This window comes from Alosa pseudoharengus, unplaced genomic scaffold, assembly GCF_046254945.1.
Source record: "Alosa pseudoharengus isolate Yale_2024_CS ecotype anadromous, Long Island Sound unplaced genomic scaffold, YU_APseudo_1.1 YU_APseudo_1.1_scf_7, whole genome shotgun sequence".
In the NCBI taxonomy this organism is placed as follows: Eukaryota; Metazoa; Chordata; class Actinopteri; order Clupeiformes; family Clupeidae; genus Alosa; species Alosa pseudoharengus.
Window position 1 is genome coordinate 28796958 of NW_027468859.1, and position 72089 is coordinate 28869046.

At 42.0% G+C, this 72089-nt stretch overlaps 3 protein-coding genes, 1 long non-coding RNA gene and 2 pseudogenes across 5 annotated transcripts; 4 read left to right on the forward strand and 2 right to left on the reverse strand.

Annotated features, from left to right (window-relative positions):
* Window positions 1-8981: 8981 nt before the first annotated feature.
* stx7l (syntaxin 7-like) lies at window positions 8982-19391 on the forward strand. 2 transcript variants are annotated; one of them, XM_076272416.1, is made up of 10 exons: window positions 8982-9075; window positions 10156-10259; window positions 10387-10456; window positions 10935-11025; window positions 13659-13796; window positions 14044-14093; window positions 14775-14871; window positions 15046-15118; window positions 18518-18600; window positions 18920-19391. In XM_076272416.1, exons 2-10 carry the CDS (start codon window positions 10175-10177, stop codon window positions 19013-19015), a joined length of 783 nt encoding a protein of 260 aa, XP_076128531.1. In that variant the 5' UTR covers window positions 8982-9075; window positions 10156-10174; the 3' UTR covers window positions 19016-19391. The 2 variants fall into 2 exon arrangements, with proteins under 2 accessions (XP_076128531.1, XP_076128532.1); XM_076272417.1 differs by having other exon boundaries at window positions 8999-9096.
* A 1844-nt stretch (window positions 19392-21235) lies between these two features.
* On the reverse strand, window positions 21236-22831 carry LOC143109429 (uncharacterized). The gene is made up of 2 exons (XR_012983857.1): window positions 21799-22831; window positions 21236-21479 (listed from the first exon to the last, which is right to left on the reverse strand). It is a non-coding gene; the product is annotated as an uncharacterized LOC143109429 (long non-coding RNA).
* Window positions 22832-25243: 2412 nt separating this feature from the next.
* LOC143110011 (trace amine-associated receptor 13c-like) lies at window positions 25244-26182 on the forward strand. Its single transcript, XM_076272829.1, has one exon. The coding sequence runs from the start codon at window positions 25244-25246 to the stop codon at window positions 26180-26182; it is 939 nt and encodes a 312-aa protein (XP_076128944.1).
* A 4474-nt stretch (window positions 26183-30656) lies between these two features.
* LOC143109272 (uncharacterized) lies at window positions 30657-33480 on the reverse strand (annotated as a pseudogene).
* A 3332-nt stretch (window positions 33481-36812) lies between these two features.
* LOC143109771 (trace amine-associated receptor 13c-like) lies at window positions 36813-37750 on the forward strand (annotated as a pseudogene).
* Window positions 37751-64724: 26974 nt separating this feature from the next.
* Window positions 64725-65654, forward strand: LOC143109953 (trace amine-associated receptor 13c-like). Its single transcript, XM_076272757.1, has one exon. The coding sequence runs from the start codon at window positions 64875-64877 to the stop codon at window positions 65652-65654; it is 780 nt and encodes a 259-aa protein (XP_076128872.1). The 5' UTR covers window positions 64725-64874.
* The last annotated feature ends 6435 nt before the right edge of the window (window positions 65655-72089 follow it).

The following is a 72089-nucleotide window of genomic DNA, read 5'->3' on the forward strand; positions in this document are numbered from 1 at the left end:
GGGCATACACAAGCTTCTCTCTGGAAGGATTCTTGTCGTGCGACACCCACACTGGTACTATCATAGATGTGTTAACAGACTGACCTTGACTAGTGACATTTAGGGCCAGAGCGGATGTTGGCTCTGCTTCACTGCGTTGCGCTGGATTTTCTTTATTTGTTTTTTCTCTGTACACACCTTTCCCATAGTTGTCATCATGAAGACAGGTAGGATGTCATCCTTTGCACGATTCACATGTGTGGCGATAGCGGCATTCCTTCGCACCATGACCAGGTTTTAAACATCCATAGCACAGTCTGTTGTCTTTCACATAGGACCTTCTGTATTCTAGCGTTCTGTTCATGAAGTCTGGACATTTACAAAGCTGGTGACTGTTATCCTGGCATAGTATGCAAGGGGCCTTGACCTTTCCTTTGGCCGTTGTGTGCTTACTATTGTCCACCACTGTTTGAGTATTGAAGACACTGGCTTTGTTTCTTTTGGGTACCTTTGTGTTTCCTTTGTCATGACATGTTTCAGATGAGTGAAGAGCGAACAGAGATGTGACTGGATTGCAGGCAGTTTCGGCCTCCACTGACATGAACTTGGCGAATTCTTTGAAGCTGGGGAAGTCTTTGCCCTCTGTGAGACACCGTGTCACATGACGATTCCATCGAGAGGCTACACTGTAAAAAAAGTAAATGGCAATTGTTGTTCTAATACACATTCACTTCAGCTGTACAAAGTCCTTAAAGACAGTAATCTACATGTAAAAAGCTCATTGATTTAGTTGGGTGTAGGCCTATGTCGTTGCTCATTTCTGGCTGGAGAATGTTTTAGTTACTTCAATAGCTTGTCACTCACTAGCAAGAAGAGGAATATTAATTGAAGGGATATGAATATGAAACAATGCCTATGCTTTAAGCAAGATGTATTCTACTGATTTGTGTGTGATTCTGTTTCAGGAAGGGAGTTCATGCAAGTTTTCAAGCTCATCCCAGGACGTTCTTCAGAAACATTGTAGGCTTCACCACTGTCACGGTACACATTGGCCTTGCATTTACACAGTTGCGTATGTGTATTTAAAACGTTTGGTGCATTGCGGTCACACCTCTCAAGATCACACACATCCACTGTAAATTCACCAAATTCAACATTTTAATGTGAATTGTGTGACTTTAAACAGATTTGCAGCAAAAATACTTTTTGGAACCATCTAGACAGACTATCACCCTCTAGAACAGGGGTCTCAAACTCAAATGAGCTGGGGGCCAATTCTGCCAACGTCATCTGATTGGAGGGCCGGCTATTTCTGAAAATGCAATGTTCTTTTTTCAAATACCACACAAAACTGCAAACAGAAAGTGCAAGTGTTTTTATCTAGTTTTAGACACCTGTGCTAGCAACCTTAGCTTATAAATAAAATAATGATAAAATAAATATTAATACAAATTATAAAACAAATGAAAAACATAAAAACAGGTATGTGTGTGTTTCACACCAAATAAAAATATTTTCCTCTCATAACTTTTTTAAACCTGGCAAACTATAGGCGTCAGGGTTAAGAAAGCAACACCATTGGATTTTTATATAAAAATTTCAAAAGGCCATGGCTTGAAAGTGGTCAGAGATAAAGTCCTACTGTAAATGTAAAAATCTTTGAGTAAAACAAAAGTTTATGAAAGGGGTAAATTTACCCATCTAATTTGCCACTGGATGGCAAGCACCTCAAATTATGCACCTTTCAGTAAATACTGGATGAACATATTTGAGCAGGTTTACTTTCCTTTTTTCATATTACCCACATAACAAATTAACAGGAAAACACCTACGATGTATACCAACACCTAAGGTGTATATGGTTTCTAAACCACAAGGCCTACAATAAAGTATTCTGGTCAAATCAGTTCCTATCGCGGGTAATCTGAGTACCCAGAAGTTCGCATCATATTGCAGGTGACTTTGTAGTTTAGAGCCCTATTTCTACTAGCCCTGCTGTCTGTACCACGTCCATTACGGACACTATCTTCACGATTACCACTGCAACCTCCAAGCTATGTTAGGCAGAGGGTCGAAATAGGCATGGTATGCTTAGTGGACACCGTCGTATACACGCAGACGCAACTCCATTCAATAGATGATCGATCATAATCTCCAAAAGGATATTCTCCTTCAGATTTAAAATAGGTGAATAACATAGCCTACCTAAGACTTCATCACACGTAAACGTTTTTCAACATTTGGTGTAGGCCTAGTTCTGCTTAATTTCTGCTTCAATTTATGCAACACTATGGCCTGCATCGCTTCCGCGTCATTACAAATGCACGTCTTTGTGTTTCTCGCTAATACAAGTATTTCCTGAAAACTTTGCGCAGCGATTTTGGGTTTGAATGAAGCTTTGGATGTCTAGCACATAGTGGAGCAGAGTACAAATGAGATTTGTCACCGTACTTGGAACTATCGTCTATTTTAATCAGTATCGTTGTTTGTCGCAATTAAAAAGTCTCAAGGGCCGGATTACATTATTATTTTGACATACGTCGCGGGCCTGAATTGGGCCGGACGCGGGCCGGGTGTTTGAGACCCCTGCTCTAGAACAATACAAAGTTGGTGGGAAACTGATGGTGACCACAAGGACATTCATCCTCAACTAAGCCATCAAAAATGGTATGTTGATGAGTCACTGTTATTTAAATTTGAACGTGTTTCTGTTGCAGTTGTGTTGATAACTTCAACATTTACCCCCCTTCTTTACAGACTTTGTTACTTGAAGTAGTTATCTCTCCAAAAGAAGCCCGTCGAATCCTGCTCACAGAGGTACCAGCATCTGTTGACCAGCTCATCAATGTACTTAAAGACATGTGAATGTATTGGTAGCTTAGGCTGGCATGACTATACCACATTAAGCCCTGACATGGATATTATAATTAAAGACTGTTTTGTTGTTTGTGTCCAGATATCTGAAGAATTTTATCGAATCACCAGCAGAGACCTCCGGGCAACTTGGAATGCATCCCTCGACAAGTATGTGCCTTGCTTGATAAAACTGTACCGAGCCAGGAAGGCAGCTTTTGGTCCAGATATGGAAATGTTGCTGAATAAACTTGAAGAGGTGGGTAGAGTGCCCCAAACTAAACTATATGCAAATACAAAAATGACCTTAAAGCGATCAAGTAATTTCACCCTAGGGTCCTTTGCACCATGACCCCGAGCCAAACACCATCCCAGAACCTGTTTTCCCTTGGTCGAACCCTGGTCGAGTAGCGCTGTCAGAAACTCGACCAGGGTTCGACCAAGGGAAAACAGGTTCTGGGAGGGTGTTTGGCTCGGGGTCATTGTGCAAACGATCCTAGAGTGAAATTACTCCGAACCATCGCTTTAAATCATCAAAATCAATCAAACATTGACATTTGATGTTTATAGACAGAGATTCTTGATTTGAGTTATCTTGCTGCATTACAGTGTGTGTGTGTGTGTGTCAATGTTTGTGTGCACATGTTCACAGACAACAGACATTGTGTGTCATCGAAGGACAGCAGCACTGAGAGGCCTGCCCATTTTTCTTCGTGACGATGCATCAGAGTTCTATCTGAAGTGTGTGGTAAGTAAGTCCAGAGCAATTTGGTGTGATTATTAGATTTGCAGTGCCTCTTTCATATCTCCCCAAATACTGGATACTTATTGGCTGGTATTCTTGTGCCTAAATGTGACTGTACACAATTAAATAAGTGTATGTGCTGGTTAATGGGTGACAGCAATTGTTACAGGGTGTCTATCGCTAAAAAATGTTTTCCCCCTCAGAACACAGACCCTGAGGAATCTGTGGTTGAAGGAGTGCCCGTTGCGATACTTACCGTCTATGAAGATGATGATACTGCCGCATCAGCAACAGTGACTGACATTGCTATCATCTTGGAAAGGGGAGTAATACTACACAGCCTACCAGACCTCACAGCTGCCTTCGCTTGCCTGTTTGGCCTTTTGTATGCAATGGACATAAACTATCCAGAGCAGATGAGGTACACCTTCGAGGCTATCCAGAATATCTTTTTCGAGCTTGGTTCAAGATGCTCACAGCGCACGCAATCCTTGAAAGAGAAGCTGTTGCTATGAAGCCTGTGTATAATTGACACTCACATGACATAAACACGCATGGACACACACACAGCTCTCTGTCATAACTCCTCCATGAACAAGCACACATACACACAGCTCTTCTCTGCCAACTACTACATGGACAGGCCTGTACACACACATTGTTCTCCAACAGCTACTCCAAGAACAAGCATGCATGTGCACACAGAGAGGAAAGAGCAGTTCTCAAGAAGCTCAGTTCACAGGGCGCCAAGCTCCTCTGCTCTCTTCTAGCAGTTAAGATAATTGTTCATTGTGGTTTTATTTTTATAATGTATGTGGTTTATATTGTTGTTTTATGTTTTGTGTCTTGATACAATAGCCGCATTTACATGACCCCTCTTGCCTAATTTCCTGATTAGAGTATCAGAAAGGTATAGCCTACACCACCTCTTGGATCCAAATAACCACCTCTTGGATCCAAAGAATCTGATTTGGTGATGCACTTACATCTAGTTATCAATCAGATTACAAGTGAAAGGTCATGTAAATGGATATTGTTAAGCAGCTTGTGAGGTCCCATTACCAATGTTAACACACACCTGCTACTCTGCTCGCCAGCACACATAGCTAGTACATACACACTGTTCTCTACCATCACCACACACACACACACACACACACGGAATAGCAGTTCTCAAGAAGCTCAGTTCACAGGGCGCCAAGCTCTTCTGTGCTCTCCCTATAGCAGTTCAACATTGTGATTTTATACAGTAGCCTCGTTGCACACATCATTGTTCCTGCTGGAACCACTATGGCCCAGACTGCTATTTACCACAGTGCGCACACACACACACATGCAGGTTTCCAACTCCTGAATAAGCAAACAAACACACACACACACATGTGGAGAAAGTGCAGTTCAAGAGGCTCAGTTCTCAGGGCACTTTGCTCAAGACTATGTTGTTGAACATGGTTTTATATATATTGACACAATGTTTGACATTAAGCAATAAAAGTTTTGTATTAACATATTTTTTTGTGTGTTGAATGATGGGGAGTGGTGAAGATGATTGGTAGAACTGAAAAAAATGAGTTTATAGAACTCAATTTACAGATAACACTAAAAAATCTGAGTTGGTAGAACTCAAAATTTAAAGGTGAAACTGAAAAACCTGTGTTGGTAGAACTCAAAATGTATGTGTAAAACTCAAAAACCTAAGTTAGTAGAACTCAAAATTTCTATGTAACACTCCAAAAATTTAAGTTAGCAGAACTCGAAAATCTTTGTAAACTCAACCACGGTGAATTTAAGTAAGGAAAACTCAAAAAACCAAATGCATCACGTTGCCTAGATAATTTAAGTTCTGTCAACCTTTATTTTTTTTACAGTGTAACCACTCTGGTAGTTTCCGCATCAACTTCTGATTTTCTTCACAGTCGTTTAAGATGTTTAAACCTTTTACATGAGGCATGGCCTGCAGGCAAGCATTTAAGAAATCTGAGAAACTTCTCAGTCCTTCAGCATCCATAGACTGTAATTTTGGCCAATTTGATAGCTTTTCTCTAAAAGCCCTTTGAATGATGAAGGGCTGGCCATACCGTTGATTGAGCTTATTCCAAGCATCACTATAAGCTTCGGCATCACTTCGATAGAAGGTACCTTCCAGGCATTTGTGAGCTAAGCCGCCTACGTATCTCTTGAGGTAATGAAGTTTATCAGCTGTACAACTGTTCTTTCTATCTATGAGTGACATAAATGAAGCCTTCCATTCAATAAAGTCAATAGGATTGCCATTAAACATAGTGGGCTCTGGCATTGGAAGTCTGTTGATAGCAATGCTGTCCTGAAGAGCTTGTGCTAAACAAGACACATCCATGGGTGGAGATGGTGAGACTGGGTTTGGATGCACTGGGGCTGGAAGGGGGACATAGCTCTGAGGTATAGTGCCATGAAAGGACTGAAAGGATTGGGCGTCAGACTCTTGTTTAATTCCTCTGTTATAAACTTCAAGCCTGGCGTGAGCGGCCTTTATCTCTCTTTCAGCTTTCAAACTTTCTAACTCAGCCTTCTGTCTTTCTAATTCTCTTCTATGTTCCTCCTCTAATGCTCTTATTTTTTTCCTTTTGTCTCTTTTCTTCCAGTAGCACCTTATATTCAGCCTCCTTTGCAGCTAAATCAGCCGCAGCTTCTGCTCGTTTGGCTGCAACATTCGAAGGCATGGAATGGCATCCACTGAATTCTGAGGCAGAGGAGCCGTAAATGGAGCGGGCATAGGCATGCTCAAGTAGCTCTCGCAAACGCTGTCCTTCATGTTCTGCATCAAATTCACCATTTATTTCAGTCAGCCTTTCATACAAGATTTTAATGATGTCACTCGTCACTGCTGCACAAGCATCAACTTTACGCCTTAGCTCTGCATCTGGCGTACTGTGTTCTCTTGTCTTAAATCATTATAAACTTTCATAATGTCCGTTTTCTTTTTCTCCAGATCATCTGCAAGGGATGTTAGGTGCCCATCTGTCAGCTCAAATTTTAATTCTTGCCGTGTTTTACGAGCTTGGGCTTTCCAGTGTGCATATAGACTCAAAAGTTTCTTCTCTCTTTTGCTCTGTTCTTCCTTACGATAGGCTAGCATTTTTTCTGTGAGAACTCGTGCTCGTTCTGAACGTCTGGCTACTTCTGAAACATCCTGTTCATCGCCTAACAGTTCAGCTAACATTTTCTCTTTGTTTTGTAAAGTGTCCTTTAAATCTTGTCTAACAGCACCTTGTGCAGTTTCCTTTTCGAGCATTTTTTTGCAATCCTGTATTACCTTCTGAAGAATTGCAATCTGCTCCTCTCTATCATTGTCATGCAAATTAGCATCATCTCCCTCCATTTTTGTTAGCCTTTTTTCCTTTAGTCCAGAGAATGTCTAAAGTCCTTGCTGTTTCTTTAATCACCACGCCGTCTTCAGCTATCCACTGCCCTTCTCCCTTGTCCTTTCATCCGTATTCCGTAGTAGTTTTCAAAGCAGCAGGTTAGCTGGAGGTGAAGCTCTTACTGTAAGGATCCCCATATTGAAATGTGGCGTAGACTTTTACTGATGGTATTCTCACCGTTTATTTTGTTTTCTTTCACAGCATACATATAATAAACATGGAAAACAACACCGTAAGAGCTTATAGCCTCATACAGGTCCTTAAACTATGCAAACTTTTCCTGAGACGAGTTGTCCTCTCTCGTTGGCAGATACTATAAACAAACTCACGATGGCCCGTGTCAAAATAAAAGTCCCCCCCTACTACATAAAGTAAAAGGCCTATTCATAAAACACTGATTAAACAAATATTATCAGCATGTCTAAAACAGATGTATTTCTTAAAATAATGAACTCATGTGGGGTCATTTACACTTTATAAAATATTGGATATTATTGTGATGATATTCACATGTGTAATTCACATGCCTAGCATAGCGCCACCATCTGGCCAAGCAGGAAATGTGCCAGAAATGTTCTATGCTTTGAATGAATGGTCTGAAACTAATAAGATAATTTAATAAGTTAATAGATATTACGATTATGATGATATCCAGACACCCAATGGGCCTGCCTGGTATAGCGCTACCACTTGGCCAAGCAGGAACATGTGCCAGAAATTGGCAATGCCTTTATTGATTGATCTGAAACTTTACAAAATATTGGATATCATTATTGTGATGACATTCACATGTGGAATTCACATGCCAAGCATAGCGCCACCATCTGGCCAATCAGGAAATGTGACAAAAAATGTCAATGCTTTGACTGATTGATCTGAAATTTTACACAAAATTAGATATCATGATGATGATATTCATATATCTTATTAACATGCCTTGTATAGCGCCACCAATTGGCAAGAGAAGGAATGCATTTTTTCCACGTCTGTTGGATATCACAATCAGATGCATCAGATTAGGTGTATGACATCCATACACCCAATATGCCTGTCTGGCATAGCGCCACCAGCTGGCCAAAGTCAAAATATTTTTTGGAATTTATTTTCAAAAATTTAATTAATCATAATTAATCATAATTATGATTATGATGACACCCAATGGGCCTGCCTTGCATTGCACCCCCACCTGGCCAAGCAAGTATATGTGCCAGAAAATAATAAACAAAAACAAATAGCACACGCATCAAATATGTACATTTCACAAACGCACCACGTCGGTGCTTTGTTGGATTCCGAAATGTCACGTGTTGCAGCCTGCAGGTGCTGCGGCCCGCCATTGCCGCTTGCGGCTATATTTAATTCTGTTTTAGAATTGAGGAGGCCTGTATAGATTTAAGTGTAGGCCTACTATTGTTTCACCAATTTGTTCAATTTCCTTTGCATTCCTGATTGATGACTGAATTAAGTTAATAATATTACTGATCATTTGGACTTGAACCAGAGTAATATCTCCATACAACATATGAGCAAATCATTTAGGTTTTTTATACCTGGCGCAGAATGTAGGCCTAGGTTTTTCATACCTCGGTTACGGTTTGTGTTCATGTGAATAAGCCAAATCGATTAGTTCTAGCTAATTTTTTACTGTCTAGTTTCAAATAAACGTTTCACACTGGATCCTGGCTGTGTTCAACTCACCTGTAGTAAATGTCTGTAAAATCTTTGTAAAATAAAAACTACAAATGCTTGTCGTTTGTGGTACCAACGCCATAGTCCTACTATTATTTTATTTGTAATAAAGTCTGGGCATTCCGATATCCTATTCCTCTCTTCGGACACTACTCTAGGCTATCAGGGATCCGAGTGTTATCATTGTAGGCTGTAAAGTGCTTGCCTTGGCCTTGAAGGTTACTTCTTGCGTTGCGTGTGCAGCGTCTACTTCAAAATTCGGCCCTCCCTTCTCCTCTCGCCTTCTGTGTTCTCGTGAAGTGAGGAAATGTGTTGGCAGCGCACGCACCCAGCTGATCATGTGACATAGAAATGACTCAAAGATCAGGAAGCCAGCGCAGAAACTGACTTTGGTTTAAGCGTTGTAAGGTAAATTACCCTATATTGCAGGTATATTCATTAACTTTACTCAAGATTATTGCAACGATAATTTAATTGGTGTCATCACGTTAATGCGTCGCCCCTTGGTAAATCAAAAATAGCCTAGCATATTTTATGCGCTCTCAATGTCTTGAAAAACAGCTGTCGACTTTAGGTAGTCTAACTACAGTCTATAGTTTCGAGAAATTATGAAACGGTGTGTATTTGTTTCAGTCTAACATATATTCTGCGGTGGTTGTTGTGAATACATTGTTAATGCAAGTCCCAATATTATGGGACTTCCGCATGAACTAGGCTACTTCGAACCAAGGGCTTCTCACACACACCTCTTTCAGAGCAGGTGTTGAGATTGTTGTGTAATTACCATTAAAAAGGGATTGCTGCCATTAAAAAATGTAAACGATTATGCCTAAGAGGCTCAATGAAACAGGCGAACTTCTTATCTGTACGTATCGAACACATTAGAATAGTCTAGGCTCTGGTCTGGCCGAAAAGCACTTAGGCTGGGGTGGCATTAATAACGCAAGTAGCATGTTTTGTGTACACTTACAGTAACAGACTGGCTATATTGACATTGAAGGAACTCCTTCAGGTTTTGTGCCTGTTATTTAATTCATATTTCTCTACTTTAAAGAATAAAGAAAAAACAGTAAACCTGCCACAAACATAATTGGCGCATGGCCATTTACTCTGCTCCACCAGATTTGTTCGCAATAAATAATTAGACGTTGCTCCTTTAACCACATATTTTGCTGCATGCATGTAAAACATAGATGTGTGTTAAATCTGTAGGCGTGTTTAAAAAGTCATTATTGCAACTTCAATTTGCATGTGGTTATGGTTCTTCCTTTTATGCCTGTTCATGCATTTTGCCTCTTGTAAAAGGCAAATTACAGACCTGACACAAAATAACAACCTGACAAAGTTCTGGGAATCTTCTCTGCCTCCTTAGAAATAGTGTATTCATACACTTAGACACTAAGCATCTTCATTTCTGTGTACAGAAAACAACTTTCCTTTTCTGTGACGGGTCAAGATTTCATATTTCTTGCTGTAATTTGTCCTCAGAGAAGCTCAATGCTCTGCCATGGATTACCAGCGTGGAGTGCCCAAGGACCCGAACCAGCTTGCACAGACTATCAGTTCCAATATACAAAAGATCACACAGCAAAGTAAGTGCACAGAGTATTGAGACTTTATATTCATCAACGGAACAAAATGGCTATTTATGTTAAGGCTAAGATTGCCACATTTTAAGTGTGTGTGTGTGTGTTTCATTTGTACCTGTGTTTGTACCAGCATCTGAGATCCAGAGGATTGTCAGTCAAGTAGGGACACCACAGGACACCACTGAGCTGAGACAAACGCTGTGAGTGTAAAATGGACACAAAACATTTACCCTGTTAATTTCATTACTCCCACTGAATCCCTTGGCTGTGATTGTAAAATGGACACAAAACATATACCCTGTTAGTTTAGTTTTTTACTGTTCATACTCCCACTAAATCCCTTGACTAGGCCTATGAATTGTTTCTGGGCTGATTTCTTCGAAACCTACCCTGTGTGATATGGAACCGTAGTGCACTTCAGGTCATGTAGGCCCCGTTTACAAAAGGGTTAGCTAATGTGCAAGGTCCCTCTGTCATCTCCATTATGATTCAATTTATTGTATATGTCTGAGCAAAGCAAATGTTGAGGAATATTAGGTAAAGTTTGCTTTGCTGGGATTTTATTGTTGACTTACATGGCAGATGGTAATCCTGTGAATTGACATTGGATGAAAGTCTAGGTTTATTAACAAAGAGGGTGGTGTCACACTTTGACTTTATATTGTACTTGCATTGTAGACAACAGAAGCAGCAAAATGTCAACAATCTTGCCAAAGAAACGGATAAGTTGATGAAAGAGTTTGGTTCCTTGCCGGTAACAACAGAGCAGGTAAAGTAATTGCCTTATCGTGATATTTACAATGTCAAGGTCATTTTCTCACACAGTATTTGTGTTTCATTTCCTGTGGAATGTGGTAGGCTTTAGTTATGTTTCCATACGACAGTCATAAAGGAAACTGACAATTCAGCTTACTTGCATTTGTATATTATACATTTGTGTGCTATTGAACTGAGCAACTATGTCCAAATGCCAATGCGGAATCATGCGAGTAACACAGGTTGTTCTTGTTTTGGAACAAAATCCAAGTCATTGTTGTTGGAAGGGTGATTCTATTCATTCATGTAGGCCCTACTGTTGCAGAGCAACTGTCCTTTTAACTAACCATAAGCTCAGACTTTAAACCAAAGAGGAACTGCTGCTGATAGATTTGATCACTACTTTATTGTTGACTTCAACCTAGAAAGATATGGTTGACACAACTTCCCTAGTTTAAAGGAAAACTCTGCTCTAACAACAACCTATGATAACAAGTGTACATTTTTGGGACCAAAACAATGTCAATCGGGGCAGTTTTGAGTAAGACCGGAATATGCATTTACAACTGAATAGTTTGTAGCATAGTCTTTGGGGGCAACTTCGCTACGTCAAAGTAAATTACTCTTTTAAGCCATTACCTAGGCTCAAAAATGAATAAATCTATGCTACTATGGAGAGGGTTTCTGCAGACAAAGTGTTTTTATCTCTGTAACAGTATTTAAAAAGACTTTGTACAGTCAGTGCATTACTTTGCTCTTCAAGTCGCCGTGTTGTGAGGAGAACATACACACAAGCTGATAACCAAACTCTCCTCAATTCGGGAAGTAACTAAGTACAAATACTTAAGTACTCTACTTAAGTAGCATTTTTAGGTATCTGTACATTTTATTTATTTTTACTTTAAAACTTTTTACTTTACTCCCCTATATTTTCACATAAATATATGTACTTTCTTCTCCTTACATTTTCAAAACTAGCTTGTTATTTTGGAGTCAATGCATTTTAGGCGAATTATCAATTATTTTTGTTTGAGGTAATTGTTTGCTTTCTCAACATCAAGGCTGATTTGAACCTAAATGGCTGGGACGACAATAGTGATGGAAAAGGCGGATTGACTTTGCAACTGTAGGGGTTCTAAGGGGAAGCACCAGTGGTTACATGATAATGATAAAAAAAAAATTAAAAAAATGTCGGAATTCAGTGTGTGTACAAGTGACAAAACATCCTATTCTTTGTTTGGGTTTCCTCCTTAAATATTTTTGGTAAAATATTCAGACATTTTCCTACAAGGCCTATTCCACCAGCAGGCTTACCACAAACAGAATGTTTGTTTCTCTGCAAGTTCAAACTTGGCTTGGTAGTAGGCAACAAGCTTGCTTGATTTATTTCTGTAATGCCATGGGGACAGTGAAATAGTTTACAGTGAAGGAGTTACAATTGTTAAATTGGAATATCATTGTAGGCCAAGGGCGTAGGTTTGGTCTCAGCTTTGGTGGGGACAATCAGGTTCCCAAGATTACTAAGAATGGTGTCTCGGTAATCAATTTGTATCAATTTGTATGACCAAACAGTTGCCAGATCAGCTTTACAGGATGGTGCCTTTTCCTCTTCTTGCACCATACATTTTTAATGAGATTGAGATCCAGACTGGCCATGTCATTGACTTGATATGTCTTACAGTATATGTAAGGGATAATGTATAGAACGCTGGTCATTATCAGAAAATAAGTCCCGACAGGCTGAACAGGACCCTGCGCAGTGGAGGGGTCTTGCTTCGTCCTGAAGGGACTTTTTTTCGGATAATGACCAGCGTTCCATACATTATCCCACTTATTACACGGCCACTCGCCAAAACAAAAAAAATAAACGCCACATGATATGACTCTTTACATTTATTTGTTACCGTTTCATCATTGCTTTTGCTGAGTAACAAATAGTTCACAACACACGCTGAATTTGAATCAAACATTCTTTAGAACACAGCTAACCAACCGTCTGCTTTCACTTTTGAATTAAGTTCCAATGCAAGAAGTAACCGGACTAATACAAGAGTCCAACATTTTAATGTATACTTGTGCATTTACTGTATGACTGCCATCTCCCTCTGGTCCTTTTCCTGACATGCAACCCCATATCATCAGTAACTATGGAAACTTTATTGTTTTCTTCAGGCAGTCCTATTTTGAGACTTACAGCTGACAACAAAAGGCTCTCATTTTCTGTGAATTTCAAGTATTTCAGGATTGGATTGCCAGTATTCAAAAATCACATTAAGAATTAAATGATTGGCAAATTGTCTCCATCTAGTGACCAGTTGTAATATCAAGCCTGACACTTGAGCATGGCACTATGTGTTTGGAATAAATGGCAAAAGTAGTTGCTCAAAAAACGTATACCTCCAAAAGTGGCAAATTGTTGCTTTAAGTTAGATGTTATGTACTTGGATTTCATTCGTTGCCCTGGATGTGAATGAATTACAGACTCAAAAACGACCATCCTATTTAAAATAGGCACATACATTTGTAGAAATTTCAGATTTACACAGATTTGTCTTTCTGTAGCAGAAACATTAGCTCAGTTGTTCAGCAAACAAATAACCCCCTTGAAAACCCCAAATCACTTACCTGTCCATCCTCATCATCTAGCGCCAAAGAAAGATCCAGAAGGACCGTCTTGTCAATGATTTCTCCAACGCACTGGCACTTTTCCAAAGGACTCAAAGGGAGGCCGCACAGAAAGAGAAAGAGTTTGTTGCCAGAGTTCGTGCCAGCTCCAGAGTATCGGCAAGTGTGAAGTCTACTCTTATAACTTAAACCTAATGTTTTTTTATGTTAACTGTTGGTGAATTACATCTCCCAGTATGTTTGGTTTAGTTCCCATGCCTCACTGTTAAATGTGTGGCCTGCTAAGATCTGACTAATGCTGTATTTCCTCATTGTGATCATTCACAATTACGGTACAGAATAACAGTTTGAAGTGTGAAGGTGTATGAGAAATTATTTTTAAAATGGTTTTAATGTTTGGTTTCAGGGTGGTGCCACAGATTATGAATTTGGAGGAAGTACTAATCCTTTTGGAAGGTTAGAATTTAACATTTTTTTAAACATTTTGTTTCATTTCAAAAGATGGTAACCATTTGGCAAGTGACAGGAAGTTCTCCACACGAAAACGAAAACAGCCACATAGGCAGCTTTGGGCATTAGAGTGGAACTGCAAACTGCATTAGAGTGGAACTGCAAACATTGACCACAAACCCTACTTTTGTTTATTCATACTCCACAGAACAGTAGCTGCGGACATTAAGGCCTATTTCAGTGCTGTAGATCAGCTACTGTATGTAAAAGGTGCACTAAGTCATGTTATGCAGTTTCTAAGCTAAACATTTTTTTGTCACATACAGCTAACATCTCCTCATGATCCCCTAGCTGCCTGTCCCCTGAATTAACTGTAAAAAAACGCAGTCTCTGTGAGCAACCCAGGCTCCAAAAACGGCAACAAAAACAGTCTGCTCCAGCCATAACAAACTGTTCCAGCCAATCACCGATGAGATGCGCATTCATGTCAGTTTCAATTGCAGGGGAGGGAGGGGGCTCTCTGTTTTAGTTTGAAACGTCAACAGAAGTGACATTACCCAACTGTGCTTAGAGAACCGTTAAACTAACCCTACACCAATATGTGTAAATGTAAAATAAAATAGGGTCTTGTTTGTTTTAGTCTAGTATTTTGTCACCGTTGTCATGCCAACTCTTCCCTATCATCAGTGACAGTCAGACACAAATCCAGGCAGATGAGGAAGCCATTACTGAGGATGACCTGTATCTCATCCAGGAGAGAGAACAGTCCATACGGCAGCTAGAGGTGATTCATCTGAATTGATTAGTAAACTGAATTGCAGAGTAAACTCCACACAACTTAAATTTCATACTCTGTTTATCATAGTGTGTACTTTGTTTTTTTACTTCTATTCCATTTCATATGTTTTCTATATCTTGCATAATTTGAGCTGCTTAAAATATGTTTTTTCTTTCTCAGTCTGACATTACAGACATCAATGAAATCTTTAAAGACCTGGGAATGATGGTCCATGAGCAAGGAGACATGATTGGTAAGACTTCATTCTCCATTTTCACAGACCCCTTTAGGCCCACAGGCCATGGTAATGTAAGGACCACATACACATCTGACGGCACATCTCCCTCTATGTCTCACACACACACACACGTGCAAGTGCAATCTCAGTATTATCTTGCACTGCCATGCTATAGTAATTTTGAATGAATGACCCAGTCAGACAATGGTAGCAAAAATCAGGAAATAGCAGGACACATAAAAACAGACATAAGAAACATCAGGACATAAACTACTTATGAATATAAAAATTATGAGATATGAATTTTGATTTCAATACTCTCACATGAAAGGAACCAACACACTGCTGAGATTTTGACACCTTTTGACAATGACACCTAAAGAGAGTTGCAAACCCGCTCTTGGGTGTTGACACCCCTCAAAGACCAATTAAAGGTGTGAAGATCACTAAAGAGCTCACATGGATAATGAGTACCATTGAGATGACAGACCATAATAGTCTGTCAAAACATGCTGTCAGAACATGATGTAAGTGCTTAATGTGTTGTGTTTATGCCAATGCACACAATTAATAAAAAAAAATACTAATAGAAATCAAATAATATGGAGTCCTTACAGGCCTAAACAGAAATTGGAAAAAATAAATATCAGTTTACGGTGTAAATGGGATTCAACAAAAAACAGCATATCTTAACCTAGTGTGTGATTCAATTCTGAGATTTCAAAGGATTCAAAAAAGCTTTATTATCTATCATATACAGTGGGCATTACTTTAAATTGGCCAGCTTCCCTCGTGGTCCGCGCGTAACATCACACGGGATCACGCGACTTTAATTTTTATTTTTCCAGTGACGCTGCAACGACGCTGCAACACCCAAACAACCGGCAGATGTCTCTTGTGAGCAGGGTGTCTCGTAAAAAGAAATGGAGCCTGGAAAACCCTACACAGACTTCACTACAGACTTTAGCAGACTGGTTTAGAAATAATTTAATAGCCAGAAATATGCCTGCCCTGCCCTAATAAAGAAATATTTGGTTAACTGCGAGTGAATCCCGTTTGCAGCCGTAAAAGAAACGCAGGACGAATGAAACATTCCGGTTTTCTCCGAGTGCAACGATGATAGATGGACATCATTTGGACAAAATATAGAGCATATTAACCTCCGTTGCTCAGCCAAATGCCTTCCTGTTACGTCCTGTTATCACAGAGTTACAGGCGATAAACGATTTTTGATGGTCACAAGTTTACTTCATTAGCGGTTTATTTTTTTGATTATTAAAGAGTGTTTTTCATTTAAAGGTTTGACTTTGTGCTTATTCAGTAGAGCATTTAGTGCTCGCCCCAATCCCAGACGTTCACATTGCATGTTTGTTTGTAATGGATGCAACCGCGAGATACGCGCTTGACGGCAATGAGTTGTTAACAGACATGAACCAAGACATATAGCCCAGCAGCAATCTATCTAAAATAACACATACTTGAAGTACCATTCATGATATGTTGTCAAATATTGAAGTCGTGGGAAGTTTACATAATTTAAGCTGTAGGATGTTTAATTCATACTCCATGCTGTTCTCCTTAAATAACTCTTGAACGGTTTTGTTCAGAGCTATACATGCAACTGTATTTGACAAAGGACAGATGTATGTTGCTAGTGACAAAATATTAACTTTCAGTGTTTTACGATGTCTTTGTAAATTACGTTTAATTAAAAAGTGTTTCATTCGTCCCGGTTCTCCCTATGCTCTGGCTCATAGGCGCCGATACCGTGGGTGCTCCGTCGCTCAAGCACCCACGTGTGCCAGCTTACAGTCCTGGCTAAATTTACATTAAAATCAAACATCGCAGTTGATGTTAAATTCAGCATCTCTCATAATGTGATTGGCTATGTTGCTGTCAATCCCCTACTCCATATCCTAACCACCAATGAGAGCGTATGAAAATTCCTGACTCTTCCCACCTGAAGAATTAACGCAAGGCCTTGTCGGGTCTTTAGCCCCGAATGTTTAAAATGTATATAGCCCTGAATATCATTTTAAAAGTAGTCTGACAAAGCTTATTTTTTTGTGACACAGCTAAAAACTGGTACCTCATAGAACAGTGTTTCCCAAACTTTTTTTCTGGGGACCCACTTTTTAAAAATGACAGACCATCGCGACCCATTTCACTTCAAATCTACCCTGCAACCACCAATATTGTTTTAGGCCACAGGTTCTCCAACTTTTCTATGCCTTCCCCAACCATACATTGCTATAGGATCTCTATAGATAGATCCTGCTTTGAACATGGTTGTGTTGCATTTTGAGCACCATCAGCGTGAAAAGTTGGAACTGACTACTGAAAAGATACGTTTTAATGCGCATCCGAGAGTTTGGGGAAATTCTCGCATGTTGCGCAGTCGTCATTCGTCAGCATAGTAAGCTGTTCCTGTATTTCTAAAAAAAATGTTGTAGGCTATGTTGCTTTGCAGACAAATGGGTCCATAACACTGTGGACGTCAATTCCGATGTAAACAGCAAATAACTCAAGTTGTTATATTGTATTGTTGTGTTATATTATATTGTATAGTCGTTATATCAGAACAAGAGGCTTTTGCGCAATAGCTGGAAGAATGCACCTTTATTTTGGAGATAGCGAGGTAGAAAACGAGAGGAACAGTGTTTAAAATGTCCATTTAAATTGTAGCCTAATATAATGCACTGTTGTGCATTTTAAATCAGAAATAAGAATATGAGGAGGTTGCTATTAACTTTAAAGATTGCATCTACAATCGAAACTATCTACATGCAAATTGAATGGCCTTATGTCCGGTCTATGGATGTCTGCTTTAGTTGACAGCACGGTCACTAGATTTTAATCGGTAAAGTTGAGGAGCTGGTATCTGTTAATGTTAGTGCAAATAGGCGGATTCATGTCCCTTGTAGTTTGCAATTGCGAGGTACATGGCAGGCGCCCCACAGAACGGTTTCATTTTGAGAGGTAGATATCCATGCTCTGGCACCCCCTCTGCGACGCGTTCGTCCCCCAGTTTCATGAGCTTTTATGACAAAACCGTGACTGTGGTAGTTAGTAAACTGCATCCTAATAGAAAACTGTTAGCTTTCCTGGTATTAAATGACAAATGGTATAGGCCTATAACACAACATAAATTGTGCTGGCGACCCAAATAAAATCTCCTACGACCCACCCGTGGGTCACGACCCAGACTTTGGGAAACACTGTCATAGAACGTCCATAACATAGCCTAGGTGGTCGCAACTCGCAAAAGTAAAGCAGATAGAAAGACATGGCAGACATGGCAGGACGCCACTTCACAGGTTGCTGTTCCCTGATTGGGATTCAACCACATTTCTTGTAGGACAATGGCAGACTAATCACACTGGTTCTTCCACTTCCTTCTTTGTGGTTTCCCAGACAGCATAGAGGCCAACGTTGAGAGTGCTGACCTCAATGTCCAATCTGCAACTCAGCAGTTGGCAAGAGCAGCAGACTATCAGGTAAAGGGACATATGGTACTCACAGGGCACTGTTCTAGAATTAGCATGACTTGGTGAGTTTAGTGAAGTTTATTTGATGATTATTAATTTAGAAGTAAAAGCAGCAATAAGTGTTATGCCAAATAAGACTGAAAACTTACTGCAATGCTGTAATGTACACCCACAGTATTTGTGTGAATTATGCTATACTCAACACATATCCTTAAATTCACAAAATAATGCTATACTCAACACTCATTTTGTGTCCTTGTATTACTTTATATTATTCATATTACTTAAATACGTGTCAGTTCACAAATGGCCCTTCATATATTTCCAGCGCAAGTCGAGGAAGAAGATCTGCGTTCTGATAGTCATTTTGGTGATTGTGGCTGTAATTATTGGTGTCATCATTTGGGCGTCCCTAAAGGGATGAGGCCTTTACCCGTCAGCTGCTCCTGCTGGCTGTGGACCGTTCAGAGCCATGTCCCCACCCCCCCAGGAGACTGCTGCTACCAGGCATGCTTCTTTCAACATGGATGTGGCACTTTTTGATTTATTTTCATCACTAATGACACTTCACAACCCACAGTACTGTAAATGCTTTCAAGATCCAAACAAAGGGATGCTCATTTTAAAAATGCGCTAATTTTGTTTTTTAGATTGTAATAACCTTTGATGGGACAGTTCCAATTTTTAGATATTTTATATATTTTGACTTTGTATAGTTATGTATGTTCTGATGCCAAATGCAGTAACAAATGACCTATCTATGCAGAAACTTTAATAAAAGCATTCCCTTTAAGTCATAATGATATTTAACTCTATTGTAAGTAGTGGTAAGAGACATTGTAAAGGCATCTCTCTTAAATAGAGGGAGAGCAGATAGCTAACAAACGTTCAGAAAAAGTCCTGTTGGCAAATTTGAGGAAAAGTCGGTAAAGGGGCTATTTCACACAATTTGAGGGTGCTGAATTCAAATATTTTGTTTACCAAGCTCAATTTTGAGTTTTAAGCTTGCTAATTAGCATAGTTAGCATAATTCACATACTTTTTGGTTTTGCCATCAGATATCGTAGGAATTGCAAAAAATAAGTTGTTAATATACTCTTTATGTATTAGATATGTTGTAGGACAGGACAGGAATTACCCCAATGACCCCCAAGTAGCAAATGAAAATAAGATAAAATTAAAATATAAATTGAAATAATAGCTAAAATTCAGTATGACGTTTAGAAGCAAAATAGATTCTTTGATAATAAATTGATAGAATAGTAGGTGACTGCTCATTTTTCTGTAGAAAGTATTTTGTCACTAACTATTATGAAGAGTTGTCAGTCTTTACAGAGGATTTACACTGTATTTTTTTACTGTAAAGGCGACTGTGCTTGCCTAGTTAAAACATCACTGGTGCTCTTTCCTATCATTCAAATCCCCGCCATGCAAAAAAATGGAAGAGTGTGCATGTTTGAGGGTTGCTGAAGAGTGCTATAGAGATTGCATTATTTGCAAATAAAAAAAAAAATTAGACAAGATATCCTTTATAGTGCAACAAAAAGAAACATTCTCCAGTGCATCATTACTGCATATGATCTTTAGAGAACATACAGTATCCTCCACTTACAACAAGTCTTGCTGATCCTAGCACTTACCATCCGCCTTGAACTGACACTCAATTGTTTAAAAACAGCACTCACTGATGCACTTATTCTTACTGTACTCTACCGTTTTTAAATTGTCCTAAAATTTTTGAGAGAATTGCTTTAAAACTGTTACCATGTTGTTAGTCGCTTTGGTTAAAAATGTGTCAGCCAAATATAATGTAATGTAATGTAATAATGGTGTAGGCATATCTGATTAAGACCCAAAGAGTGGTTGAGACACTGGAAGAAAAGAAGACTATCTTCACTTTTTCCCTTTGCAACTGTCAAAGAAATCCCATAAACACAGGAAGGCCTAGGGTAGCCTACATCAGATGGCCTAAAGATTAGGCTCTTCTGCATAGCATTAATATACATTTCCACCCCTATTTTGAGTTTTTCCTCAAAATTGCACACCGCCTACTTAAAATGGCCCTGTTGCCACATACTTTGACTTACAATCAAGTGCCTGACCTCTTTGGAAAGCTAAGGCCTTGTAGAATTTTTTGGTACCAATAGATTGACTGTGTGATGAACTATCAGAGAGTGGCAAAGGGTAGAATGATAGTTTTTTTTATAGGCGGTTATGTACATCTCTAGAAATGACCACATTCTGCCCTCTTGGTCACTTATTTTCTCTTGAAAACACCACTGAGGCCCACTACCAGGTCTTGTGAATCTGTATGTCAAAGTAGATCCTTATAGGATGATGTATGACTGTGTGGGACCCATATTTGTGTGGGCATACACATGCGTTTTGCTAAGTGTCCATTTGGAGACTCCAAAAGGACCTTTGGTTACCCAAAACTAAAATGCTTCCTATACAAGAACCCCTTTATGTAGAACCATGATCTTGGTGTCAAATGAAAGGTTACACTCTCTGTGTCATGTTGCTTGTACCTGGAGTGCTTTGCAGTGGCTGTGCCATGAGTCCAGAGAAGCATTATCTGACCTGAAACTCTTACTTTTGCTCCTACGCCTTTGAGATTTCCATGAAAAAAGGACAAACAAGGTAATGCAGTGAACATTTGTATTATAAAATGAAACAAAGGTAAAAAATAGCAATACCCTGGCAAACGAAACATCAAATGATTCACATTCAATGCAATAGAAATGTATTTGTGTTGGCAACCACGGTCAACAAAATGGAACGTGTTATGAACAACTGAAATAGTCTCGGCCACCGGCTCCTCTTCCTCAGACACAGGATCCTCAGCTCTTGTTTTTTTGCTTGGCGGGGCCCAGTCTTCATCGCTGTCACTGAAACAATTGTACAGATGGAAGTTAGGCTCAGACCCACTAAAGTATATGAAAACCCTTCCCAACAACTTATACAAATGATATAAATGTGTGTACTCAGGTCACACCTCCCCCTGCTCTCTCTTTTACACACACACACACACACACACACAAACACACACTGCATTCTCACCTAACTCCCCTCCCCCCCAGGTACCAGAACACTGTTCACACTGTTCACACTATGAAACAAAGCTAAATGAAAAACTATGCACTAAACATTACAAAAGCAAACTAAACTGTATCTGTAACTGTATATGGATATAAGTAGTCTACTCACAGCTCAAAATCGGGGTCCTTCCCAGCTAAAAAGTTCTGCTCCTCCTCGGAGTCGCATTCCGAGAAAATGCTTTCTTCTCCTTCATCGATGTCCTCCAGATCTTCAATGTCCTCGGGTTCTTCGACATGTTTCGTCTTTTTTTTGTCTCTTTGGCATGTTTTACGAACAAAAACCTTCAAAAACATGTCTCTTGCTTGTTTAGTAACAAACTTCCAAACCACTGCTTCGGAATCTGGTTACGCATGGGCTATGCGCCTTGAGTTTAGCCGACAGGGAAGTAGAATGGGACGATGTGTCACATGTCTAAAGAAAGCTCTCCTCATTGGCTACACGGACATCTAGGTCCCATCTCATTGGCTCACTCAGACGCAGCGCTATGACCATTCAAAGACTGGTTGTCAGATTCATCGCTTACGTGACTCATTGGCTTTGATGGCATCTATCTCGACTCTCATTGGTCCTACAGACATGTAATGGGTATCGATGGAATCAGAAGAGCCTCGTGAACACGCGGAGTACCGTGAATCCAGCGACAATAATGGAAGTAAAACCGAAATATCTGGATTTCCGCGAAAAATAAGTGTTTACTTCGCTTCTTTTCGTATGTATCTGTTTTGTTTGTACTGGCGTGTACAACTACTCAATATATTGGCAATATAACAATGTAGATATTTTACATCTATGGATTCTTACGAAAATTTCAAGACCAAGCATGCTGGGCTAACTTATTGGTACGGCCATACAGACAAGTGACAAAATATGAACGCAGCAACTTTGGGGGGTGGTGGAGGGGGGTATTCTGATATGTTATATATCGGGATAAACTTATATTTTACACACGAAATATATGTTAATTCATGGAAAGCTTTACATATATCGATTCTTGAGTTTCTCAGCTTTAAAATGGTATATAGCATGACTATGGTAGTTCATGATAAGGTGCAAAGAAATGCATGGGGGTTGTTGGGGGGAGGTGGGGGGCACTGTATTTGCCCGAATACGGGTCACCCGTAGTGTACTGGGTTAAGTGATTTGCATGCAGTAATTTGAACACTGACCTTGATCTAGCCTACTTTGGCTATTTAAAGGTAATTTATTGCCAAAACATCACACAATATAAATGAGCTATAATAAACAATAAAGGACTTATTCACACACAAACTTCTATTTTACTGACTACAAAAATAATAATTATGTAGGAAGTTTAGATGTTTGAAACCCAGAATTGACCAAAAGTGCACCAAATTCAACACAAATGACTCAATACACTTGGAGGAGGCCTGCGTCCTTTCTTTTCCAGATATTTTAGGATTTGGATATCACTTCAGTATCGAGTATCAAGATATTTATGGCAGGTATTGTATCGAAGTCATAATTTTGGTATCGTGATAACTATGCCAGAGCCACTCTGTTTTCTAGATGTCGAGGATCGGAGGCTCTACCACCAACAAGTGATGCTGCTCAATGGCATATTAGAAGAGCACATTATCAAGCTCTAGTATGGAGGCAAGCACACATACCAAATCCAGTGTTACTAGAAGTAAAATGTTTTTTACTTGACGGTTGTTGCTGACGGTAGATGCAGTTCTGCATTAGGCTTATTGCCGCTATCTAAGTTCATATGTACTGTAGGATATATTCTGAGTTGAAGGTTAGGTTAAGGTTAAGGTTAGGTTGTGCAATTTGTTATTGTGATGAAATGCATTAAACACCACGAGTGACTCACTATGTTAGCAATAAAAATATGGTTGTGTTTTGATTAGAATTTCCGAGTACATGTTAACTGTAATCATGTTCCCATTAAATACGTTAATAAACTATATTTATTTAATGCTCAAACATGTATTTAGAGAACACTTTTATTTGGTTTTAGTGATTACTTTTGAAATCAACCCAATTTAGGGAAAAATAAGCAAAAATAATTGCTATTTTATGTTAAAATGCTGATTATGCAGCTTAGAACTGAGAATTGAGCTTGGTAAACAAAATATTCAGAATCAGCACCCTCAAATTAGGTAAGAAGGGTGGTTTACCAACTTTTCCTCAAATTTACCGTCAGAAGTTCTCTTCTGTGAAGCTGCTCTCCCTCTAAAAATGCAGTTCATGCCATCACCGATGTCCACTCATCAACATTGTAAATTAAACACTATACTGAAAGATTCATTCAAATTCTATCTTGTTGCACCTTTATCCTCTCTAGAAAAGAAGAAGGTAAAGCATTCTGAAATTAGAACCAGTAAACAGGATATGGCAGCAGCAGCACAAGTGGCCTACACAAATTCATCCACATGCTGTGTGTGTCTTGTCTAAAGCCAGAACATGCCCAGACTCCGTGCTCATTGCTATGTCCTTTTGGTTTGTCCATACTGTGAAGCCCTAGGACCTCAGGTTCAGCCTTCTTCTTCCCATTGCACACTGCCAGGACGTGAGACACGCAGGTCCGTGTCCCTTGCTGCTGTCCAGTGAGTTTTGTTGGTTTCTCCAGCTAGCCTGATGCCCAGTTGATTTTGACTCTGGAGAAGATTAGTTGGTGCCGGTCTCAGACTCTCCTAGGTCTGATCAGCTATCTTAAAAAAATTCCCTGTCACCTGATCATGCCGACCCTTACAGGCTGCAGTGAATGGACAGATGATTGGTTTGTAACCACTGATCTAGCAGACGCTTATTTTCACAGTACATTAATTCTCATCAACAACATAACCATTGACAGACTATCATACACTGATAACTGACTATTGTGTGCAGGTTTGGCTGATCCTAGGCATTCCAAAACTGTTTTATTGGGCCTGCCTACTGGCCAGTATTAGGCCTTGCTAAAGCAGTTTTTGTCTGTGTGTGTGTGTGTGGTCACGCAGCCATCAAAAAACGGACCTGCCACTGAAATCTGAACTACTGGCCCGTGCCACTACCCCACACAGACCTGGGTACAGGCCTTCATTGTTAGCTGTGATTAAAAAACAAAACATAAAACAACTTGTATGCTATAGTAAGCTTTATTTCACTCTGTCAAATACAGTTACAGATGTAATGTTGAATGGTTAACTCAGTGGTGTAAGGGAAATTGAATGGGCCTGTCATTGTAACCTGTACGCCTAATGTTAATCTTATTCGCTGGCGTAATTCGATAGCCACTAAATTACCCAATCTCATAAGAGCAAGCCTAAACCTGTTTTCAGATTACAATGCATGGTGGTACATGATCACCATACATCATCAGAGCTTACAAGAAAGAAATAAAAAATGGGGCGGGAGAGTGAGAAGGCCTGTTTAAAAGAGTATAAATACTATACAGCTAAAGGTCTGATCCACTAGGAGTCCCATCATGCCATTGGATTCCTATTCACTAGGGGGGCTCTTTACTGAGCGAACAGACCTGGGAAAAAGCACATTTAAATTCAGCAATCACAGCCATCAGGATAAGTGTGTTTCTTGCTTCAGGAGAACAATGGTTACACCAGAATATGTGTTTTTGTATATATCTGTAATACTTGCTGTTATAGTAACTGTGTTTGGCAACCTGCTTGTCATAATATCGGTGTGTCACTTCAAACAGCTGCATACGCCAACTAATGTGCTTATCCTTTCCTTAGCTGTGGCAGATTTCATGGTGGGACTGTTTGTGATGCCACTGGGATTCATCTGGCTGGTGGAGGCATGCTGGCTCTTTGGGACATATATTTGTGCTTTTTTCAGCTATTTTGCATTCCAGTTGACAACAGCGTCTGTTCATAATGTGGCTCTCATTGCAGTGGACAGATACCTGGCTCTGAACAATCCCTTTCTCTATACCAAGCAAATCACCGTGAATTTCGCTGTCATTGTGGTCTTGTTTACCTGGGCGGTTTTAGTGGGGTATAATGTTTCTCTTCTTTACTGCAATGGGGTTTTCACGACCTCGCAGGCACTGTGTCCGAGCGAGTGTCCCTTTGCTGTGAGCGAAATTTGGTCTTGGGTTGATTTTGTGGTAATGTTTGCATTACCTTGCTCCATCATGATTATATTGTATATCAAAATCTTTGCCATTGCCAGGAAGCACGCCAATGCCATCAGGGCAGCTAATGATAATCAGATCAATGTAAATGGAAGCAAGAATGAGAACATGCCCAAACGATCTGAGAGAAAAGCTGCCAAAGTGCTGGGAATACTTGTGTTTGTATTTTTGTTATGTATTGTTCCATATTTCACTGCTAGTGTCATGGCTAGGTTTATCAACGGCCAAGTGTTAGAGATTGGGCTAAACTGCACAATCAGTATGGTTTACCTGAATTCTTTGTTTAATCCAGTTATTTATGCTTTTTTCTACCCATGGTTTCAAAATAGCATTAAGTTGACTCTGAGGTGTCGTATATGTACCCCCGAGTCCTCTTTCATGCAGCTGAAGTGATTTTTTTTTTGCTGTTCTTGGTTGTAACAACCATGGGCCTCATTAGATATACAGTAGATAGATAGATATACTTTATTCATTCACAAAGGGAAATTATGTTTCAGTAGCCATACAAACATCGTTCACATATACATACATACATACATAAATTAATCTAAAAATGTTATTCCTCTCTCTCTGCTCAGGGGGAAGTCCTTAAAAAGTGCTGTTGCAGTGGGTAAAAAAGTATTTCTCTATCCGTCTTTCTTACAGCTTAGTTGGTGTAGTAAGTTGTGTAGGATGTGAGCCATTGTCCAATATATTTAAGTTTGTGCAGCATCCTTCTCTCCACCAGCAACTCCAGGGTTGCTCCTCCTTCCTTGTGATCTTATTCGGTTTTTTAGTGTCCCTGGCTGTAATGGTACTGCCCCAACAGATGGCAGAAAAGAAAATTGCACTTTCCACAACACTGATAAAACATCTGCAACATTTTGCTGCACACATTAAATGACCTGAGCTTTCTCAAGAAATAGAGTCTGCTCTGACCCTTCTTGTATACAGCCTCAGTGTTGTATCTCCAATACAGTTTACTGTCTATAAGAACCCCCAAATATTAGTAGTTTTCTACAATTTCTTCTTTCTCACCCAGATTTGAAATGTTATTTAGCTCAGGCCTGGCCCTCCTAGTCCACCACCATTTCACTTGTCTTAGCCACATTCAAGACAAGGTGGTTGCTCCTGCACCATGTCACAAAGCGGTCCACCAGTTGCCTGTACTCCGTCTCCTCATCATCACTGACACACCCCACAACTGCAGAATCATCTGAGAACTTCTGCGGGTAACAGACATGACTTAGAGTTGTACTGGAAGTCTGAGGTGTACAATGTGAAGAGAAAATGAGACAGCACAGTCCCTTGTGGTGTAGCTTACTGACGACCTGCTCAGACACACAACCTTTCAGTCTCACAACCTGTGTTCTCCCAGTCAGGTAATCAACTAGATGTAGAGAGCGGTAGACCTACAAAATATGACCGCTGCCCAGTCCTGCACATCTTTGCAAAAATCACGCTTGTCAATTTGTCTACATTTCCTACTCTACCCCCTATTTTTGTGTAAATGAGTGTGTGCATAGTGTGTGTTTGTTTTTGTGTATGTGTGCTTCTGTGTGTGTGTGTGTGAGGGGGGGTTAATCAGGTTAATCAGACTAGGTTAAATCACAGTCATTGTACAGACATTTCTTTGTAATCTTCTGTGTTTCTTTTGCACACTGGTATTGATGCTTCTTAAATATGTATGTAACCTAAGAAATATGATGAAATGTTTTTTCTGCTTTGTATGATTATTTAATTCTTAGCTCAAGATGGTGGTTGGTTGATTGATTGTTTGTGAACTGGAATTGTGATTGGTCCATTTAAATTTGCCACTTGCCCAGTAAATTATGTCAAGTCTGTGAACTCAGTTGATTTAACTTGCACTGAGGATGGGGTCACCCAAAACGTTTGCTCTTGCACTTATATGGGGTATGGAGAGGTCAATAAATCACTATTTGATGATATTCTTGTTTTTTTGAAGTCTACCTTTTGAGTGTGATCTCTAGTCTTGTTTTTCTATGATCCTTCAGGAATACATCATGAATCATCAGAAATAAACAGTGCAAGGGGGCAGTGGGGAGTGTCTGCCGAGTTAAACTATAGAGTGTGGTAGACACTACCGTCATTTTGTATGCGTTCAATTAGCATTTTTGCATGTTCCAGTTTGTAAAGAAAAATCCCTATGCGTAAATGAATGGGGTTTCGGGAATCATAAAAAATTATGCCCCCTAATAAATAGATAGATAGATAGATACTTTATTAATCTAATAGTTGAGTAATTGCTTGTGAGTCCCCACGTTCATATCCTTTTAATAAAATCAGCGTGTATGATATCTCCGTGAGGGCTTTAGATCTGCTATATCGCTAAAATATGAATTGCTATGCCTCTGGTACCTGCTATAAACTGTCTTCCACGCTGTCTCCTGTGCGTCACAAGGCAAGCAGTAGCTAACCATAGTTAGCTTTAGCGAGCAAGGATAATAACTTTTTTCACAACAATCACGCTATTAAATAAAGTAATTACAGAAGGGTTTGGCAGCCGCAATCGGTTGGATAGTATAAATCAGATGAAAACATGAAAAGGGCCCCCCTGCTCACCCTAGAAACTTAGAACATTTACATTTATTCATTTAGCAGACACTTTTCATCCAAAATGGCCAACTGGCCATCCAAACTTTCTTATCAAATTACAGTATATTACAAGGGACTACATTCACTCCAGAGCAACTTTGGGTTTAGTGTCTTGCTCAAGGGCACAAAGGTGGCAACCGAAGCCACAACTTTTCAGGCTAGGCTACTGCATGTTAGCCCAGCTCCTTAACCTCTACGGTACCACCACCCTAACTCAGCAAGTTTTTAAAAGTTTTGTGGAAAGAAATGGACATATTGAGTCTTACAGATATGATATAACCACAACAGATGTAAGGCATCTTGCTGTGAAAAAAGATGCCGTTACAAAGCATGATTATCACACATAGTGTGACCTGTGGGGCCCTATTCAGATATCAGGGGTGGAGAAGAGAACATAGTAGTGAGTCTTGAGCTTTTAGGGCCCCCTGGCCCTGGGCCGGGTTAGTCTAGAGCAGTGTATCACTACACTAACCTATGGAGACATACAGTATCTCACGTTAACAATGGAGAAAACATAATGGGTTAGTACAAACTTAGCTTTTGGTGAACGGAGATGCAGATCACTAATCATTTCTTTGCGCAACAGCCTATGTTCTCCGTTCACTTCAGTGAGACAAGTGAAATACATGTTTTCAAAGCCGTTTCATTGCCAGGCTAATTGCTACGATATTTACCTGCTATGCCTTCTGTTTTCATGGACAGTTACAGGAATCCACGTCATTCGTTTATCGTTGCTTCTATCCTACACGTTATCTCCAGAGTTTGTAAGTTTGTCAGTCAGTTTTTCAGCCTCTCCTCTAGCTCCTCTACACACCCGTTGGGATTTATTAAGTTTTGTTACATTTTGTTACACTTAAGAAAAGAAGACAAAGGATGTCATGGATGTCATGGATGTCATGAGCGATGACAAAGAAGACAAAGGATGTCATGGATGTCATGAGCGATGTGCTCAATTATTTAGGCTAGCTCCAGAGTAGGCTAATGACTGACACAGCGAATACGGACACGGCCGTTTATTGTTATTGATTATCATTATTATTATTATTAGGAGGCCCCTCATTGGTCGAGGCCCCTGGGCTGAAGCCCAGGTAAGCCCCTGCATTAAGGCGCCAGTGCACATGTGACGTTTCGGGACACACTGCCCTTCCTCAGTCTGAGGCATTTGGCATTTGTATGATGTGAAATGTAATGCCAAATAAGACTGAAAACTTGCTGCAATGCTGTAGGGCAATTCCACGGAAAATTGACTTTTTGTCACATCCATAACGCCAGTGAAATGCCTTGGCATTTGTATGATGTGAATGATAACATTCATTTGTTATGCATTTTTTCTCATTTGCATTCTTCAGCCAAAAACAGCAAATGCTCAAATTTCATGTAATCATTCACATCATATCATACCATCATATTTTTTTGGCGTTATGGATGTTACAAAAAATTTAATTTTCCATGGAATTGCCCTTGTAATGTACATGTTTGTTGACTGCCCAAGTAGGAAAAACAGGACAAACAATATATCTCATCTATGCAAACGTGAGGGATGCTTACAGTGCCACCCCCCTTCCCCCACTGGGGAAGTCGGACCATAACCTCATTCATCTTCAGCCAATGTACAAGCCAAAAGTTCAGAGGCTACCAGTTGCCACGCGCACCTTCAGGAAGTGGACACCTGAAGCGGATGAGGCTTTGAGAGACTGCTTTGAGTCCACTGACTGGAGTGTGCTACTGAATGGAGAGGACTTGGAGGAGGTCACACATTGCACTACTGACTATCTGAACTGTATGGACATATTTGTTCCCACAAGGACTGTACGCTGCTATCCAAATAACAAGCCTTGGATAACCAGTAATGTCAAGACCCTTCTCAATAGGAAAAAGATGGCGTTTAAGGAGGGGGACATGGCAGAGCTGAGGCGAGTACAGGGGGAACTCAAGAATAAGCTAAAAAGAGGCTAAGGAGGACTACAGAAGGAAGATGGAACAGAAGCTGCAAGATAACAACATGAAGGAGGTGTGGGACTGTATGAAATCTATCACTGGCCTTAAGAAGAGCAGCAGCTCTGTGGAGGGAGACCTGGACAGGGCGAACCAGCTGAACCACTTTTACAACAGGTTTGATTGCCCATCCCCCAGCCCCCACCCCACCTCATTACCAGTGCAAAACGCACCCCCACCATCACTGGATATTGCACCCCTCCCCCACATGGCGACTACGAACAACGAGGTGACAACGACCTCAGTCAACATTACATTACATTACATTTGGCTGACGCATTTTTAGCCAAAGCGACTTACAACATGGTAACAATTTAAGTTTTAAAGCGATTCTCAACAATTTTAGGACAATTTAAAGAACAGTTTAAAAACAGTAGAGTACAGTAAGAATAAGTGCATCGGTGAGTGCTGTTACGTCTCAGTTCAAGACGGCTGGTGAGTGCTAGGATCAGCAAGACTTGTTGTGAGTGGTGCTATGAGAGGAGATGTTCTCTAAAGAGCTGGGTCTTCAGGAGTTTTTTGAAAATGGAGAAGGATGTCCCTGCCCTTGTAGGAACTGGCAGTGTGTTCCACCAGCGAGGAACAACAGATGAGAAAAGTTTGGTTTGGCCTGAGCGTACCGGTGGTAGAGCTAGACGTCGTTCGTCTGAGAAGCGCAGCTGTCTGGTGGTAGTGTATTTCTGTATGAGGGCATTCAAGTAGGTGGAAGCAGAACCGGAGACTACTTTGTAGGCAAGGGTTAGAGCCTTGAATTTGATGCGGGCCGCCATAGGTAGCCAGTGTAGCTGGATGAGCAGCGGGGTAACGTGCCCTTTTGGGTTGGTTGTAGACCAGGCGCGCCGCCGCGTTCTGGATCATCTGAAGGGGTTTCACTGCGCAGGCTGGGAGACCTGTCAGGAGGGCGTTGCAGTAGTCGAGTCGTGAGATGACTATCGCCTGAACCAGGAGTTGGGTAGCATCTTGAGTCAAGTAAGTCCTGATTTTCCGTATGTTGTAGAGTGCGAAACGGCATGACCGGGCGACTGAGGCAACATGATCTGAGAAGTTCAGTTGGGTGTCGAGAACAACTCCTAGATTTCTTGCAGTCCTGGTAGGTGAAACAGACAGGGAGTCAAATTTGATGTTGATGTGGTGTATGGTAGGTTTAGCAGGGAGGACCAGCAGTTCAGTCTTTGAGAGGTTCAGCTGGAGGTGGTGTGCCTTCATCCATGTAGCTATGTCTGAGAGGCAGTCCGAGATCCGTGCTGAAACCAAGGGGTCATCAGGTGGAAAGGACAGATAGAGCTGTGTGTCGTCTGCATAGCAGTGGTATGAGAAGCCATGTGAACGGATAATCTGTTCTTGTAGATAGCAAAGAGAAGCGGGCCCAGCACTGAGCGCTGGGGGACCCCTGTGGTGAGATGGTGAGGTGCAGATAGTTGACCAAGCCATGATACGTTAAACGAGCGTCCTGTGAGGTAGGATTCAAACCAGGAGAGAGCAGAGCCGGAGATTCCCATGTTAGCTAGTATAGAGAGAAGGATGCGGTGATTAATCGTGTCAAAGGCAGCCGATAAGTCAAGCAGAATGAGTACTGATGACCGAGCGGTCGCCCTGGCTTTTAAGGCTTCTCTTACAGACAGCAGAGCCGTTTCGGTAGAGTGGCCGCTTTTGAATCCAGACTGATTTGGATCCAGAAGGTTGTTCTGTGAAAGGAAGTCAGAGACCTGTTTGGAGACTGCTCGTTCCATGCCTTTGGATAGGAAAGGCAGGAGTGAGACAGGGTGGTAGTTCTCGACTTGAGCAGGGTTGAGAGAAGGTTTTTTAAGTAACGGTGTTACCCGGGCCATTTTGAACGCTGTTGGAAATGTGCCGGAGGTTAGCGAGGCATTGATCACATGTGTGATAGCTGGTGCGATGGTCGGGCTGATGGACTGGAGTAGGCTCGTAGGTATAGGGTCCAGCGAGCATGTGGTAGGACGGCTACATGTCAGGAGTCTAGATACTTCACTCTCGGAGAGAGGCGCGAATGCTGAAAAAGATGTTCCAGCAGCCCCTAGTGCTGATTGTCGCCACTTTGTTTGTAAAAAATGAGGCGAGGGTATCCGCAGTAAGGCTGGATGGAGGAGGAGGCAGCTGAGGGTTGAGTAGCGATTTGAAGGTTGAGAAAAGTTTTCGAGTGTCTGTAGCGCTGTTGATTTTGTCATTGTACAAAGCCGTCTTAGCAGCAGTGATGCTGGCCGAGAAGGAGGTCAGGAGTGTCTGGTAGTTTTTGAGGTCATCAGTTAGTTTGGATTTGTGCCATTTCCTCTCCGCGGCTCTGAGTTTGGTGCGCTGCGACCGGAGGGTATCATTTAGCCATGGATGAGAGTGTTTGGATCGAGCTGGCCTTGTGGTAAGAGGGCACAGCTCGTCTAGACACAAGCTCAGTGTGGAGCAGAGCAAGTCTGTGGCCTCATTAACCTCCAGAGAGGAGAAGGTGTTGAGTGGAGGTAGACCGGAGGCAACCACAGAGGAAAAGTGGGTTGGAGACAGGTTCCGGATGTTGCGGCGGAACGTGACCATCGGCTGAGGAGACGGAGGCTGTTCTGTCAGGCTGACGTTGAACTGGATGAAGAAGTGGTCAGAAAGATGGAGAGGCTGTTTGTGCTGCAGTTCCGAGTGAGGATCAAGTCAAGCTCTTTGCCAGCTTTGTGAGTAGGTGGGCTTTGAACCAGTTTGAGGTCAAAGGAGTGGATCAGGGCCAAAAAGTCTGCTGAGCCTGGGGCATCTAAGTGGATGTTCATATCGCCGAGAACGAGAAGCGGACAGTCATGCTCAGGGATGGAGGACAGCAGAGTGTCAAGTTCGTCTGTAAAGTCGCCTAGTTGGCCTGGAGGGCGGTAGATGACCAGCACGTAGAGTTTTGCTGGGGCAATCACTGTGATGGCATGGAATTCAAATGAGATGTATTTGTTTGAAGGCAGTAGCGGGGTGAATTTCCATTTGTTGGAGATTAGCAGGCCCGTCCCACCTCCTCGTGGGCGAGGGGTGTGGGAGAGGGTAAAGTTAGTGGAGACTGCAGCCGGGGTGGCAGTTTTCTCCGGTTTGATCCAAGTCTCCGTGAGAGCAAGGAGTTCCAACAGCCATCAGACACACAGTCCCCAGATGCTGCCCCCCTCCCCTCCCCTCCCCTCCCCCCTCCATCATCACTGCTGATCAGGCTATCGCACCTCTCCCCTACATGGTGACCACGAGTAGTGCGGCAACAATGGCTTTAGCCAACGGCCATCAGTCTCTAGCCACACGACAACCCTCACAGAAGAACCCCTCCTCCTCACCCTCCACTCCCCTCATCCCCCCCTTTATTACAGCGGATCAAGTAAGTTATCTTTTTAAAAAACTCCATCCTCGTAAGGCAGCCGGGCCTGACAGACTGTGTCCAAGGCTGCTCAAGGCCTGTGCTGCTGAACTGGGGGAGCCACTGAAGCACATCTTCAACTGGAGTCTACGTCTCGGACAAGTTCCAACACTGTGGAAGACATCATGTCTCACCCCCCTCCCCAAGAAACCACACCCCAGCGAGCTTAATGACTTCAGGCCTGTCGCTCTAACATCACAAACAATGGAGTGACTGGTCTTAGGTATGCTCAGACCCCAGGTACGCCATGCACTAGACCCGTTACAGTTTGCATACCAGGAGAAAGTGGGCTAGGACGATGCCATCACTTATCTTTTACACAGGACACATTCTCACCTAGACAAGGGGAAAAGTGCTGTGAGAATCATTATCTTTGATTTCTCAAGTGCTTTTAACACCATCCAACCCCTCAGACTGGGAGACAAGCTCTTGCAGATGGGTGTGGACGCTCACCTGGTAACCTGGATTACAGATTACCTGACCGAGCGACCACAGTTCGTCAGACTGAAGAACTGCCTCTCTGACAGAGTGATCAGCAGCACCGGAGCGCCACAGGATGCTCTCTCCAGTCCTGTTCACCCTGTACACATCTGACTTCTGCTACAACACCGAGTCATGCCACATGCAGAAGTTTTCTGATGATACTGCAATTGTGGGGTGTATCAGGGACGAGCAAGTGGAGGAGTACAGGAGCCTGGTGGAGGACTTTGTGCAGTGGTGCAAACTCAATCACCTTCAACTTAACACTTCAAAGACCAAGGAGATGGTGGTGGATTTCTGCAGGTCTAAGCCCGCTCTGCTACCAGTCTCCATTGATGGGGTCAATGTGAAGGTGGTAAGCACCTACAAGTATCTGGGTCTCCACCTGGACAATAAACTGGACTGGTCAGCCGACACTGATGCACTCTACAAGAAAGGACAGAGCAGGCTGTACTTCCTGAGGAGGCTGCGGTCCTTCAATGTGTGCAGCAAGCTCCTCAGGATGTTCTATCAGTCTGTTGTGGCCAGCGCCCTCTTCTATGCAGTGGTATGCTGGGGAGGAAGCACAACGAAGAAGGATGCTGGGCGACTTGACAGGCCGGTAAGGAAGGCTGGCTCTGTAGTGGGAGCTGAACTGGAGTGCATCACTTCAATATCTGACAAAAGGACTCTAAACAAACTCATCAACATCTTGGACAATGAATGTCATCCACTCTACAGCACTATCAAAAACCAAAAGAGCTTGATCAGCTGGAGACTTCGCTCACTGCCATGCACAACTGAAAGGCTGAGGAAGTCATTTGTTCCTAGGGCCATTAAACTGTTCAATGCCTCACTAAAGGGAAGAGGAGAGATAGACTTCTCTGCTTAGTCTGTCTGCCTCTCCACCCTCTCCATGTCCATGTTTTGAGTACTGACTGCCCACTACTGCTTACTACTGTTTTACTACTGTTTTACTATGGTTGGACTACTGTTTGCACCTTCACCATGACACTCACTCCCTTTAGCACCTCACCAGTCCCGGCCCTGTCACTACAAGCGTCTTATGCTTGATCACCCTCAAGCACATTGGACTTTCTTAATTTAATTTATATAGTGTATTTAGTATTTAGTTTTGTTAGTTTTCTTATCTTTCTTATCTTCTACTGTCTTTATTGTACAGTGGAGTTTATTTATATGTTTATACTTATACTTATGTTTAACATTTCTGCGGTAAGTGCATGTTGTGTGTGATGTCTGTATGCTACTGAGACCCTTGAATTTCCCCTTGAGGATCAATAAAGTATCTATGTTTCTATCATCTATCTATCTACACCCACAGTATTTGTGTGTGAATTATGGTATACTCAACACTCATTTTTGAGGAAGAAGATTTCTGTTCTGATAGTCATTTTGGTGATTGTGGCTGTAATTATTGGTGTCATCATTTGGGCGTCGCTAAAGGGATGAGGCCTTTACCCGTCAGCTGCAGTATGGTTTGTCCATACTGTGAAGCCCTAGGACCTCAGGTTCAGCCTTCTTCTTCCCAATGCACACTGCCAGGACGTGAGACACGCAGGTCCGTGTCCCTTGCAGCAGTCCAGTGAGTTTTGTTGGTTTCTCCAGCTAGCCTGATGCCCAGTTGATGTAGCTTTTGACTCTGGAGAGGATTAGTTGGTGCCGGTCTCAGACCCTCATAGGTCGGATCAGCTATCTTTAAAAAAATCCCTGTCACCTGATCATGCCGACCCTTACAGGCTGCAGTGAATGGACAGATGATTGGTTTGTAACCACTGATCTAGCAGACGCTTATTTTTTAACAGTACATTAATTCTCATCAACAACATAACCATTGACAGACTATCATACACTGATAACTGACTATTGTGTGCAGGTTTGGCTGATCCTAGGCATTCCAAAACTGTTTTATTGGGCATGCCTACTGGCCAGTATATGGCCTTGCTAGAGCAGTTTTTGTCTGTGTGTGTGTGTGTGGTCACGCAGCCATCAAAAAACGGACCTGCCACTGAAATCTGAACTACTGGCTTGTGCCACTACCCCACACAGACCTGGGTACAGGCCTTCATTGTTAGCTGTGCTTAAAAAACAAAACATAAAACAACTTGTATGCTATAGTAAGCTTTATTTCACTCTGTCAAATACAGCTACAGATGTAATGTTGAATGGTTAACTCAGTGGTGTAAGGGAAATTGAATGGGCCTATCATTGTAACCTGTACACCTAACGTTAATCTTATTCACTGGCGTAATTCGATAGCCACTAAATGACCCAATCTCATAAGAGCAAGCCTAAACCTGTTTTCAAACCTCAGATTACAATGCATGATGGTACCATACATCATCAGAACTTACAAGAAAGAAAGAAGAAAAATGGGGCGGGAGAGTGAGAATGCCTGTTTAAAAGAGTATAAATACTATACAGCTAAAGGTCTGATCCACTAGGAGTCCCATCATGCCATTGGATTCCTATTCACTAGGAGGGCTCTTTACTGAGCGAACAGACCTAGGAAAAAGCACATTTAAATTCAGCAATCACAGCCATAAGGATAAGTGTGTTTCTTGCTTCAGGAGAACAATGGTTACACCAGAATATGTGTTTTTTTATATATCTGTAATACTTGCTGTTATAGTAACTGTGTTTGGCAACCTGCTTGTCATAATATCGGTGTGTCACTTCAAACAGCTGCATACGCCAACTAATGTGCTTATCCTTTCCTTAGCTGTGGCAGATTTCATGGTGGGACTGTTTGTGATGCCACTGGGATTCATCTGGCTGGTGGAGGCATGCTGGCTCTTTGGGACATATATTTGTACTTTGTTCAACTTTTTTGCATTCCAGTTGACAACAGCGTCTGTTCATAATGTGGCTCTCATTGCAGTGGACAGATACCTGGCTCTGAACAATCCCTTTCTCTATACCAAGCAAATCACTGTGAATTTCGCTGTCATTGTGGTCTTGTTTACCTGGGCGGTTTTAGTGGGGTATAATGTTTCTCTTCTTTACTGCAATGGGTTTTTCACGACCTCACAGGCACTGTGTCCGAGCGAGTGTCCCGTTGCTGTGAGCGAAATTTGGTCTTGGGTTGATTTTGTGGTGGTGTTTGCATTACCTTGCTCCATCATGATTATATTGTATATCAAAATCTTTGCCATTGCCAGGAAGCACGCCAATGCCATCAGGGCAGCTAATAATAATCAGATCAATGTAAATGAAAGCAAGAATGAGAACATGCCCAAACGATCTGAGAGAAAAGCTGCCAAAGTGCTGGGAATACTTGTGTTTGTATTTTTGTTATGTGTTGTTCCATATTTCACTGCTAGTGTCATGGCTAGGTTTATCAACGGCCAAGTGTTAGAGATTGTGCTAAACTGCACAATCAGTATGGTTTACCTGAATTCTTTGTTTAATCCAGTTATTTATGCTTTTTTCTACCCATGGTTTCAAAATAGCATTAAGTTGACTTTGAGGTGTCGTATATGTACCCCGAGTCCTCTTTCATGCAGCTGAAGTGATTTTTTTTGCTGTTCTTGGTTGTAACAACCATGGGCCTCATTAGATATACAGTAGATAGATAGATATACTTTATTCATTCACAAAGGGAAATGATGTTTCAGTAGCCATACAAACATCGTTCACATATACATACATACATACATAAATTATTCTAAAAATGTTATTCCTCTCTCTCTGCTCAGGGGGAAGTCCTTAAAAAGTGCTGTTGCAGTGGGTAAAAAAGTATTTCTCTATCTGTCTTTCTTACAGCTTAGTTGGTGTAGTAAGTTGTGTAGGATGTGAGCCATTGTCCAATATATTTAAGTTTGTGCAGCATCCTTCTCTCCACCAGCAACTCCAGGGTTGCTCCTCCTTCCTTGTGATCTTATTCGGTTTTTTAGTGTCCCTGGCTGTAATGGTACTGCCCCAACAGATGGCAGAAAAGAAAATTGCACTTTCCACAACACTGATAAAACATCTGCAACATTTTGCTGCAAACATTAAATGACCTGAGCTTTCTCAAGAAATAGAGTCTGCTCTGACCCTTCTTGTATACAGCCTCAGTGTTGTATCTCCAATACAGTTTATTGTCTATAAGAACCCCCAAATATTAGTCGTTTTCTACAATTTCTTCTTCCTCACCCAGATTTGAAATGGTATTTAGCTCAGGCCTGGCCCTCCTAAAGTCCACCACCATTTCACTTGTCTTAGCCACATTCAAGACAAGGTGGTTGCTCCTGCACCATGTCACAAAGCGGTCCACCAGTTGCCTGTACTCCGTCTCCTCATCATCACTGACACACCCCACAACTGCAGAATCATCTGAGAACTTCTGCGGGTAACAGACATGACTTAGAGTTGTACTGGAAGTCTGAGGTGTACAATGTGAAGAGAAAATGAGACAGCACAGTCCCTTGTGGTGTAGCTTACTGACGACCTGCTCAGACACACAACCTTTCAGTCTCACAACCTGTGTTCTCCCAGTCAGGTAATCAACTAGATGTAGAGAGCGGTAGGCCTACAAAATATGACCGCTGCCCAGTCCTGCACATCTTTGCAAAAATCACGCTTGTCAATTTGTCTACATTTCCTACTCTACCCCCTATTTTTGTGTAAATGAGTGTGTGCATAGTGTGTGTTTGTTTTTGTGTATGTGTGCTTCTCTGTGTGTGTGTGTGTGTGTGTGTGTGTGTGTGTGTGTGTGTGTGTGTGAGGGGGGGTTAATCAGGTTAATCAGACTAGTTCAATCATAGTCATTGTAGTACACACATTTCTTTGTAATCTTCTGTGTTTCTTTTGCACACTGGTATTGATGCTTCTTAAATATGTATGTAACCTAAGAAATATGATGAAATGTTTTTTCTGCTTTGTATGATTATTTAATTCTTAGCTTAAGATGGTGGTTGGTTGATTGATTGTTTGTGAACTGGAATTGTGATTGGTCCATTTAAAATTGCCACTTGCCCAGTAAATTATGTCAAGTCTGTGAACTCAGTTGATTTAACTTGCACTGAGGATGGGGTCACCCAAAACGTTTGCTCTTGCACTTATATGGGGTATGGAGAGGTCAATAAATCACTATTTGATGATATTCTTGTTTTTTTTAAGTCTACCTTTTGAGTGTGATCTCTAGTCTTGTTTTTCTATGATCCTTGAGGAATACATCATGAATCATCAGAAATAAACAAGGGGGCAGTGGGGCGTGTCTGCCGAGTTAAACTATAGAGTGTGGTAGACACTACCGTCATTTTGTATGCGTTCAATTAGCATTTTTGCATGTTCCAGTTTGTAAAGAAAAATCCCTATGCGTAAATGAATGGGGTTTCGGGAATCATAAAAAATTATGCCCCCTAATAAATAGATAGATAGATAGATACTTTATTAATCTAATAGTTGAGTAATTGCTTGTGAGTCCCCACGTTCATATCCTTTTAATAAAATCAGCGTGTATGATGTCTCCGTGAGGGCTTTAGATCTGCTATATCGCTAAAATATGATTTGCTATGCCTCTGGTACCTGCTATAAACTGTCTTCCGCGCTGTCTCCTAGCTGTGCGTCACAAGGCAAGCAGTAGGTAACCATAGTTAGCTTTAGCGAGCAAGGATAATAACTTTTTTCGCAACAATCACGCTATTATCACACCAACATGTAAACTTCCCAACAAGAGGACAAAACACCCTGGACCTTGTTTACACCCCACAGAAAGAAGCCTACAAAGCCAAACCCCTCCCCCACATCGGGCAATCAGACCACATTAGCATCCTGCTGCTGCCCCGATACAGACAAAGAGCAAAAGTCACCAAACCAGTTCTGAAAGAGGTGAGAGTGTGGCCGGAGGGGGCCGTCTCACAACTTCAGGACTGCTTTAAATCAGACTGGGATATCTTCAAAACAGCTGCCACCCACAACAACCACATTGACATTGAGGAATACACAGACACTGTGACCTCCTACATCACCAAATGCATCGATGATGTTACAGAAATAAAACACATCACCACTCGGGCCAACCAGAAGCCATGGCTGACAGGAGACGTCCACAGACTGCTGAGGGCCAGAGACAAAGCCTTCAGAGCTGGATATGTAGCTGGCCTAAGAACAGCGAGGGCTAACCTGTCCCAGGGCATCAGGAAGGCAAAAAAGGATTACACAGACAAAATAACAACACACTTCAAAGACAGCAGAGATGCACAGAGCCTATGGCAGGGCATACAGGCCATCACTGACTACAAGCCTGCGCCACGGAGCTGTGAGAACAACACCTCTCTGCTAAATGACCTGAACAGTTTTTTCGCCCGTTTTGAAGCACAAAATGACAGTCACCCACAGAAAACCCCACCTCCCCCCCACGACCAACCCCTGTACCTGTCCTCTGCCAGCGTGAAGAGGACACTAGCCACCATTAACCCACGCAAAGCAGCAGGCCCAGACAACATACCAGGACGAGTGTTGAAGGACTGTGCAGAAGAGCTGAAGGATGTTTTTACAGACATTTTCAACACCTCTCTGGAGCAAGCAGTCATCCCATCACTTTTCAAAACTGCCACCATCATACCCGTGCCAAAGAAATCATCACCATCATGCTTCAATGACTACCGTCCTGTAGCACTCACGCCCATAATCATGACGGCTAGTCATGTCACACATCAAAGCCACCCTACCCCCCACCCTGGACCCCTTCCAGTTTGCATACCGAGCCAAACGATCCACGGAGGATGCAATCTGCTCTGCCCTCCATCCAGCCCTCACCCACTTGGACAATAAAGACTCATATGTGAGAATGCTGTTCATAGACTTCAGTTCAGCATTCAATACCATAATACCACAACAACTCATCAGCAAACTGGCTGCTGGACTTCCTGTTGCAGAGACCACAAGCAGTACGTGTCGGGAACAACACCTCAAGCACTCTGACCCTGAGCACGGGGGCCCCTCAAGGGTGTGTGCTCAGCCCCCTGCTCTTCACACTGCTAACACATGACTGTACAACCACTCACAGCTCCAACCATCTGGTAAAGTTTGCGGACGACACAACACTGGTGGGCCTCATCACTAAGGGCGATGAGGCTCACTACAGAGAAGAAGTAGACCTGCTGGCTAAATGGTGCAAAGACAACAACCTCCTGCTGAATGTCAGCAAGACCAAGGAGATTGTTGTCAATTTTCAGAGAGGCCACAAACAACTGCCACCACTGTCCATCGACGGAGATGCTGTGGAGAGAGTGAGCAGCACAAAATTTCTGGGGGTGCACATCAGCGACGACCTCTCCTGGACCACCAACACAGCATCACTGGCGAAGAAAGCCCAGCAGCGCCTCTACTTCTTGCGCAAATTGAAGAAGGCAAGTGCCACGCCTCCCGTCATGACTACATTCTACAGAGGGACCATCGAGAGCATCGTGTCCAGCAGCATCACAGTGTGGGGCAGAAGCTGCACAGATCAGAACAGGAAGACCCTCCAGCGCATTGTTAACACAGCTAAGAGGATCATTGGAGCACCACTCCCCTCCCTGCAGGACATTTACACCATCCGCCTCACCCGCAAAGCACTAATGATTGTCAAAGACACAACCCACCCTGCACACGACCTGTTCAGCCTCCTGCTCTCTGGAAAGAGGTACAGGAGCCTCCGCTCCCGCACCACCAGACTCGCAAGTAGCTTCATCCACCAAGCAATCAGGATGCTGAACACTCTACCCACTCTCCCATCACTGACAGCCCCCCACCACCCACCAGCCAGTCAGGAACCTAGGAACCTAGGATCCTGTCTACCCTAACCCCCCCCCCCCCCAACACCGCCCTGTGGAACTGCACTGTGACTGCGCAGCCAAACGTGTTGCTGCTTCACATCAAGCCTGATATACTTGAAATTAATGCATATCAATGTAAATATACAGGTCACACAAGCACAAGTTTAAACTTCATGTAACTGTTAAGACTATGTAAATATACAACACAACCTCTATTTTTTTATATATGTCCTATATTTCTATTTTTAGAAGGGATGCATCCCCTCTATTGAAATCCGAAAACTTCTTCTTATTATTATTTTTCTTTTTACCTTTTTGTGCGCGCTATTCAGCCCAAACCGCTTAACGTACAAATTTGGTTCAAACACCGTTCCGTAGATCTTCCCAGGCTTTACCGTCCTATCCGTTTCTCATTTTTGAGAAGTTTATACTTTTTGAGATATTTGTAATTAAAAGTGTATTTTTCCCCCATAGACTTGAATGGGGGCTGTGGTGTCATAATAGAGCCAGCTGCGCTCATTAAGTAGTTCTCAGAGCAGTTCCCAGGCTAATCAGAACACTGGCACAGGTGTCACCTGTGAGGAATTCAACTGTCTCAGCCTCTAAGCATACAATCTAGCTATTCATGAATATCAGTCACATGACCTGTTACGTCATCCGCTCATTTTCTAGCTTACTGCCGCCATCTTGAGTACCTACCGAGTACCACAGACACCTACTCTATGCACCTACTGACAAGCATTAGCTAGCTTGCTACGATTCACGGTTTCGTATCTTTTACAGTCAGATTCGTACGGATACAGTAAATGGCTTCTTAAGACAACATTTCGCACCTCGACTGTCATGAAAAGAAACGCTACTTTAAAAAAATATCATCGTTAGGGTGTGATCCCTACTCGATACCTGATGCGTTCTTCCAGCCTCTGTCCGCTGCTACCGAACTACCACTCATGTCATTCAATGACATATATATATACCTCATACATAATCCGTCGCCATACACCGGTGAAAGCCTCAAAGCGTACAAAAGTACTGAGGCATATCGGTACTTTGTTGCGGGATGGGTCCTTGACCCGAAAATATGGCACCTTCAGAAGAAGAAGATGTTTCTCGTCAAAGGAAAGGTAAGTGTTCTTTGTGATCAGCTGCTAGCAGCTAGCCTAACAACTCAAGGCCAGACTAACTTCGAGCGACAAAACTACTTTCTTTCCTACTGTGTCATCGAAGTCATATTTACATAGACTATTTTAGACTTTGTTGAAATTCAAATAGCACTTAATATGATGATGATCGGGTGTAATTTATTGAATAACCTAACAAACATACCTTTCAAACTAACAATGGCAATGATGGCTTTAATAAATCTGTTGGCTTCTTAAACGTTAACGTTAACGTTAGTAGTAACTTATCATGATATGGTGTCTCTCAACTCCCTTAGTGTGTGTAAGTTTGTTAGGTTATTCAATAAATTACATTCCATTGTTTTTATATTATTGATTGAATGGACATTATTGTTTATTATTGCTTTTTTCCCTCATTTTCATTGCTTATTTTATTAGGCTATTGATTACATTACATTACATTTGGCTGACGCATTTTTAACCAAAGCGACTAACAACATGGTAACAGTTAAATTTTAAAGCAATTCTCTCAACAATTTTAGGACAATTTAAAATGTATTTATTTAACTGACATTGTTGTTATTATTGCTATTCTCCTTATTATAGTTTGACCAACATTCTAATCTGTTCCCGGTTAAATTGTAAATATTATGTTGTTTTTGTATTTGTGTGTGGCTTTGGACAAAGGCGTCTGCCAAATCCCATAACCATAACATGGCACTGTGTATAATCACTCTCTGTGATGCAAATGCATTGATTGACAAATGAGTTGATTTTACTAGACTAATTGGTCTGCTGTCTTCTCTTAAGGTGAACCACTCTCAGGCCGTCAACTTGACCCCCACACAACCATGGGTCGTGGTCCATGATGATGGGACAATTTTAGTGGCCCACTGTACCTGCAAAGCAGGACTGGGCGAAGCATGCTCGCATGCAGCTGCCCTCATGTATACTGTCTTAGCAGCGGTAAATCTGAAAGATGGACTGTCCAGTACAGAGATACCCTGTGCCTGGGTTCTTCCGAGCAAAACTGGCAAAGTGCAGTACGAGGAAATCTGCAACATCTCATTCATGCAGAAGAAGACTGTATTAAGCCCACCACTACCCAGCATTCCTGTCCCTACAGAAGAGGAGTATATGGAGTTCTTCCAAAAGCTGTATGAATGTGATGTTCAGGAAGACAGTACTAAGGGAACTGCGATCTTGTCTGTGATCGAGGGCCACTCTCACAGATACAAACCAAAGACCCTTCAACTGAATTTGCCAGAACCACTCTCTAATCTATTTTCAAAGGCAAAGTTGCATGCTGATTTCTCGACCTTACTAGTAGAGAGTGAAAGCATCTTTGACAATCTTCAAATAACAGAGCAAGAGGTATGTACTGACAAATTAATGTACTCTAATTTATATTTTTTGTGAGTTTTATCGATCATTTACCAATATGTACATTAATAGCTTTATTTTGTTGAAATAGCATTATATTTTTCAACTTTCAGTCCTTATCAGTAGAAGAGGCAACCAGAGCGCAGTCTGCCAGTAAGGTTTGGTTTGAGCAAAGAGCAGGCAGAGTAACAGCGTCAGTCTTCCACGAAGCAGGCAGGTCAGACAGTGCTGTATCCTTGATTAAGAGGATATGCTATCCCCGGTCCTGTCAGGTGACTACAGAGGCAATGAGGTAAAGATAGAAATGTACAAAGAAAGACTACATATCAAAGTATGCTGCCCAGGGCTGGTTTTCATTCCATTTGTCATAGCCATATTTCAGAGGAACAATGATGTTCTTACAATCCCACATAAAGGATTTAAATGATACAAGCTGAAAATATGATCCTAATCCTAAATATACAATTTTTCCATGAACATAATGGTGTGTGCACTCCATAGAGAATAATGAATACATTATTCTTGATTTGCTGTGATATACTGTAGTTTGCTAATTAGAATAGATTAAATTAGATAGTCTTTATTGTCATTGTCATTCAACTCATGAGGTATACATACGAGCAATAAATAGTTTAAAAAATACACATATATAAGAATATAAAAATAACATATTGCACTGGTTATGAACAGGGATGGTTCTGTACAGATTTCACAATGAAGTATGAGAAAGTCTGTCTAAACAATACCTTATTCTCTATTTTTCTAGATGGGGAAATGTGAGTGAGTCAACAGCAAGGACCCAGTACATCACAGCAGTGCAAGATCATCACACCGACTTTCAAGTGCAGACAACAGGCCTGATCATCAACACATCACTACCATGGATCGGTGCATCGCCGGATGGAATTATTACCTGTGCTTGCCATGGTAGAGGTGTGCTTGAGATAAAATGCCCGTTTACTCTTAAAGATCAGTCTATCGTCAACAGCTGCAATTCTGACCCAAACTTCTGTCTAATGGCAAACAACAATGTGATCGCGCTAAAGCCGAATCACAAATATATGGCACAAGTCCAAGTGCAAATGCGCATTGCTGATGTCCAGTATGTTGACTTTGTAGTGTGGAGTCCCACTGAAATGTTTATTCAGCGCATTCAGTCTGATGAAGTGTTCTTCAATGTGACATACAAAAGAGTAGAACAGTTTATTAAAACTAGGATTTTGCCAGAACTCCTTGGGAAATATTACACAGTACCACGCCCAGTGGTTTCCCCAACCTTAGAGCAACAGCCCCAGTCAGGGTGCTACTGTGGTGAACCGGCTGGAGATCCAGAAAATGTAGTGATCTGTGCATCTAAGCAGTGCAAAAGAGGGCACTTTCACAGGTCTTGCTTGCGGTTGACAAGAGTTCCAAAAGTGTGGAAATGCTATGAATGCAGGAAAATCCAGAAACAATGAAACACTGTATTAGTTCAGATTTCCTATAGTGTTGACTACACACATGCGCACACACACACACACCAATACAGTAGACTGTTACTCCTTGAGTATAAGGCTTTATGCTTCAGGTTGTATTAGTTCATTCCCCCATTGACGGCACACACACACACACATACGGTATACTGTTACTTACACTGTAGATTGTATCAAGTTTTCTGTGTGTGATTCACAGTATTTGTTATTTTGCTTTCTTTGATTTGTATATAGTTATTTTGGTGGGGAGGTTCCTCCTATTGTCTTTCAGCTTGTTTGGAGTGTGCAAGATTTGAGTGCCTTGTTTAGCGTCCTGCCAAATTGTACTATTTATATCTTGAAAATATATCCTATTACATACAATTTCATATCCTGCTAAATTAATTAATTAATAAGCAGCAACAGTTTTACTGGTCTTGATCTTCTGTTTTTTAGAAGTTTGATATTTAAATAAATAAAATATTTGTACTGTATCAGCCATAAACAGTTTCCTGTGTGTCTTATTAATGTCACATAAACACAATTCATACAATTAATAGATTTATTCACTCTGGTGGAACAACAGGAGGGCAAAGGTTACAGAGGGCACAGCACACTTTCACCATTTTGTCCAGAGGTGTGAGTCCATCTGGGGTTGAGTAGCACAGTGTTATTGGTATAGTTCCTTGTAAAATGGTGTATTTATTCCGTACTAGGCCTATAACTCTCTCCACATGGATGCGCACTGCTGCCAGTCCCCGCGATGACTCAACTTCAGCTGGGTGAAGCTGCTGTTTTCCTTTTGTAAATGCCGGTATTTTGAGTCGAGCATTAACAAGACCCAAAGATTCTGCCACATTAAACCCCCTGTCTGCAAGAACAACATCCCCAGGGGACAATAACTCAAGAAATCCACTGTTCTCAGTCACATGCTTGTCACTTGTCCTCCCGCCCCAACCTTTCGAAACAAAGCTGATGACTCCTTGTGGAGTTATGGAGATGAGGTATTTAACTGTGTTATGATGCTTGTATTGAGAATATGTTTGTGCTCTTGCTCTCATTTCCTTTGGTCTTTCGATAAATATTTCAAAGCAATCAATTATACTAGTACAATTTTTGAAGCTGTTTCTATAACACATTGGGAGACTACAGAGGATCTGATCTCTGCTTGGCCACTTTATGATATTACACAGCCTGATATTCATAACATGCAATGTGTTGTTGAAAACCCGACCAGCAGTTGACGTTGATACATGAAACACATGAGCTAAAAAGAAAAGTGGCAAGTTCATTCTCAGGCGCATTAATGTCAACAGAAACTGCTGAAAAGGGGATAAACAGGATTTCAATTTTAGGAATGATGAGATAAAAGAGAAAACAACAATTACTTTAACATATGAAGGCAGGCCAGTTAATTTATGTACTTTATCATCTTTGTCCTTCAAACTTTCTTGGTTGAAAGACAATGAATTCACTTGACCCTTCAGCTTCGAAATTTCTGTCTGCAATCTTATACACTCCTCATTTAATTGTTTTATTGTAGCTTCACAAGAGGCATTTCCACAGGAACGGCCCAGAGCTAGGCCTACATCACTGCTAGTCTCCAATTCAGGCTCCTCACTGTCAATCTCCTGTCCCTCTTCTTCTCCATCCAACTCATGTCTCTCTTCTCTACCCAACCCCTCTTCATCTCCCCTGTCAATCTCCTGTCCATCTTCTTCTCCATCCAACTCATGTCTCTCTTCTCTACCCAACCCCTCTTCATCTCCCCTGTCAATCACCTGTCCCTCTTCTTCTCCATCCAACTCATGTCTCTCTTCTCTACCCAACCCCTCTTCATCTCCCCTGTCAATCTCCTGTCCATCTTCATCATCTAACCCATGTATGTCTTCTCCATCAAACTCTTGCCGGTCATCTTTGTCCATATCCACTCCCTCTTCTTCTTTTCCAGTTTCTCCTCTGTCCGAACTAACTAGTCTTTTTCTTTTCAGTTCCTGTGTTTGTTGAAATCGCGTCATTTGATTAATCCTCTTCCTCTTGTTGGGGGAGCTGAGGTACGGAAATATTGTTGGCACAAAGTCAGGGCTCAAAGGGTTCTGGCTCTTCACACCTGGAGAGACAAAGATTTCATGGTAGGATTTAGATTGTGATTAACTCAAAAGTCAACATGTGAACAATATGTTATTGGAAAGAAATCTACAATGTCAGTAAAATAAATAAGTTAATATTAATATGTGAAGTTAATAAGGACTGAAGAACTCATGTGCTATGTTTTTGCAAAACAGTAATTAGCCTACAAACAATGCTCCAGGCTGCCAACGTTATGGGGTAAACAAAATAACCACTTGCTAATGTCACCAGTCTCAGGAGCACTTGAATAATATCCGTGATATATATGTTGTAAACAACGTTACAGAGCAGAGGGGAGGCTATGACATTAACTCGTTTATACCATAAAACCATTGAAAGCACACACACACACAAAAAGAGATGATGGTGTTTTTGAGCTACAAAGCTACAGCTTAAACTGGTTCTAAGCTTGAACAAATATCCTCAGCTAACGTTAATGACTGATGTGGTGTCTACCAGATATTGTAAAACGTTTTTTATAAAACAATAACCTGACATTTGACGCTAGACTCATGCTGGTATTAGACACAGTATATGAACCGATTCACACCGATTGCTTAATTAATACTGTTTGGAAAGATTCGTATCATATTTAATTAAATTTGTCGATTAGCGACAGCGAACAGCTAGCTAGCGTTAGCTCGCTAACAATAATATTTAGATCCACTTACCACAGACAAAATGAGCACTGCACAGACGAGTGTTTGCCGTTGGTGTCCAGTCTGCTCGCCTGATGGCTGCAAGCCACTGATGTTGTCTTTGTTCGTCCTGAGGCAGTCTGTAAAATGATATATTGGGGTCTCCTTTTTTGTTGTTGCACCCCACCGCACAACATATTGAAGGCATAGCTTAACGGTATCCTAGTTCCTTTGCGACCAGAATTCGCGAACAGGTACTCAAAATGGCGGCAGACAAGTTTGAAATGAGAGTGACGTCAGGGGAGGACACCTTTGTGACATCAGCTGATATTTATGAATACCTGAACTACACATCCTGTTAAAGTGTTTCCTGTGTGTCAAAATAAAAGTCCCAGCCATATCTCATGCATTCAGCATTATATCTCCAGAACGGCTTGACGTACATGCTTCAAATTTGGTACGAGTGTTTTTATGGACTCAAAGGTGAAGTGAGTTGATGTTGGAGGTTGAAGGTCAAATGTCAAGGTCAAAAACACCTTGAGTGTGATATCTCAAGAATGCCATGTCACACAAGATTCAAATTTGGTTACTCCAAAAGCACCTTTGCAGGTATCACAATTACCCTACCAACCAGCTAGCAGCAAGCTCAACAGCCCCACCAACACCCTAACCAGCAGATTGCATCCCCTCGTGTAATTCCTCGGAATTGCATTTCTAGTTGATATATGTTATATATTTCAGTCTCGCACTTTAATTTAATCTTTATTGTCTATGTCCATGTCTGTATTTAAAGTATGTCTATGTCTGCATGGGAAAGTAAGAAACGAAATTTCAATTCTTTGTATGACCAGTGCATGTAAAGAAATTGACAATAAAAGCCGACTTGACTTGACTTGATTAAATAAAGTAATTAAAGAAGGGTTTGGCAGCCGCAATCGGTTGGATATTATAAATCAGATGAAAACATGAAAAGGGCCCCCCTGCTCACCCTAGAAACTTAGAACATTTACATTTATTCATTTAGCAGACACTTTCCATCCAAAATGGCCAACTGGCCATCCAAACTTTCTTATCAAATGACAGTATATTACAAAGGACTACATTCACTCCAGAGTAACTTTGGGTTTAGTGTTTTGCTCAAGGGCACAAAGGTGGCAACCGAAGCCACAACTTTTCAGGCTAGGCTACTGCATGTTAGCCCAGCTCCTTAACCTCTACGGTACCACCACCCTAACTCAGCAAGTTTTGTGGAAAGAAATGGACATATTGAGTCTTACAGATATGATATAACCACAACAGATGTAAGGCATCTTGCTGTGAAAAAAGATGCCGTTACAAAGCATGATTATCACACATAGTGTGACCTGTGGGGCCCTATTTAGATATCAGGGGTGGAGAAGAAAACATAGTAGTGAGTCTTGAGCTTTCAGGGCCCCCTGGCCCTGGGCCCGGTTAGTCTAGAGCAGTGGTCTCCAACATGGTGCCCCTGACGGCTATGAAGCGCCCCCAGCGCACCTTCTGAAAATAGCCAACAGGTCGCCTGCAGATCACGCTCTAAAAACACACTCCATTGTAAAGTTTTCAATAGATATTTAAGTCTAGACCAGAACCATTTTAAGAATTTATGTAGCCATACATCTGTAACATTCAATTGATATTGGTGATACCTTACAAAAGTACAAATAGCGCTGAAAATGGTGTGGCATGCATGACTGAGCAGGACAGTGCATTAGCTTTTTTGTCAGATCATGGAGAGATTTCAGGTGTGCAATAACTTTAAAAGGAGTCTTCATTATGTTAGGGTGGTGTGGGCGATTACTATTGAAATGTTAAAACCGAATTGTCCACTGAAATCAGAACTTAAACAACCCCTGAATTCATAATGGTGGATGGGTATAAATTGGGTACAAATTGTAAACCATATTATTAATTGCACAAAAAGTTTTTTTTTTTTTTTTGTAAAAAAAAAAATAGATTAGATTACCCATGCAAACTTTGAAATGAACAAACTGAACAAAAATGTTGGTAGTGTTGCATATTGATATTAAAGTATTGAATAATCAGATGAAAATACAGTTGCTTAATATAATATATAAAGACTTACAGGCCTACACAATATTGATAATTTAAAAGTAAAAATGACATAGGCCTATTATTTAGGAGGACTACCCTCGCAAAATAGGGTGAGGGTCTGTTTGTTTCAAATGAGTAGCCCTCCATATCATTTCAGGTCTTCAGGTAGCCCTCATTCCCAAAAAGGTTGGAGACCACTGGTCTAGAGGAATACGCATGGATTCAGGGGAAAATAGGGCGGGGGAATGTCTCTGATTTCAAACAAAGCTTTTTTCAATAGTGGAGAGGTGGCAGACCTTGTGAGTATGCACATGTACTGGGTGTTTCATTAAAATACCGCCAACAGCGAACTAACAACCAAAATGATGGTGTTTAGTTTGCCTTTGTAGCCATCTCTGGTTAGCCTTTGCTTAGGCAAGTGAGACATAACTTCTGCAGAGGTTTAAAGCAAATGTTGTTACGAACTTCAATTTCTTCAAAAATGGATTCTAAACATGCTTCAATTACGTTTGTATCGGCAGCCATTTCGCACTGGTTTCAGTAGGAACTTTTGCCCATGAACACAACGGGAGTGAGATCAGTAGGCGTCTCAGAAAGTAGCTGTTTTCCAGTTGTTAAGGTTTTGGCCCAGAAATTCCTTTAGCATGATGCAAGCTTCTGGGTACTCAGATTAGGGCCCGGTAGGCCCATTCTGTAATCCATCCCTGACTGTATGTAAAGTTAAGTGAAAAGTCGATGGGAGTGAGTGAAGAGCAAAGATTCTAGAGCGCTCTAAAATCTTTGGTGAAGAGTCATCTGTAACCATGGATACCTCTCAACCATCCTGCTGGTTACACCAGGCAAGCAGCGCGCTGTAGTCCACTTCATTTTTGCTTTAGCATTTTGGTAGCAACATTTACGAAACAAGACTACAGTTTATGACAAAATACCGAATAAGAAATACATTTTAACTCATCAAACTGAACACCAAGGTTTTCGACAGCCATTGCTTCGCTCATACCTTATTTGAAACGTATTGGTAAAAACTCCATTAATTTTCTCATAGAGATTTTTACGAACCAGGATGTGTTAAAATGCTAACGCTAAAGGGGGGCGCTGTGGCGCAACAGGCTACAGCGCCCATACCATGTACGGGTCCAATGGCAGGTGGGGGAACCCTGAAATCCACTGTCGGTGCAATGGGGAAAAATGACTCACCGTTGGACAACGTATTGAGTGTTGTGGTGTAGCCATACTTTTCACAAGAATTGTTAGTTTCTTGGTCACCCCTGTCAGACAAAATAGCCCCAGACATCCCAAGTCTCCCGGAAGTTCCGGGAGTCTCCCGCATATTGATAGCGGCTCCCTGACGCCCGCAAATTAGATAAAATCTCCCGGAATTGGCCTGTTTCGCTAAATCAACCAATCAGTTTTTTAGTGTAGGCGGGCTTTTTATCTCTTAACTTAATCAGTTCAGTGTATCCAGGAACAGGAGCGTCTGTGTAAGTCTCTGCTTATATGAAATGATGGCCACGTCTGACGGTACAAATCACTGGTGTTTATTAACTTGTGCTCCAGGAGCCACAGTACAACAGGAGATTCAGGAGAGGACTGATGACAGAGTGCCTCGCTTCCCGCCGTTGCATGTTTATATGTCCACCTGTCTTTTCAACGCGCATGCGTACATACATGACATCTTCCCCTTTTTGAGACAAACACAATTTAGAAAAGTTGCCAATAACTAGGGCAATACTGAAATTGTAGAAACGTCAAACCCTGTGACTATTGCTTTATCTGCGCATTGATGCAGTCTGGTCTTTTGAACAAAAAATACATATCATATTGATCATAAAGCATGTAGAACAATGTAGAAGCATGTTGAACAATGCATTACGTTCTTGAAACGTACCTGTCGTTCTGTTATAAAGCATGTGTAAATATGTTGAACAATACATTATATTCCTTTTTTTTTTTTTTTTTTTTTTGATACAATCAACACCTGTCATTTAACATTATAACCTAGGTTATGGGGTGGACTACCCAGTAACCTTCATAGCTGCCGGAGATTATTCTGCTCCCAGTTGGCAAGCTATGTGTGACCTACAACAAAGTCTTTGAGTCTTTCAGGTGAGCGGATGACTCTACCCCTGGTCGTCATCCGGGTCGAGGCGTGTCCTGCCGGCTCTGCAGGAACAGTCTCTCTTTGGGGTGAGTCTCGGGCTGTAGGATGCATGCTCGCCTGCGTGTTCTCTGCTTCACCTGGTTGCTGCTCGCTCGCTTGAACAGTCTCTTCCTCACCGTGCTGTCGGGCTGAGTCGAAGGTTGGGCGCAGGTGACGCCTGTTCCGCCTTAGGACGCCCCGGCCAGTCTGGATTAGGTAAGATCTTGGAGCAGGGTGTTTGCTCTGGACTGTGCCGGTTGTCGTCCAGCCGGACTCATTGTCCAGTTTCAGCGCCACGCTCGCCCCTGGGTTGAGAGGTGGAAGCGCTCGGGCTCCATGACGCTTGTTGTAAGCCCGCCTGTAACCTTCCTTGGCTCTGGCGTCGGCCTGTCTGACCGCTTGGAAGTTCGGCCACTTGGGAGACAGGACCGCGTCGAGCGTGGGCACTGTTGTCTTGATCTGGCGACCCAGCATAAGCTGCGCAGGGCTGGCACCTGTAGCTTGAAGGGGTGTGGCCCTGTAGCTCATGAGAGCTAGAAACGGGTCAGCCTGCCGCAGGATCCTTTTGGCCGTTTGTACGGCTCTCTCAGCCTCGCCGTTGGACTGAGGATAATGGGGGCTGGAAGTGACGTGTGTGAAGTCATATGATTCAGAAAAGTTTTTGAAGTCCTTACTTGCAAATTGTCCTCCATTGTCGGTGTACAGCTCATCCGGACACCCCCATCGCGCGAAGATATTCTTTAGGCGAGCGCAGGTGGTCTGGCTGGTCATGTCAGGTAAGTGGGCGATCTCCAGATACCGGGAAAAATAATCAATGACAATTAAGTAGTTCTGTTTCTTGTACTCACAGATGTCTGCTGCAATCCGCTGCCATGGCCTGGAAGGTAGCTGTGTTGTCATCAGAGGCTCCTTCCTCTGTGTTGGCCTGACCTGCCGGCAATCCGGGCATTTAGTCACAAGGTCCTGGATCTCTCTCTCCAGGCCTGGCCACCACACGCTCATGCGTGCTCTCTCCTTGCACTTGGTGATGCCCTGGTGCCCGTCGTGCAGACGGTTGAGGATGTCGTGTCTCATGCTGTGCGGGATGACGATGCGTTCTCCGTACAGCACCAGTCCTTTGGAGACCGACAGCACGTTTCCCCACTGGTGGTACGCTTTAGCTTGTATGGGGACGCTACTCACATGGTTTGGCCAGCCACGCGTCACCAGACTCTTCACCACCTGGAGCTCGTAGTCGGCGCTTGTCTCATGCTTGATCCTTTCCAGCTTGGACGGGGACACCGGCCATGCTGAGTGGGCTGCATCTTCCAATGCTGAGACATCACAGGTTAGTTCTGACACTTCATTTTGTATTACAGGCAATGGCTGTCTAGAAAGTGTATCAGCTACTGTCAGTGTTTTACCTGGCACATATTCTGCAGTGGGGTTGTATTTCATCAGGCGCATGAGCAGACGTTGGCATCGCAGAGGGACTGTGTCTAGATCTTTGTTGTTAATTAGGGGCACTAACGGCTTGTGGTCCGTGTGAACCGTGAAATGTTCAAGCCCGTATAAGTAATGAGAAAATCTCTCGCACGCCCAGACAGCTGCTAAGCATTCTTTCTCTATTTGCGCGTAGCGCGTCTCAGAGTCTGTCAGTGTTCTTGAACAGAATGCTACCGGTTTAAGTCCATCAGTGTGCCGCTGTAGCAGTACGCTTCCCAGTCCGTAGCTGCTGGCGTCCGCGCTGACTACAGTAGGCTTGTTGATGTCATAAAATGTAAGTGTGGGTGCTGTGCATATGCTGTGTTTTACCTGGCTGAAGGCCTCGGCCTGGGGCGTGTCCCAGGTCCATGCCACATCACTCTTCAGCAGGTCGTTGAGGGGCTTTACGGTGTCTGATAGGCTGGGCAGGTATCTCCCCAGGTAGTGCACCATGCCTAGAAACCTCCGCAGGCCTGGCACGTCGCTCGGTGCTTGCATCTCCATTATGGCGCTCACCTTGGATGGGTCGGGCCGAATGCCCTCCTTGTCGATGCAGTGTCCAAGGTACGTCAGTCTTTTCTGACGCAGATGGCACTTCCCCTCGTTCAGCTTCAAACCGGCCTCCCTCAGGATCCGTAGGGCTGCCTGGAGTCTCTCCTCGTGTTGGTTCTCGTCCTTACCGTGGACAAGGATGTCGTCCATAAACACCTCGACTCCCTCCTGGTCGCGGAATAGCACCGACATCTCCCTCTGAAAAATTTCAGAGGCACTGGCGATTCCAAAAGGAAGCCGTTTGAAAAAGTACCTCCCCATTGGTGTTATGAATGTCGTGAGCTTGGCAGTCTCTCTGTCCAGTGGGATTTGCCAAAACCCACTGGCTGCATCCAGCAGGGAAAACACACGTGAGTCTGCCAGCCTTGGCAGTATGTCATCTATGGTTGGTAGCACGTACCTCTCTCTTTTAACGGCTGTGTTGAGCCGCTTCAGATCGACGCAGATCCTCACCTCACCAGACTTTTTCGGGACCGGAACCATCGGAGCGCACCACTCCGTTGGCTCCTTGACCTCTTCTATGACGCCGCATCTCACCATCCTCTCCAGTTCAGCTCTGACCTTGGGAAACAAAGGGGCGGACACTCTCCTCGCAGTGCTCACACTGTACGGGACAGCATCCTCTCTGAGGCGAATTTTTACTGGTTTTACCTTCAATAGGCCCAGCTCAGCATCAAAGGTGCTCTGGATTTCGTTCAGTCTTTTGACCAGGCCCATGGCTACGGCCACATTGCGTCCTAACAGGTCACTGCCGTTAGCTGTTCTGATTACATGGATGGCGAATTTGTAGTACTGGCCTGCATATTTCACCGTAGTGTTAAAGAGTCCAAGGCAATTAAGTTTACCTCCAGGGCTGTCGAGGGAGGTGTTGTCCCTGGCCAATGCAGGCTGGTGTTTAAGCTTATGGTAAGTATCCTCCGATATCACGCTGGTGTCGGCGCCTGTGTCAATCTTGAAGGTGACTGGCGTGTTGCTAATGTATAATTTCACAGTCCATGGTGTGGTAGAATCTGCAATCGTGCATGCTGATTTGATCTCTCCTAGAAACTGTCCACTACTCTGACCTGCCTCATGCTCTGACCTGACGTTCACTAACTCATTTACTTTTGCTGATCTACAGACTGCGGCGAAATGTCCGATTTTCTGGCAATCCCTGCACTGAGCATTCCTGGCTACACATTGCACTTGTTTGGGGTGGTCCTTACCGCATCTGAAGCATTTCCCCTCTCTCTTTTTGTGCTGGTGGTCAAATGTTAGCGGTCGAACGTTGCGGTTGCCTCCACGCTGTTGTTTCCATCCCCCTCCTGCGTGAGGGTTCAAAGGGCGTGCATGCTTTCGCGCCACTTCGCTAAGGTGGCTAGCGTCTGTGGAGCTAGCTTTAGCCTGTTGGCTAATTTGTCCTTTTATTTGTTCTGACTGTCGCACCATCTCCACCGCTCTGTCTAGCGTTAGGTCGGCAGTCAGTTGTAGTTTCTCTGATAATTCTTTGTCGAGGATCCCTATTACTAGTCTGTCGCGTATGTTTTCGACTTTAGCCCCACCGAATTGGCATGTCTCGGCTAGCTCATACAGAGTGCGTATGTACTCTTCTGCTGATTCCCCTTGCTTTTGCACTCTGAGGTAGAAACGTGCCCTCTCATGAATTACGTTCACTTTCGGTACGAAATACGTGTTTAACTTGTCTAGTACTGCGTCATAATCCTCATCCTCTTCATCTTCGTCGAAAACGAAGGTATTGAACACTTGTTCAGCCTCTCTGCCTAGCGCATACAACAGCGTGCTAACCTGCACTGCACCGCTCTCCTCATTTAGCTTCATGGCCAAACGATACCTTTGAAACCGTTGCCTCCACTCCGGCCACAGCTCCGGTCGAGTGAAATCCAAACTCTCGGGAGGACGAAACTTTGCCATTCCGATTCTTGTGTTCTGTTCGCGTTACTTCTGACACCATGTGTAAGTCTCTGCTTATATGAAATGATGGCCACGTCTGACGGTACAAATCACTGGTGTTTATTAACTTGTGCTCCAGGAGCCACAGTACAACAGGAGATTCAGGAGAGGACTGATGACAGAGTGCCTCGCTTCCCGCCGTTGCATGTTTATATGTCCACCTGTCTTTTCAACGCGCATGCGTACATACATGACAGCGTCAAGGCAGAGTTTCAAAAAAGGAACATGCAAGACTCATAATCATGAGAGTAAAACATAATGATAGGCCTAGTCTTGCACGCTGCACTGTTTGTAACAGTGACTTTAGCATTGCCCATGGCGGGTTAAATGATTGCAAAAAACATGTTGAGGTGAGTTTAACTAGTGTCAATTCATGTGCATATTATTCAGGCCTATACTAGATGGCTAGTTGGCAAGGCTACATGAAAAGACCAAACTACCAAAATCTACATATTATTTTCTATCTGTAGGCCTTTCTTATTTGGTGTAGACTACTGACGTAGACATTATTGAACAAAGCAATAAGTTCACAATTACAAAGCATATTTGCTGAGTTTCACAGTTCAGAAATAGTCAATAGTAGTGTACATTTCAGCATTCCATAGTTTACATTTTGGCCCAAAAGTTGGAGACCCTGACACCTAAAGAGAGTTGCAAACCCGCTCTTGGGTGTCAACACCCCTCAAAGACCAATTAAAGGTGTGAAGATCACTAAAGAGCTCACATGGCTAATGAGTACCATTGAGATGACAGACCATAATAGTATAATAATAATAACTGACAAAACATGGTGTCAGAACATGATGTAAGGGCTTAATGTGTTGTGTTTATGCCATATAAAATAAAGATATAATAAAAAGAAATACTAATATGGCAAATAAGTCAAATAATATGGCATCCTTACAGGCCTACACAGGAAATGGAAAAAATAAATATCAGTTTACGGTGTAAATGGGATTCTACAAAAAACTGCATATCTTTATGGTGTGTGCTTAAATTCTAAGATTTCAACGGATTCAAACAAGCTTTATTATCACATACAGTAATGACAGGACATTGTCTTTAAGCCTCACAGACACTTGAAAAGTGTCAACCCTCAAACATGTTGAGTTAACGGCTGAAACAAGCCTGCCCGAAGCTCTGAGGCCTTGCGATTCATGGTAGGACACCACTTCATAGGTTGCTGTTCCCTGATTGGGATTCAACCACATTTCTTGTAGGACAATGGCAGACTAAACACACTGGTTCTTCCACTTCCTTCTTTGTGGTTTCCCAGACAGCATAGAGGCCAACGTTGAGAGCGCTGACCTCAATGTCCAATCTGCAACTCAGCAGTTGGCAAGAGCAGCAGACTATCAGGTAAAGGAACATATGGTACTCACAGGGCACCGTTCTAGAATTATCATGACTTGGTGAGTTTAGTGAAGTTTATTTGCTGATTATTAATTTAGAAGTAAAAACAGCAATAAGTATGTTATGCCAAATAAGACTGAAAACTTGCTGCAATGCTGTAGGGCAATTCCACGGAAAATTGACTTTTTGTCACATCCATAACGCAAGTGAAATGCCTTGGCATTTGTATGATGTGAATGATAACATTCATTTTTTGTGCATTTTTTCTCATTTGCATTCTTCAGCCAAAAATAGCAAATGCTCAAATTTCATGTAATCATTCACATCATACCATAACATCACATTTTATTGGCGTTATGGATGTTACAAAAAATGTAATTTTCCATGGAATTGCCCTGTAATGTACACCCACAGTATTTGTGTGTGAATTATGGTATACTCAACACTTATTTTTGAGGAAGAAGATCTGCGTTCTGATAGTAATTTTGTTTTTTTCAGCTGGAGACTTCGCTCACTGCACAACTGAAAGGCTGAGGAAGTCATTTGTTCCTAGGGCCATTAAACTGTTCAATGCCTCACTAAAGGGAAGAGGAGAGATAGACTTCTCTGCTTAGTCTGTCTGCCTCTCCACGCTCTCCATGTCCATGTTTTGAGTACTGACTGCCCACTACTGCTTACTACTGTTTTACTACTGTTTTACTATGGTTGGACTACTGTTTGCACCTCCACCATGACACTCACTCCCTTTAGCACCTCACCAGTCCCGGCCCTGTCACTACAAGCGTCTTATGCTTGATCACCCTCAAGCACATTGGACTTTCTTAATTTAATTCATATAGTGTATTTAGTATTCAGTATTTAGTTTTTTTGAGGAAGAAGATTTGTGTTCTGATAGTCATTTTGGTGATTGTGGCTGTAATTATTGGTGTCATCATTTGGGCGTCGCTAAAGGGATGAGGCCTTTACCCGTCAGCTGCAGTATGGTTTGTCCATACTGTGAAGCCCTAGGACCTCAGGTTCAGCCTTCTTCTTCCCATTGCACACTGTCAGGACGTGAGACACGCAGGTCCGTGTCCCTTGCAGCAGTCCAGTGAGTTTTGTTGGTTTCTCCAGCTAGCCTGATGCCCAGTTGATGTAGCTTTTGACTCTGGAGAGGATTAGTTGGTGCCGGTCTCAGACCCTCCTAGGTCGGATCAGCTATCTTAAAAAAAATCCCGGTCACCTGATCATGCCGACCTTTACAGGCTGCAATGAATGGATAGATGATTGGTTTGTAACCACTGATCTAGCAGACACTTATTTTCACCAGGGCTTTGAACCGATTTTTTTCCCCAATCGGTTCGTTCCGAACAGAAACAGAATTATAACGTTTCCGGTTATGAGTTCCACCAATAAATTGACGTTCCCGAACCGGTTAGAACAAAAAAATACTGTTCCCAGAAAGGTTAATTTCGTTCCTGTCAGCTTTTTAATGCTATAGAACAGGGGTCTCAAACTCAAATGAGCTGGGGGCCAATTCTGCCAACGTCATCTGATTGGAGGGCCGGCTATTTCTGAAAATGCAATGTTCTTTTTTTCAAATACCACACAAAACTGCAAACAGAAAGTGCAAGTGTTTTTATCTAGTTTTAGACACCTGTGCTAGCAACCTTAGATTATAAATAAAATAATGATAAAATAAATATTAATACAAATTATAAAACAAATGAAAAGCATAAAACAGGTATGTGTGTGTTTCACACCAAATAAAAATATTTTCCTCTCATAACTTTTTTAAACCTGGCAAACTATAGGCGTCAGGGTTAAGAAAGCAACACCATTGGATTTTTATATCAAAATGTCAAAAGGCCATGGCTTGAAAGTGGCCAGAGATAAAGTCCTACTGTAAATGTAAAAATCTTTGAGTAAAACAAAAGTTTATGAAGGGGGTAAATTTACCCATCTAATTTGCCACTGGATGGCAAGCACCTCAAATTATGCACCTTTCAGTAAATACTGGATGAACATATTTGAGCAGGTTTACTTTCCTTTTTTCATATTACCCACATAACAAATTGACAGGAAAACACCTAAGATGTATACCAACACCTAAGATGTATATGGTTTCTAAACCACAAGGCCTACAATAAAGTATTCTGGTCAAATCAGTTCCTATCGCGGGTAATCTGAGTACCCAGAAGTTCGCATCATATTGCGGGTGCCTTTGTAGTTTAGAGCCCTATTTCTACTAGCCCTGCTGTCTGTACCACGTCCATTACGGACACTATCATCACGATTACCACTGCAACCTCCAAGCTATGTTGGGCAGAGGCTCGAAATAAGCATGGTATGCTTAGTGGACACCGTTGTATACACGCAGACGCACCTCCATTCAATAGACGATCGATCATAATCCCCAAAAGGATATTCTCCTTCAGATTTAGAATAGGTGAATAGCATAGCCTACCTAAGACTTAATCACACGTAAACGTTTTTCAACATTTGGTGTAGGCCTATTTCTGCTTAATTTCTGCTTCAATTTATGCAACACTATGGCCTGCATCGCTTCCGCGTCATTACAAATGCACGTCTTTGTGTTTCTCGCGTGTAATACAAGTATTTCCTGAAAACTTTGCGCAGCGATTTTGGGTTTGAATGAAGCTCTGGATGTCTAGCACATAGTGGAGCAGAGTACAAATGAGATTTGTCACCATACTTGGAACTATCGTCTATTTTAATAAGTATCGTTGTTTGTCGCAATTAAAAATAGTCTCGAGGGCCGGATTACATTATTATTTTGACAAACGTCGCGGGCCGGAATTGGGCCGGACGCGGGCCGGATTTGGCCCGCGGGCCGTGTGTTTGAGACCCCTGCTATAGAATTATGTCACATCTTTCTCATCCAGCTTAAACCAAATGTAATAATATTGCAACCATTATTAAATAATAATAATAATATTATTATTAATAATAATAATTAAATAGGCCTACAATTATTTCAAATGTGTAGTTTATTGTTAAAAGAGAAAATTTACAATTTTCTATTAAGTAAAGTTAGTGAACACTTATCAAAATTAACGCGCACACATGTTTGAGCAGGAGAAAATACGCACGCAGGCACGCATAGGCTACTTGTTTTTCTTTTACTCGGCTTTCTATATGGTTATCAGCACACAATGTTGAGCTAATTCACTAACTCAATAGCCTACTCATCATGGATATCACAAGTTTAAACAACGAAAACAGAAAGGATGGAGGCAGCAAAGCTAGAGCAGCTATTCAAGATGGGCAAGAACAAGGTTGGCTAAGCAATTGGTGTGCTTGTCAGAACCACTGCATTACAGCTGTTTAAAGCCAGACGTTACAGTAGCTATAACACAACTAAAGGTAGCTTTAGCCTGTATAAGGATGTATAAAGTTGCCCAAATGAATAGGTAATTGTAGACGTTGTTGTTGGATTATTGCATGTGGATGCTGTTATGCTATGTATGCACGAACCTAATGGAAAAATATTGTCCACACGTGAACGGTTTTTTTTCCGGGGGGGATGGGGGGGGGGGTGTGCGTACCATAGCGTTAATTCCTGCAGGCGTCCCTGCACTCGGGCAACAACAAATTCCAACTGTCGGGGGAAAAGGCCATCCAGTAGGCCTACTCATACCGTAACAAGCCATCTGTGCATTAGGCATTAGGCCATTTAGCCAAATGTTCGCTAGTCCATCATTAACGTGGAGTCGACAAATATAGCTATTGTTATTGTGTATTTTATAGCTATTGTTATTGTGTAATTATGACCGCCGCGCAGCGAAGCGGCGGTCATATAGGTTTAGTCAGATTTTTTTTTTTTTTTCTTTTTCGCATGTCCAAATTTCTGTCAATGATTCCCGGGACACTGAAAGACCGGGGTAGACGAAACTTGGTGGGCATGTAACCCCATATGGATAGCATGGAACCATCGTTTTTCGTTTTGATCTGTAGCCCCCCCGCTGGACTGCACCCCCCGAAAGGAGGGTAGGGCAGACACAGTTTTCTGTGAATATCTCGAGAACCGTAAGGTTTAGGAGGACCATTTTTTTTTTGTATGTTGATCTCAAGGGGCCATGTCAACCCATTCCATAACCACTCATTTCATGTATAGCGCCACCTAGTTAAACACAAAAAAGTAAAAATGAGGTGTTGTAATCGCAGGTATCTGTGACCTAACATAGTCAAAACTGCACGAAATTGGAAGTGTAGGATCATTATGACACCCTCTGAATGCACGCCAAGTTTCGTGGAATTCCGTTCATGGGGGGCCACACAATAAATTCATTTATGTTACTATACACCAACTGGCCTGTTGGTGGCCGGAGACAGTTTTCTGTGAATATCTCGAGAACCGTAGGGCCTAGGAGGTCCACCTTTTTTTTGTATGTTGATCTCAAGGGGCCATGTCAACCCATCCCATTACCACTTATTTCATGTATAGCGCCACCTAGTTAAAAATTAAAAAGCAAAAAATTAGGTGTTTTCATCACAATATCTCTGGCTGACATGGTCAAAACTGCACGAAATTGAAAGTGTAGGATCATTATGACACCCTCCGAATGCATGCCAAGTTTTGTGTACTTTCGTTCATGGGGGGCCTTACAATAAAACAATTTATGTGTACATTTAGTGACGTACACCAACAAGGATTCCCGGGACACTGAAAGACCGGGGTACACAAAACTTGGTGGCCATGTACCCCCACATGGATAGCATGGAACTGTCATTTTTCGTTTTGATCTGTAGCCCCCCCGCTGGACTGGACCCCCCGAAAGGAGGGTAGGCCAGACACAGTTCTCTGTGAATATCTTGAGAACTGTAGGGCCTAGGATGACCATTTTTCCGTATATTTGCCTCCAGGGGTCATGTTAGCCCAGTTCATGTGCACACATGTGCACAAACAGATACACACACACACACACATTCACAGTAATCATGACACATACTCACACAGTAGACATATGTACGCTTCCATGCACAGGCACATACGCAGGCACGCACACACACACACACACACACACACACACACACACACACACACACACACACACACTCACACACACTCACACACACACACACACACACACACATAACATAAACATAACACAAACAATCAAGAATTTCTCATAATTATGAACAGGCAAGATGGAGGTGGGGTTGTATAAAATGAATTTTACATGTGAAATCTATGAACTAATCATGTTTTGGTACTTGTTGTCTAGCAGATACCAGTGAGAATTGAGTGTGGATAATGCAATTTAGTGAGACAGTTAGAATCATATAGGCCTTTCAGCGTGATTTCTTTTTGTGGAAAAAATGTGCTGGACTGGGCGGCGGTCATATTTTGTACCGCTCTGCGGTACATCTAGTTTACCTCTTATTTAAGATGTGGAGTGGAGACTTTGTATTCCACCGCTCTCTCTCCATTCAGTCAGCGAATGTCTGATGTGATGTCACACAGGAAGTGAACCTCAGCCGTCATGGTAACGTGCGCAGGAAAATAATTACTTTTTTTTTTTAGTTAATTAGGCAACGAAAACTATGAGGAACGAAATAAAACCGGTATTAACCGGTTACCATTATTTTTAAATAAGTGTTCCTGTTCCAGAACATAAAAAATAATAACGTTTCCGGTTTCGTTTCTGTTCCCTGTAAAATACAAAAAGTTCCCGGTTTTCGTTTTCGTTCCTTGAACCGGTTCAAAGCCCTGATTTTCACAGTACATTAATTCTCATCAACAACATAACCATTGACAGACTATCATACACTGATAACTGACTATTGTGTGCAGGTTTGGCTGATCCTAGGCATTCCAAAACTGTTTTATTGGGCCTGCCTACTGGCCAGTATTAGGCCTTGCTAGAGCAGTTTTTGTCTGTGTGTGTGTGTGTGGTCACGCAGCCATCAAAAAACGGACCTGCCACTGAAATCTGAACTACTGGCCCGTGCCACTACCCCACACAGACCTGGGTACAGGCCTTCATTGTTAGCTGTGCTTAAAAAACAAAACATAAAACAACTTGTATGCTATAGTAAGCTTTATTTCACTCTGTCAAATACAGCTACAGATGTAATGTTGAATGGTTAACTGGAAATTGAATGGGCCTGTCATTGTAACCTGTACGCCTAACGATAATCTTATTCGCTGGCGTAATTCGATAGCCACTAAATGACCCAGTCTCATAAGAGCAAGCCTAAACCTGTTTTCAAACCTCGGATTACAATGCATGATGGTACCATACATCATCAGAGCTTACAAGAAAGAAAGAAAGAAAATGGGGCGGGAGAGTGAGAAGGCCTGTTTAAAAGAGTATAAATACTATACAGCTAAAGGTCTCATCCACTAGGAGTCCCATCATGCCATTGGATTCCTATTCACTAGGGGGGCTCTTTACTGAGCGAACAGACCTAGGAAAAAGCACATTCAGCAATCACAGCCATAAGGATAAGTGTGTTTCTTGTTTCAGGAGAACAACGGTTACACCAGAATATGTGTTTTTCTATATATCTATAATACTTGCTGTTATAGTAACTGTGTTTGGCAACCTGCTTGTCATAATATCGGTGTGTCACTTCAAACAGCTGCATACGCCAACTAATGTGCTTATCCTTTCCTTAGCTGTGGCAGATTTCATGGTGGGACTTTTTGTGATGCCACTGGGATTCATCTGGCTGGTGGAGGCATGCTGGCTCTTTGGGACATATATTTGTGCTTTTTACAACTTTTTTGCATTCCAGTTGACAACAGCGTCTGTTCATAATGTGGCTCTCATTGCAGTGGACAGATACCTGGCTCTGAACAATCCCTTTCTCTATACCAAGCAAATCACTGTGAATTCCGCTGTCATTGTGGTCTTGTTTACCTGGGCGGTTTCAGTGGGGTATAATGTTTCTCTTCTTTACTGCAGTGGGTTTTTCACAACCTTGCTGACACTGTGTCCGAGCGAGTGTCCCATTGCTTTCAGCAAAATTTGGTCTTGGGTTGATTTTGTGGTGGTGTTTGCATTACCTTGCTCCATCATGATTATATTGTATCTCAAAATCTTTGCCATTGCCAGGAAGCACGCCAATGCCATCAGGGCAGCTAATGATAATCAGATCAATGTAAATGGAAGCAAGAATGAGAACATGCCCAAACGATCTGAGAGAAAAGCTGCCAAAGTGCTGGGAATACTTGTGTTTGTATTTTTGTTATGTGTTGTTCCATATTTTACTGCTAGTGGCATGGCTACGTTTATCTACGGCCAAGTGTTTGAGATTGCGCTAAAGTATATGTCCCTTATACTTTACCTGAATTCTATGTTTAATCCAATTATTTATGCTTTGTTCTACCCCTGGTTTCAAAATAGCATGAAGTTCACTTTGAGGTGTCGTATATGTACCCCCGAGTCCTCTTTCATGCAGCTGAAGTGATTTTTTTGCTGTTCTTGGGTGTAACAACCAGGGGCCTCATTAGATATACAGTAGATATATAGATATACTTTTTTTATCCACAAAGGGAAATTATGTTTCAGTAGCCATACAAACATCGTTCACATATACATACAAAAATACATACATAAGACATACATAAATTATTCTAAAAATGTTATTCCTCTCTCTCTGCTCAGGGGGAAGTCCTTAAAAAGTGCTGTTGCAGTGGGTAAAAAAGTATTTCTCTATCTGTCTTTCTTACAGCTTAGTTGGTGTAGTAAGTTGTGTAGGATGTGAGCCATTGTCCAATATATTTAAGATTGTGCAGCATCCTTCTCTCCACCAGCAACTCCAGGGTTGCTCCTCCTTCCTTGTGATCTTATTCGTTTTTTTAGTGTCCTTGGCTGTAATGGTACTGCCCCAACAGATGGCAGAAAAGAAAATTGCACTTTCCACAACACTGATAAAACATCTGCAACATTTTGCTGCACACATTAAATGACCTGAGCTTTCTCAAGAAATAGAGTCTGCTCTGACCCTTCTTGTATACAGCCTCAGTGTTGTATCTCCAATACAGTTTATTGTCTATAAGAACCCCCAAATATTAGTAGTTTTCTACAATTTCTTCTTCCTCACCCAGATTTGAAATGGTATTTAGCTCAGGCCTGGCCCTCCTAAAGTCCACCACCATATCACTTGTCTTAGCCACATTCAAGACAAGGTGGTTGCTCCTGCACCATGTCACAAAGCGGTCCACCTAAACCTGTTTTCAAGCCTGTACTCCGTCTCCTCATCATCACTGACACACCCCACAACTGCAAAATCATCTGAGAACTTCTGCGGGTGACAGACATGACTTAGAGTTGTACTGGAAGTCTGAGGTGTACAATGTGAAGAGAAAATGAGACAGCACAGTCCCTTGTGGTGTAGCTTACTGACGACCTGCTCAGACACACAACCTTTCAGTCTCACAACCTGTGTTCTTTCAGTCAGGTAACCAACTAGATGTAGAGAGCGGTAGGCCTACAAAATATGACCGCTGCCCAGTCCTGCACATCTTTGCAAAAATCACGCTTGTCAATTTGTCTACATTTCCTACTCTACCCCCTATTTTTGTGTAAATGAGTGTGTGCATAGTGCAGACATCCCAAGTCTCCCGGAAGTTCCGGGAGTCTCCCGCATATTAACAGCGGCTCCCTGACGTCCGCAAATTAGATAAAATCTCCCGGAATCTAGAGCGAGCAATCAAGAGCGCGCGAGACCTAGACTTCAAATCCGAGTGCATCTGAGTGTAGCGGGCACATGACAGGGGAGAGAGAGAGGGGTGGTGCGTGTGTGCCTGAGCGCATCCAAGACAGAGAGCATCCTGAATGGCCTGTTTTGTTAAATCAACCAATCAGTTTTCAGTGTAGGCGGGCTTTTTATCTCTTTTCTCCCGAACTTAATCAGTTCAGTGTATCTAGGAACAGGAGCGTCATGGAGTCAGTGCCCCTCAAAAAAGGAAAATGTAAGACCCATTTCAAAGTGTACCCTTGTCTCATAAGAGTAAAAAATAATGATAGGCCTAGTCTTGCACGCTGTACTGTTTGTAACAGTGACTTTAGCGTTGCCCATGGCAGGTTAAATGATTGCAAAAGACATGTTTAGGTGAGTTTAACTAGTGCCAATTTATGTGCATATTATTCTATATTCAGGCCTATACATACATGAAAAGACCAAAAAAAGACCAAACTACCAAAATGTACATATTTTATTTTCACAACTTCTATCTTCCTTATTTCGTGTAGGCTACTGACTAGACATTATTGAACAAACATATCAATCTGTATTTCAGTATCTAAATTTTTTTTTTTTTTTTTGGGGGGGGGGGCTTTGTGATACCTCCCTGAAATGACTTTTTGCAGGTTGGGATGTCTGATAGTGTGTGTTTGTTTTTGTGTATGTGTGCTTCTGTGTGTGTGTGTGTGTGTGTGAGGGGGGGTTAATCAGGTTAATCAGACTAGTTAAATCATAGTCATTGTAGTACACACATTTCTTTGTAATCTTCTGTGTTTCTTTTGCACACTGGTATTGATGATTCTTAAACATCTATGTAACCTAAGAAATATGATAAAATGTTTTTTCTGCTTTGTATGATTATTTAATTCTTAGCTCAAGATGGTGGTTGGTTGATTGATTGTTTGTGAACTGGAATTGTGATTGGTCCATTTAAATTTGCCACTTGCCCAGTAAATTATGTCAAGTCTGTGAACTCTGTCTGTGATTTAACTTGCACTGAGGATGGGGTCACCCGAAAAGTTTGCTCTTGCACTTATATGGGGTATGGAGAGGTCAATAAATCACTATTTGATGATATTCTCGTTTTTTTTAAGTCTACCTTTTGAGTGTGATCTCTAGTCTTGTTTTTCTATGATCCTTGAGGAATACATCATGAATCATCAGAAATAAACAGTGCAAGGGGGCAGTGGGGAGTGTCTGCCGAGTTAAACTATAGAGTGTGGTAGACACTACCGTCATTTTGTATGCGTTCAATTAGCATTTTTGCATGTTCCAGTTTGTAAAGAAAAATCCCTATGCATAAATGAATGGGGTTTCGGGAATCATAAAAAATTATGCCCCCTAATAGATAGATAGATAGATAGATACTTTATTAATCTAATAGTTGATTAATTGCTTGTGAGTCCCCACGTTCATATCCTTTTAATAAAATCAGCGTGTATGATGTCTCCGTGAGGGCTTTAGATCTGCTATATCGCTAAAATATGATTTGCTATGCCTCTGGTACTTGCTATAAACTGTCTTCCGCGCTGTCTCCTAGCTGTGCGTCACAAGGCAAGCAGTAGCTAACCATAGTTAGCTTTAGCGAGCAAGGATAATAACTTTTTTCACAACAATCACGCTATTAAACTAGATGTACCGCAGAGCGGTACAAAATATGACCGCCGCCCAGTCCAGCACATTTTTTCCACAAAAATAAATCACGCTGAAAGGCCTATATGATTCTAACTGTCTCACTAAATTGCATTATCCACACTCAATTCTCACTGATATCTGCTAGACAACAAGTACCAAAACATGATTAGTTCATAGATTTCACATGTAAAATTAATTTTATACAACCCCACCTCCATCTTGCCTGTTCATAATTCTGAGAAATTCTTGAATTGTGTGCATGTACATGTTTATGTTATGCGTGTGTGTGTGTGTGTGTGTGTGTGTGTGTGCGTGCTTGTGTGTGTGCCTGCGTATGTGCCTGTGCATGCAAGCGTACATATGTCTACTGTGTGAGTATGTGTCATACGTATGATTACTGTGAATGTATGTGTGTGTGTGTGTGTGTGTATCTGTATGTGCACATGTGTGCACATGAAATGGGTTAACATGACCCCTGCAGGCAAACATACGGAAAAAAATGGTCATCCTAGGCCCTACAGTTCTCAAGATATTCACAGAGAACTGTGTCTGCCCTACCCTTCTTTCGGGGGGTCCAGTCCAGCGGGGGGGCTACAGATCAAAACGAAAAATTACGGTTCCATGCTATCCATGTGGGGGTACATGCCCACCAAGTTTTGTGTACCCCGGTCTTTCAGTGTCCCGGGAATCCTTGTTGGTGTACGTCACTAAATGTACACATAAATTATTTTATTGTAAGGCCCCCCATGAACGAAAGTACACAAAACTTGGCATGCATTCGGAGGGTGTCATAATGATCCTACACTTTTAATTTCGTGCAGTTTTGACCTTGTCAGCCAGAGATATTGTGATGAAAACACCTAATTTTTTGCTTTTTCATTTTTAACTAGGTGGCGCTATACATAAAATAAGTGGTAATGGGATGGGTTGACATGCCCCCTTAAGACCAACATACATAAAAAAGGTGGACCTCCTAGGCCCTACGGTTATCGAGATATTCACAGAAAACTGTCTCCGGCCACCTACAGGCCAGTTGGTGTATAGTAACATAAATTAATTTATTGTGTGGCCCCCCATTAACGGAATTCCACAAAACTTGGCGTGCATACAGAGGGTGTCATAATGATCCTACACTTCCAATTTCGTGCAGTTTTGACTATGTTAGGTCACAGATACCTTCAATTACAACACCTCATTTTCACTTTTTTGTGTTTAACTAGGTGGCGCTATACATGAAATGAGTGGTTATGGAATGGGTTGACATGGCCCCTTGAGATCAACATACAAAAAAAAAATGGTCCTCCTAAACCCTACGGTTTTTGAGATATTCACAGAAAACTGTGTCTGCCCTACCCTCCTTTCGGGGGGTCCAGTCCAGCGGGGGGGCTAGAGATCAAAACAAAAAACGATGGTTCCATGCTATCCATGTGGGGTTACATGCCCACCAAGTTTCGTGTACCCCGGTCTTTCAGTGTCCCGGGAATCATTGACAGAAATTTGGGCATGCGAAAAAAAAAAAAAATCTGACTAAACCTATATGACCGCCGCTTCGCTGCGCGGCGGTCATAATAAAGTAATTACAGAAGGGTTTGGCAGCCGCAATCGGTTGGATAGTATAAATCAGGAGCCCAGCTCCTTAACCTCTACGGTACCACCACCCTAACTCAGCAAGTTTTTAAAAGTTTTGTGGAAAGAAATGGACATATTGAGTCTTACAGATATGATATAACCACAACAGATGTAAGGCATCTTGCTGTGAAAAAAGATGCCATTACAAAGCATGATTATCACACATAGTGTGACCTGTGGGGCCCTATTCAGATATCAGGGGTGGAGAAGAGAACATAGTAGTGACTCTTGAGCTTTCAGGGCCCCCTGGCCCTGGGCCCGGTTAGTCTAGAGCAGTGGTCTCCAACATGGTGCCCCTGACGGCTATGAAGCGCCCCCAGCGCACCTTCTGAAAATAGCCAACAGGTCACCTGCAGATCACGCTCTAAAAACACGCTCCATTGTAAAGTTTTCAATAGATATTTAAGTCTAGACCAGAACCATTTTAAGAATTTATGTAGCCATACATCTGTAACATTAAATTGATATTGGTGATACCTTACAAAAGTACAAATAGCGCTGAAAATGGTGTGGCATGCATGACTGAGCAGGACAGTGCATTAGCTTTTTTGTCAGATCATGGAGAGATTTCAGGTGTGCAATAACTTTAAAAGGAGTCTTCATTATGTTAGGGTGGTGTGGGCGATTACTATTGAAATGTTAAAACCAAATTGTCCACTGAAATCAGAACTTAAACAACCCCCGAATTCATAATGGTGGATGGGTATAAATTGGGTACAAATTGTAACCCATATTATTAATTGCACAAAAAGTTTTTTTGTTTTTTGTAAAAAATAGATTAGATACCCATGCAAACTTTGAAATGAACAAACTGAACAAAAATGTTGGTAGTGTTGCATATTGATATTAAAGTATTGAATAATCAGATGAAAATACAGTTGCTTAATATAATATATAAAGACTTACAGGCCTACACAATATTGATAATTTAAAAGTAAAAATCACATAGGCCTATTATTTCATTCCCAAAAAGGTTGGAGACCACTGGTCTAGAGGAATACGCATGGATTCAGGGGAAAATAAGGCGGGGGAATGTCTCTGATTTCAAACAAAGCTTTTTTCAATAGTGGAGAGGTGGCAGACCTTGTGAGTATGCACATGTACTGGGTGTTTCATTAAAATACCGCCAACAGCGAACTAACAACCAAAATGATGGTGTTTAGTTTGCCTTTGTAGCCATGTCTGGTTAGCCTTTGCTTAGGGAAGTGAGACATAACTTCTGCAGAGGTTTAAAGCAAATGTTGTTACGAACTTCAATTTCTTCAAAAATGGATTCTAAACATGCTTCAATTACGTTTGTATCGGCAGCCATTTCGCACTGGTTTCAGTAGGAACTTTTGCCCATGAACACAACGGGAGTGAGATCAGTAGGCGTCTCAGAAAGTAGCTGTTTTCCAGTTGTTAAGGTTTTGGCCCAGAAATTCCTTTAGCATGATGCAAGCTTCTGGGTACTCAGATTAGGGCCCGGTATGCCCATTCTGTAATCCATCCCTGACTGTATGTAAAGTTAAGTGAGAAGTCGATGGGAGTGAGTGAAGAGCAAAGATTCTAGAGCGCTCCGCTCTAAAATCTTTGGTGAAGAGTAACCATGGATACCTCTCAACCATCCTGCTGGTTACACCAGGCAAGCAGCGCGCTGTAGTCCACTTCATTTTTGCTTTAGCATTTTGGTAGCAACATTTACGAAACAAGACTACAGTTTATGACAAAATACCGAATAAGAAATACAATTTGACTCATCAAACTGAACACCAAGGTTTTCGACGGCCATTGCTTCGCTCATACCTTATTTGAACCGTATTGGCAAAAACTCCATTCATTTTCTCAAAGATTTTTACGAACCAGGAAGTGTTAAAATGCTAACGCTAAAGACTACAATCTTCCGGGTGACTA

What these genes read in the sequence shown, in the direction of transcription:
- stx7l (XM_076272416.1), top strand. Translation starts at nt 10,175, where the DNA reads ATGGATTACCAGCGTGGAGTGCCCAAGGACCCGAACCAGCTTGCACAG. An exon ending in GTGCCAGCTCCAGAGTATCG is followed by an intron (nt 13,797 to 14,043) that starts GCAAGTGTGAAG and finishes GTTTGGTTTCAG; the next exon opens with GGTGGTGCCACAGATTATGA. An exon ending in AGTCCATACGGCAGCTAGAG is followed by an intron (nt 14,872 to 15,045) that starts GTGATTCATCTG and finishes TTTCTTTCTCAG; the next exon opens with TCTGACATTACAGACATCAA.
- LOC143110011 (XM_076272829.1), top strand. Translation starts at nt 25,244, where the DNA reads ATGGTTACACCAGAATATGTGTTTTTGTATATATCTGTAATACTTGCT.
- LOC143109953 (XM_076272757.1), top strand. Translation starts at nt 64,875, where the DNA reads ATGGTGGGACTTTTTGTGATGCCACTGGGATTCATCTGGCTGGTGGAG.